The sequence below is a fragment of the Castor canadensis genome, chromosome 1 (genome assembly GCF_047511655.1).
Source record: "Castor canadensis chromosome 1, mCasCan1.hap1v2, whole genome shotgun sequence".
NCBI lineage: Eukaryota > Metazoa > Chordata > Mammalia > Rodentia > Castoridae > Castor > Castor canadensis.
The window spans coordinates 188,403,909-188,475,997 of NC_133386.1; the positions used below are offsets into that span (position 1 = coordinate 188,403,909).

Here is a 72,089-nt window from a genome sequence, read left to right on the forward strand (position 1 = left end):
CTGCCTTGAGAAGGTAATAACTTCCAGGTTCTGATAGATTTTTTGTTACCTATAAAGATTGGCCTGAAATTTTCTCCATTTTGATATATGATAGTCAAATTAATCTATTGTTGGTGATTTATGCCTGAGGAGAATATCTTTTCATGAATAAAGTTTTAGTGTGTGTCATCTTTTTTTCTGTAAATGGATGAGCAGAATTCAAAATATTTGATCTTGTACTTTAAATTTAATGGAAAGTTATATATGTAAATGTCCATACCTGTATTTAATCACATTCTTACTTGATTCCTGACATTCTTACTTTATTGGAAATTATGTGATACAGTAGTTACCAATAGTATTTAAACAATAAGTGATTTATTGAATAAGTGATTATATTAAAGAATTGCTTAATGAGTGTTGCTATGCCCTCCTACAAATCCTGGCAAAACCTAGGTCAAAAGAGCACACTGAAGACTCTTCATTTCCCTGACTATTAACACTAAAAATGGAATAGGCACACAGGTTTCTTCATTCCTAATATCTTCCTGTTAGACCACACAATATATCACAACATGTTAATTTTGTATAAGTGAATCATACAGTAATAACCTCTCATATATTTTTCTTCATTCACTAGAATTATTTTGAGATTCATGCAAAGTGTTGCATATTTCAATAGGTTCTTTCTTTTGTTCATAGATATTATTCCAGTACATGAATATAACACAATATATATGTATATATAGCACTTCACATACTGTTATACTTGATTAATTCCATTTTCTAATGTGAATAAAACTAACATAAGCAATAATTTGCAAGCCTTTGCATAGATATAGAATTTAATTTCTCTTAAGTGAATTAAAGTACTCAAAGATTAAAGAACTAATAGGGCAGGTATATGTTTAACATTTTATGACATTGGTAAATTGTATTTCAAAATGATCACATTTTAAAAGTTATTTTTCCACAATATTTTAAATGTCAACCAGCAGGACATGAATGTTCAGAATCACATTTTTTCATTAAAATTGGTTTTATAACCATTTTCTGCTCATTTTTGTTGCAGGGATGTTAAGATAGCTCATTTTGCTTTTAATTCTGATTTTCTTAAAACCTGTGGATGCTGTGTACATTATCTTGTGTTATTTTCATGTTTGATTAGTTCTATGTTTTATTCTTCACTCACTTTGATTAAATTACTAGTTTTCTTTTTACTGATTTGTCTTTTGTTAAGGTTTTGGTTTCTGAATATCTTCTTCAATCTGTTGAAACACCAACACAAAAGCAAACAGATGGATGTACATGTATACATAGGTTACATACTGTATAAATTTGGTGTACTGGATATGCATATATGTGGCATAATAATTAAAATGAATGAAAGTAAATGTGTGACTACTTGGGAGGGACAGTGAAGGGAAACAGGGTGAGGAAGGGGCAATAAGAAAGAGAGGGCTGGGTATGTAGCTCAGTGGTTTAGTGTTTGCCCAGCAGATATGAGTCCTGGTGTTCAATACTCAGTACAAGAGAAGGAAAAAAAGAAAGGAAGGAAAGCAAGAGTGAATGTGAATTGGATACATTACAAGCATTGTTTGAAAAGTCATGTTGTAACCCCATATATTCTACAATTTTATATATGCTAAAAACAAATCCTATCTGAAAAAGTTTGTCTCTGACTGCACAGTATCCAACCTATTCTGGTTGTCATTTGTTTTATAAATACTATCCTAAAAAATATATCTTTAAACAACCTCATGTTGACTGAGGTCAATGTGGTATTAAGCTGACAGCTGAACTAGGTTGGAGAGGGTCTCACAGATGATGCTTAGGTGGGAATGGGGAAAGGAACAGATTCAGCTGGTCCTTTCCACCTGTGTTCAATCAATTGATATGTGGCAATAGGAACAAGGAGGTGACAGCACCATGGTGGAAGTTATTTCTTAAAATATAGTGACTTGAGGTATTTTTACTTGTCTTTTTGTTTATACATACATACATACAAATATGTGACTGCTAGGGAGGTAGAAGTTGAAGGGAAAAGGGTAAGGAAAAAGGAGCAATGAGAGAGGCCTATATATATGGAGAAAGGGCTATATATATTTGTGTATATATATATACAACGAGAGAGAGAGACAGACAGAGACTATAAGAGTCTTAACTTGTTTTTGCTGAATGCTAGTTTGATGCACTAGACAGCAAGTGAAGCTTTCCAGAGACTAATTACTTAAAAGTTATGTGCATGGAATGGAGTTATCTGTTCCATTTTATTTTGGCCCAAAAAACATAAACCATAAGACCCTGAGCTCAATCTCTGATACTATGAAAATTGAAAAGTAAAAATGTAACTCCTGTATTTTTTAAAGCAACTAAATGACAGGTAAATTTCAAAAAGGCTATATAGGAGATGTATAAAGGAGATGTGTTTAAAACTAATACAACCCCTTGCATAATTTAAAATTTCTCATTAGAAAATATTTTTTCTTAATTTTAAACATTTTAGTAAGTAGATGAACTTGTGTGTGGTTGCTTATACTTTTTTCCCATGCATATTACCAAGCCCACCCACTAAATCAAGAGGTTACTTGAACAACACATGTTTGGAAGAGGAGTGACAGACATTTCAATCAGGCCATCTCTGTGCAGGCTGGCTTGGTGACCTTTGGAAGTATGCCCAGCCAGACAGAAACCAGACTAAAGGACAAGGGGTCAACCAAAAAGGAAAGTCTTATAACTGTCTTTGTGTGAGGATATTTGGAGAATGTGAAAGCCAATTTTCTGTAATTTTCAATTTTATTTTGATGAGTAGCAGAGTAGGAAATTGAATCATTTTTAGAAATAATATTGAACTCTGATATTTTCAGGAAAAAAATAGTATTTATGTTCAATCCTTAAATAAATCATTTCTATAGTTCTGATTAATTTTATTATGGAAAGCTCCTTAAAGTCAGCTTATTTCATTCTTTTTCCACTACTCCTCACTAAAAATAATCTGAAATAGTTAACATGTACTCAATAAGGAATTACATTTACAAATTATTTTACTAAGTAGTAAATAATGAAAGCAAATTCAATCATTTTTCCAAAATCCTTAAAAGTAGTAGAGAACTCTCATATGAATAATGTAAAGGTACACCACCTTGGGAACAAAAATAATAATAGCCCAGTAAATTGATGAAGGAGAAAATTTCACAACTGAAAGAAATAAAATAGTAGGAAGGAATTGGAAATGTTTACATAGGAGTTATTTGAGTTCAATTGGATTCTGTTTAAGACAGGCAGGAATAATGCAGATCATAATTATAGTATGTGTTCATATTCTTTATACCTTACAGTGTAAAATTATTTTGTAATTTTCATTCTGAATCAGATAAATTTAGTAATTATATTTGAGATTTAACCTCTACCTTTACTGGGATGTTCATATATTCACAGTGGAAAATAAGTGGCCAAAATTGCAAATAATCATGTTTGTACAACAACAAATGTAAGGGAAATACCTCCAAAGATTTAATTCACACATGCTACCTGGAATAAGAAGATCCAATATTGATGATAAATTTAGATTTAGAGACTTGTGGTTGCTCAGATGAATGACAAAATTTAAAGTAATATATCTTATAATAATAAGTAAACATCTCTTAGAAGAATAAAAAAGATGAAATTGTTCATATGAATATTGGTTAGTGATGAATATAACAATTATTTGTAATTTTAGAACAATTGAAATTCAGAGTTTATGTTCTTATAGGAAATGGGAAAAATAAGAATGTGTGCTATTCTGGGATTATGCATATGAAAACAAATACCGAGGACAGTGAAATGACTTGTACTATTAATTTAGTTAGGCAGTGCTGGGATTTGAACTTGCACTTTACTCTTGCTAGGCAAATTGTCTACCACTTGAACCAGACTCCAAGCCATTTTTCCTTGAGTTTATTTTTCAGGTAGAGATTCTCATTTCTTGTCAGACAGGTCTCAGACCGTGATCTTCCTATCTCTGCCTCTGGTGTGGCTAGGATTACAGACATGTACCAACTTGCTTAACCATGACGTGAACTTCTGACTGATTCATTCCATCAGATAAAACTTGAAGAAAACAAAGCAGAACACAATTTTTCCACAGTGCAGAGTTTGTCCTGCTGGTATTCTCTGACCTTGCAAATCTCAGAGGGTTTCCATCTGGGGAGTTTGCTCTTGTTTTACAATTACTTGAACAGGAAGCAATTAATAATGATCATAACCAGGCTTAGCCCTGAAATGCAGAACACAGCTTTATTAATGCCCAAGTAATTGAAAATTAAAACCTCAATGCAATATTATGATTTGCCCTTTATTTAAACACAATATGAACTTGTGACTAATACACTCAAAGATATACTCAAAAATATTCACTGTTATATCATTTGTAGTAACTTAAAATTGCAAACAACTCAAATATAGTCAACATTCTAGATAAGAATCTAAACAGGGTTATTCAGTATGTGTTCTAGGGTTTTCAGACTATAAACTCCCTAATTTTCACACTAAATGGTTATTAACGTTATTCAAGAGTTCTTGTATAATGGTTCTTCTTTTCTACCAGTATTGGATGAAAAATGTCTCACTTTCTGGTAAAATAGTTTAATCTATAATAATTTCCCCTTAGGGATTAAAATTCTACATGTGATATTAATCATGCTTGATAAATACTGTTTGGGTAGCATGAATTGTGGAAGATATTTTTATTTCATAAATGAAAAGAGCTCAAAGACAGGCAAGGTGACTCACTCCTGACATCCCAGCTACTTGGGAGACAGAGATAAGAGGACCATGGTTTAAGATCAGTATGGCCAAAAAAAAAAAAAAGCTGACAATGGTGGTTTCACACCTGTAATTCCACCTATATGGGAGTCATAGGTAGGAAGATTTAGTATCAAGGCTGATCCTGAGGGAGAAAAAAAAAAGAAAACAAGCCCTTATTTGATAAAACCAAGGCAAAAAGTCTTGAGGGCATGAATTCAGAGGTAGAGCACTTAACTAGCCAACTGCAAAGCCCTGAGTTCAAACCCTAGCACTACCAAAAAAAATCCTCAAAATATGAAGTGTATTAAATTTTACTTATTTGTCAAATGTATAATGAAAATTTAGCTGAGTTTTCTTAATGTATACTGTAAAATACAGAAAGACCAATAGCATCCTTTTTCTTCCACACATCCATTCACATCCACTAGTAGCAAGATTAATGTCCTCAACATAAAACAGAAATCCACAATAAAGGGATTTCTCTGATATTGCTAACAATACTTTTACTGCTACTAATTTTTTTACTTTAGATATCCCCCATCACAACATATAAATCTGTCCTTAAAAGTGTGCACTTAGAGACTGGCCAGAGTGACTCACACCTGCAATCCTAGTTATAGGGGAGGTAGACATCTAGAGAATCCTGGTCTGAGGTCAGACTGGGTTCACCTTGGTCTCATTGTGGATCCTGGATGAGTCATAACCTTACTGTTGCTCTTCTCAACCACAGTCTGATGGCAGGTCTTCTCACTGAGGACCAACAGGCAAATATACCATCTGTCTTTTTCTGTGTATTTTTTTTAGCTTTCAACTATATTATTTGCATCAGTTATTTTTTTATTGATGACTCTCTTGGTAGTCAGTATTTTGTACGGCATTTGTTTATAGGCTTATCTGAATTGACTCTGTGAGCCTATTTTCATGTATAGTGTGTAGCCTCTAATGGCCCTACTCAGGTATTAAAATTTTTAATGTACCACTGAAGACGTATGTGGCTCAGAGCCTGCTAACACAGAACTGTGATTTAAAATTTTTGGCTCACTAAAGTAGGAACCTTTAGTTAGATCATCTCTCCATGAGTACTGTTGAGCTGGCATAGCCTTGGACAATTGCACAGACTGCCAGAGCTGTATAGGATATTTCAACCTTGGTTCTTAGGGGTTTACCTATGTCATGATTCTTAAAACTTTATTCATTAAGCTAATTCTGGACCTTCTGAGATGAAGGTCCAGATTCAGCAAAGCTTTTACACTTTATTGATTTCTCTGTGCCCAATGTGTATGCAAGTATTCCCAACATCTGCTCTGAGTTTCCTTCAATGGGTACAAAGTTGCCATCTCTTGGGTTTGATTCTGATGGTAGGAAGAATCTTATTGGGATATCTATTTTTGCTGTTCTATTACATTTTTGATTGTGGTACCATTTTACGTACAGATATTATTTCCTTGGAGCTATGTTCATGTACTTTTAAAAATTTTATTTGACACAAAATAGTCTCTGCCAAGATCACCATATCATACATTTTTATTAATATATCTTAGTTGCACAAAATAAAGTATTGTATTTTGATCTTTCCATTATGTATGCAGTGTGCTTTGGTCATGTTCACTTCCTGGTCCTTCTGCCTTACCTTTATCACTTTTCTCCATCCTCTTTCACCACCCTAGTAAGACCCTGTTTTACTTTTATAACCCTGTTTTTTTTTTATTTTAGATTTCAAAAGTGAGATAAATCATGTGACACTGTGACACATTTTTTCAATCTTGGGAAGTCTTTATTATTTCAGCTAACATGATTATTCCCAGTTTTATCCATTTTATAGCAAATAAAATAAATTCATTCTCTTTTATGACTGAGTAAAACTCCATCACAATTGCTTTTGAGAACATACTTAGGGCATTCTCCATTATCTCAGTCAAATTATGAGTCTTTAGGAAAAAAAGTACACAATACTCCAACCAGAAATAACCCAAAAAGCTGCACCACAAATTGGGGGAAGATATTTGCAATTCATATGTGACAAATGATTATTATCCTAAATATGTAAAGAGCTCCTAAAAAACACTAAGGAAGCAAAAAAAAAAAAAAAACCCAAAGGAAAATTAGGTGAAAGACATGAACAAGCATTTCATGGAAGAAGAGAACTGAATGGCCAATAATGACTTCAAAGTGTGCTCAATCTCATTATTCTTCAGAGAAATGCATATTAAGACTATAGAGAAGTGCCATGTTATACACAATTATTTGGCAAAGGGAAGACGGCTGGCAACTTTTGATCCTGATGCAGTATTACAAAGTCTCACATGCTCCTTCTGGGAATGAAAGCAGGCAAAGCCACTTAAGAAAACAGCTTAGCACTGACTTATTAAGTTTAACAAGTGCATAGTGTTTGATCTAACAATTCTAGATCTAGAATCCCCTACTCAGGGATTTCCAAGGAGTCACATGAGAATGCACACGGCAGCCTCATTTGTGATAACACGAAAATGAGAAGTCAATCAAATAGCCGTGCGTGGCAAAATAAAAAAACTAAGTTGTTGTATAGTCATACAATGGAAAACTGTACATCAGAGAAAAATTAATGAACTATAGCAAAACATCCACATGGGCAAGGATTAGACACATGGATTAAAGAGTGTGGTTTTGTTTTTATAAAGCTTGAAAATGAGTAAACTGTACAATGTATTCTCTGGGGCTCTATGCATACATGGTAAAACTACCAGCAAGAAATGCAAATTTCAGAGGAATATTTGTGCCTAAGAGGGAGGTAGGGATGTAGCTGCAGAGGAGCTAATTTACCAAGGGACTCAGTGGTGTTTGTTGTATATTACGAATGTTTATCATACTTCTACACTTTCTGACTTTGATAGCAATGTGTATATTGCTTTGTTCAAATCAATACTACATAGAATAAGAAGATGCAGAATCAAGCAGAAAAAAAAAGATATTTGTCACTCAGAGATACCAACACCCTTCTCTCTGAAACCTCTGAATAGACTGCCTTTCATGACAAAGGGACTTTGTATATGTCACTAACATTTTAAATCTTAAAATAGGGAGATTATTCAGGTAGGGCCCACTTAAACCAATGAACCCTTAAAAGTTAAAGAGCAGGAAAGAAGGGTTGACTTTAGACAGAAATGGAAGCAAATAAAAGAAAGCATGAATAATACTCCCTATTGCTGGCTGTGATGGTCAGATTTATGAGTCAACTTTCCTTTCTAGAGCAAGCCAGATATTTTGTCCACAATACTATGGGTCTTCCTGTGAGGCTACCTGTGTAAAATGAACATTTAAGTGAAAGACTGAATAATGTATGCTGCCCTTCCTAATGAAGAGAGCCTTATCCAGTCAGTTGAAGGCCTGAATAGGACAAAGGGTCTGACCTTTCCCTATGTAACCAGGACCTGTCTGCTTGACTGCCTGTAAACCAGAATAACAGATTGGCTTTGCCTTTGCAAATCAAATTTGCAGAGGTGTGGACTTCCCTTGGGTCTCAAGGATGTTGACCTTTGAAATGAACACCTTAAGCTCTTTTGGTTCAGAAGTTTTATATTTCTATTGGAGGTGACTCATTTGCTGTCCTGGGTCTCTGGCTACCAATACATGCTGCATTAATCATATATATAATTACTTACAACAAATCTTATGTATAAAATGAGTATGTTATTAACATATATAAATTGTTTTATAAATACTATACATACATATAAATTATTGTGCTCAATGTATTTTAGAGTAGGTAATTTGATAGTGTGAACCTTTATTTACTAACTGGTGTGGGTTTGCCACCACCTTAAGGATCTCTGGTATAAGATGATTTTATATAAATATTTCCTTCGTCTCAAAAAAAAAACCCAGATGATAACATGTGGTGTAGGAAACCACACTGAGCTCATTCTTTAATTTTTTAAAACAATGTATCCAATTTTTAGTACTGATAAAAAAATAAGTAATATTATTGGAGGTCTATGTAGTTTTTGAAGTAAATAACAACAGTTAAAATTATAAATATTGGAACTATTTTCAAGGAAACTTTACAATAAAGTGAGTCCTGCATAGGAGTCTAAGTATGACCATTAACAACTCATAAAAAAGAAAGTGAAAAGATTCTACATAAATTAACATTAATAATGTTTTTATTATAATCACAAATGTGTTTTTAGATAAAATATGTCAGCAACCTTTTCAGTTATTCTATAGATGTTACTTGAAATGAGTATGTTTAAATTTCTTCAGTTACTGATGTTTAATATCTTCTCCTGTATTTGTTTTTTTTTACAAAGTTTATTAAGTTCATGGTGATGCAATTGGTCATAATTTCATATACATGGCATAAAGTTTGTTCTTTCTCTATCCTTGTTTTTTTCTTGGAGTGTAATTTTTTAGATCTCACTCTAATTCCTTTATAATTACAGTCAAATTTTGGTGAGAGGCAATTGTTAGACAAAAGCTGTGTATAGGTTTCTCATCTCTCAGAGGATCTTAGAATGAAAGCAAAACATCGTTTGTTCCAATAATTTTCTTGACAATGGGATCGATAAACTTTTTTAAAAATTATTCATTTATTCACATGTGCATGCACTGTTTCGGTGATTTCTCCCACTCTCTCCCCCTCTCAACCTCCCTGCTTCACTTCCAGGCAGAACCTGTTTTGCCCTTGTCTCTAATTTTGTTGAAGAAAAGACACAAGCATAATAAGGAAGACAAATCATTTTTGCTAGCTGAGTTAAGGATAACAATGCAGAGAGAGTCCTAGCATTTTGCTTTCACGTACAAATGTGTTAACCCAAATTGATTCATCTCTAACTGATCTTTACACTGGTTCTTGCTTGATCCCCTTCTCATGTTGACCTCTGTTGCTTTAACGTTTCTGTATTAGTTCCTCTGGAGTGGGGACATCAAACGCTTTCAAGTTTTGAGTTTTCTACCTATCCCTATACCTCCTGCATGTGCTCTCCCCTTGTCATGTGATCCAAGTCCAACCACATTGTTGTATTTGCCCTAGATCTAAAGTCTGCATATGAGGGAGAACATATGATTTTTGGTCTTCTGAACCTGGCTAATCTCACTCAGGATGATTTTCTCCAGTTCCATCCATTTACTTGCAAATGCAAAGAGACTTAATTCTTCTTCATGGCTGAGTAAAATTCCATTGTGTATAAATACCTCATTTTCTTAATCCATTCATCAGTAGGGGCATCTTGGTTGTTTCCATAACTTGGCTATTGTGAATAGCACTGCAATAAACATGGGTGTGCAGGTGCCTTTGGAGTAACCTGTGCTACATTCCTTTGAGTATATCCCCAGGAGTGGGATTGCTAGATAATATGGCAGATCTGTGTTTACATTTTTAAGAAGCTTCCAAATTTTTTTTCAGAGTGGTTGCACAGCTTGCATTCCCACCAGTAGTGTATGAGGGTTCTTTTTTCCCCACATCCTTGCCAGCACTTGTTGGTGGTGATGTTTTTGATGATGTCTATTCTCATAAGGGTGAGGTGAAATCTTAGCGTGGTTTTGATTTGCATTTCCTTTGTGGCTAGAGATGGTAAGCATTTTTTTCATGTGTTTTTTGGCCATTTGAATTTCTTCTTTTGAGAAGGTGCTGTTTAGTTCAGTAGCCCATTTCTTTATTGGTTCATTGATTTTAGGAGAGTTTAGTTTCTTAAGTTCCCTGCATATTCTGGTTATCAGTCCCTTGTCTGATGTATAGGCTGGCAAATATTTTCTCCCACTCTGTGGATGGTCTCTTCAGTTGAGAGACCATTTCTTTCATTGTGCAGAAGCTTTTTAATTTTATGAAGTCCTATTTGTCCATCCTTTCTCTTAGTTGCTGGGTTCCTGGGGTTCTGTTTAAGAAGTCTTTGCCTATACCTTTTATTTCAAGAGTGTTTCCTGTAGTAATTTTCTCAGGTATTTGATAAACATCTGCATTTCTTCATTTGAAAACTTTCTTTTCAGTTCTTCTGCCCTCCCAATGATTGGATTACTTCTTTGTTGTGGTTTATTTTGTGCAGTTCTTTGCATAGTCTGGATATTTATCCCATGTATGATCAATACCTGGAAAGTGTATTTGCCACGCTTTGTCTCTTTACTGTTGTTTCCTTTCCTGCACAGAAGCTTTTTGGTTTGATACAGCATAATTTTTCAATTCTTGCTATTTTTTCTGCAAAATGGTATATAATGTAATCATTAACAAGAAAAAGAAACATAGATAGAACTGGCGATCATCATTTTAAGCCAGATAAGCCAGACTTAGTAAGATAAGTATCACATATTTTCTCTTATCTGTGGAATCTAAAATGGGGAAAATCATGTACTAAGACTAGAGCCAGTCTATAAGGATCTACAAAAAGACCAAGGGAATATGAAAAGGACTAGTGGGAGGGAAGAGTGGGGGAAAATTTCCATTATAGGGGAGATATTACCAAAGTTCCTTATAAGGCATAATAAAACACACTGTTTTGTACAACTAATATTCAAGTAAAAATCCTGTGATTATCAGCAGTACCAAGAAAATATATTTTAAAGACTCTAGTTATTGATAAAATTATGAACTTGAGCAAATATAAAATAGCTCCTGCCTTCATAAGTAGCATTGTGGTTGTTAGACTTGCCTGAGTGTTACAAAACTTCAGTTTTTGTGCATCCAAAAACAAAAATCACTGACTTGTATCAAAAAAGGTGGAGCAGCACATTTATTAATCAGAATTGAATCTGAAAGGTAATCCACAGTGGGACATTTTTCTGATATAGATTCTGCAAGAATTTGAAATGCCTTTGTTTATATAACAATTTTGTTATAAGTAAGAGAGAACCAAAAGCATGCCTATATACTTAATAGCCTGGATTTATTTATTTTCTATCCAATGATATTCTTGTTATGTATTTTGGGAGAATTATGGGATGAACCTGATCAAAGCTTATAATGTTCAAGTATGGAAATACCACAATTAAACAAACCATTTTGTATAACTCTTTATCAAAACAAAACGGGAAAAAAGAATTAGTAAATCATACTATTTTCTTGTTAATCAGTTTAAAGTAAAATCTGAGATTGGCTTTTTTCCCTACCTTTACTCTCTTGCCTCTTTTCTCCTTTTCACATGTCTCTAAACAGTATTCGCACAATACATAAAGGAATGATCAATATGAGTTCTGAAAAGCACGTCATCTTTTCTTCCCAATATGTATGGAATTCATTTCTTCTTCATCTCAGACTATCTAACAGAGTGCACACTATCAATGTTCTAATCTCTCTCATGTTTATTCTCATGCACATCTTAAAACACACCTGAATTTTGTTCATGCATGTTAAAAACATGTTGAATTAACTATGTGCTATTAATCTAAGCATAAAAGTCTTTGTGGAAAATTATAGGGTAAATAACACAACTCTACCTCATGAAGAGTTCATGTATCATCAGACTTTGAAGTCAGGATCTAGTGTTCCAATTCTTCTTTCTCCATAGCTTCACTGTCAAAAACTTTTAACTAATTATGCATTTTCACCACAGTCAATTTAGACTTTGAGTTTTGGTACAACTGAATAAAAATAATGTGTTCCCCTCCAGTTTAGATTCAAAAGAAAAGAACACAGTTAATTTGTATTCATGTGGACTTTTCTCCAGTTCAATATAGACATAAGCTGGTTACACTGGTGCTTGCCTGTTGTCCCTACCACTTAGGAAGCTGAGGCAAGAGGATCTGGGATAAGAGGTCAATTTGAAACCATAGTGAGACTCCACTCAGAAACTATGTTCATAAATACAGAAATACAGAGAGAGAGAAATATACACATTGTTTATGAAATAGAGACACTAATTCTAATAGAATTAATCTGCTGATACTGTATTATGTGCATGCCTAAAGCATCATTTGTACTAAACTATGTCCAGAAATGGCATTTGATCTTAAGGCAAGGTATAATTTTGTGATTAAGTAAAAAGAATTGAATTTTACTTCTTTCTGTTTTTTCTGCTACATTTTGCAATATGATTTCCACTATAAATTTAACATACAAACATAAACTTATGAAGTGCAGAATGCAGATGTAGCTATCAAAGACTTACTTCCATGCTGCTTATTAATTGTTGGAATAATGTTTGTATCTTTTCAGATGTAGAAAAAATACTCTTGTTTCTGGAGTGTTAGCCCACATGATTTGCCTATGAATTCCATTCATAATATACAAATTGAATATATAGTCTGTATACATTATATGTAATATTTACTTCACATATGTTAAATTTTATAGCATATAGCACCTATGTTTATATGAGATATAGGAATAACAATAAATATTGCTTATCAACTCTCAAGCAGAATTGAAGCACTAGTATAATTACATATAGAAACAAATAAAACACATCCTTCTCCATCTTTAATTCAAATGTACGTGGATGCATACAGAGCACATATTCAGACAAAAGTGCACAACTGACCTGTGTCTAGATATATAGATATTGTATCTGGCAAGTAAAGGTGGTATTATATAAGTGAAATGATACGAAATGTACTCTTTCATATATGGTTCCCTCTAGTTACAATTATTTTGAGATTTTGCATGGGGTTGAAGTTTTCAATAGATCTTTTCTTTTATTGATGCAATGTTAATTCAGTATATAAACATACTGCAATTTGTGTCCCTTTATTACACTTGAGTATTTTTATTTGTGTATGTAAATTATACAAAGAGTTTCACTGTGATATGCGTACATAAGCTTTGATTAAATTCACTTCACTCTATTAATATTTCATATTCTATCCCCCTGTTATCAGTTTTAATGGGTTTCATTATTTTAGTTTCATTCATGAATATAAAGTGCTTCAATCATATTCAGTTTTCTAATACAAAGAACGCTGATAAAATCACTCATTTGTTAACCATTATGCATATCATTTAATATCTCTTAAGTAAATAGATTGTAATTAACTGTGAGTTAATAGGGCAGGAATATATCGATGTTCATTTTTTCCAAATTGCATTCTAAAATGAACATAACATTTTACATAACCAGCAGTGCATGTGTTCAGATTATTCAATTTTTCCACTAACAATGGCTATTACTACTTATTTAATTTGTGTGCGTTTTTGTTATCAGTATGTCACAGTATCCCATGTTGGCTTTAGTCCTTATTTTCCTAAGAACTAGGGATCTTGAGTATTTTTTCATATGTTAGATTTTATCTGTTTAAACTTCTTCTCAGTTTTATTTACCTGCTTGTTTATTTATTATTGAGTCTTTTGTCAGCTATATGGTTTGAAATTTATCTTCTTCAGACTGTGAAGATACCTACAAATACATACAAATGGGTGTACAGGTATATGTGTAACACATATGTACTGCACATATCTAGAATATATTGCATTTATGTATACAAAGAACAATACTAAAAATCTCAAAATAAAGTTTCTTCCTAATTATATTCCATATTACTGTTCCAGATACATTTTTCTATATAAATACTACCATAACATATTTAGCTTAAAATAAATTTTACTAGGCAACTTCACTGCTCTGTTTATGTTGCCTGAGTTCACATCGTGGCATTCAGCTGAGGGATGACACAGGTTGTAGCTGATACCCAGTTGAAAATGCAGTCTAGCAGGTCCTCTTTTCCTCCATATGTATTTTCTGAGTGGCTCAGATTATTTACCCTGAATGTAATTTTGGTTATAGATAGCACTTCTTGCCTCTCACAAACTAATTGCTTAAAGGTTATAATAAGCATCAAATAGAGATATCTGTGCCTCTATTCTGCTGGTCAAAGCCATTAAATGACAGCAAATTTATAACAGGAATATAAATAGGCAACATCTCTCTGAGAGAGGTGAGCCCATAAGTGTACACTCATCTTTAGTCTTCTCAAAATGTAATACCCATTGAAGAATTCTGAAATTTCTCACTGCAAATTATTACTCTTAGTTTTTAGCATTTTAATGAAGAGTTCAGTATGTGTGGTCTCTTTTTTTTGCTGCCCATATACGTAAAAGATCCACTGAAAGAAGCAGTGCTTGAACATCACATGAAAAGACTGACAGCTTTTGTAATCAGTCCATTAAGGAAACATGATTACCTCTGGGTATTTGATATAATCCCGGCTGACCAGATACCCCAGTGGGAGACCAGATTCAAACAACATGGAGAATTTTATCACTATCCAGCTGTGAGGATATTTGCAGAATATAAAAGTCATGCTTTTAGTAAGTCTCAATTTTATGAAGAAGAATATGGATAGTACTAAATAAAATTATATTAGGAAAAAATTGGATCTCCATTTTAAAGAAAAATCATCATTTATATAAAATCCTTAAATGAATCATCTTTGCACATATAAGTCATGCTCGTAAGGAAAAACTTCCAAAGCCAGTGTAATTCTTCTCTTTGTTTACAACTTTTCAGTATAAAATGCCTAAAATAGTTGAAGATGAATACTTAGTAATTACCTTTATGAATTTTTACAAGGGACTGTAGGGGATAAAAAAAATAAGCATCGAAGTCTTCCTATATTCTTAAGTGTAATAGAAAAAATGCTTTTAAAAATTTACAAAAAATTAAAATGCTTCACTTAGAGAATATAATATACTAGTAAAATAATAAAATCAATGAAATGTAGACAGGTTTCATGCAGTTGACAGATGACAATATGACAATTCTGAATGAAAAAAAGTGGACTTTAAAGTGTCCATTGCCATGAATGTCCATAGCACTGTTACATGAAGTAGGCAAAACAGTGAAGCAACACAATGTACCCTAACTGACTAATGGATGAACAAATGATGTGATATCCAAAACATGAAAGAGAAAAAAATTCTGAAACTTGCCATAATATGGATAGATTTCAAAAACATTATGATAAATGAAAGATTGACACCAAAGCACACATACTGTATCACTCTTTTACATTTAATGCTGAAAATAGATGAACACATATAGCACAAGGTACTGAAAGGAGAAGGTAAATTGACCACAACCCTGTATGTATTTCTTACTAAGAAAATGAATGTCTATGAAGTAAATTGTAGCAAATGATGCACTCTTTTCTAAGTATTGTAAAAACTAAAGAAATGTTTACTTTAAAAGTGGAGATCCTATGGTATAAAAATAAAAATTAAAAGCAATAATCCAGTAAGATGGTGAAAGTATTTCAAATATGGAAGAAATAAAACAGGGGAACAGAACAGGAAATGATTAAATACTATTTGAGTTCAATTAGTTTCTGCCTCTTCAAGGCAAGCATGATATTTAATACATAGGTCCTACACATTTCACAGTGTATATTTAATTTCTAGTTTTCATTCTGATGTAAATCACTTTGTTGAGTAAACTTAAGAATCAAGCTCAACGTTTTCTTAAGATGCTCATGCATTCACAGGGGAAAGTATACAACTAGAAGTGTAATTAGTCACATGTTTGTATAACAAAAAAGCCTAGGGGAAATCTCTTCAGAGATTTAAGTCCCAAATGCTATTTGGTATAAGAAAATACCATCTGGCTAGCATTCTGTTACCAAAGAACTGCTCATCTCAGGTAAGGTCAGAGTTTGAAATTTAAAAAATTATAACTGAAAAATACCTCTTAGGAAAAAAACTGATCCATTTGTAAATGGATCATTTTATTCCAGCTTACTTAGTTCAATAAAATCTAAGGCCTAAACCAAAAATGCTCTTTTCTTCTCAGAACTGGAAGATTTTGACTGGACTTATTAGTATCCACAAAGTAACACTTAAAAAACTATAAAAAGAGGGCTGATGGGTAAGAAACAGTAAAAAAGTGAATTTGATATAATGTACTTTGATACATATTGAAATTTGCAATGTAAACCCTTTGTGCAATTAATACAAATTAATTCAAACTGCAGAAAAATAAGGTTTTACTTAGTTTCATCTAGTATAGGTTCATAAGCAAGCATTTTCTCATTTTATCACTGTGTAGGTAAACACAGGAATTTAAAAATTTTTTTCATTTATTTCTTTGTTCAATTAATAGATGATTGAATTCCCACATTAAAAATAGCAATATGTGAAAATTCAACTCCATGTGAGCCACATACCGTAGTCACTTAGGCCAAATAGACATAAAAAATTCCACACATATCCATCTACCGTGTTTGATGTGTCAAGTTGCAATAAAAATTATATGAAATGCAAGTACATTATATATTGATTGACCACATATACTTAAAAAAGAGAAGCCTAAATACCTCTGAAATTGCCTTTAATCCTATTGCGATTTTTTAAAGGAAACTGTCCATTCAAAATCTGATATGAGGCAAATATATGTGTTAAATTATGATTTTTCCACTTTTATTTTAGCATTACTCTTTGAATGATCTAATGTTTTGACTTTAGACTACACCCCTCCCCAAAATACACAATGAGATTTGTGGAAAACTACAATCCAATTCAAGAGGAAAAAAATAACTATTTCATATCTACTCAAATACTAAAGACCACATAATTCAAGAAAAAAGAGAATGGTAATGTAATCATTTGAATTTTCACTAATCAGTGATAAACTCGTTTCTAGAACTAACACAATTTTCCTTTAAACCAATCATGAATTTGGAAGAAAAAATTGTAATTTTTTTCTGTGCAGCTGAGTGTTTTATATAACAAATGCTTAATGCTTTATCTTTAAGACTAATTTCTCTAAAATTGATATTTCATCTATAGTACTTTGAAGATTTAATAAAATTTCAGTATATCTAAATATATTTTTTTTAATTAAGCAGCAGTGAAGGGGGTATTTTTTTCTGAAGAGAATAAAAAGATAAGACAGACACAAACTGTGGTGATCTTTACAGATATTTCACTGATGTGAGGAAGAGCTAAATATGTACCTAACTTCTTTTGATTTTGTTTATTAAAGTTTACACAAGAACTAGAAGATGGACAAAGGAAATTGCTCCTCCTTCAATGAATTCATTTTCTTGGGAATTACTAGTGACACAAACATCAAAGTAACCCTTTTCACCATGCTTCTACCTGTTTATCTTATTAACATTATGGCAAATCTTGGAATTATCATTTTCATCAGAATGGATTTCCAGCTTCACACACCAATGTATTTTTTCCTCAGCCACCTCTCTTTCTGTGACCTCTGTTATTCCACAGCAGTTGGACCCAAGATGATGGTGGATCTATTGGCCAAGAAGAGATCGATTCCTTTTCTTGGCTGTGCTCTACAATTTTTCATCTTCTGTATCTTTGCAGATGCTGAGTGTCTACTGCTGGCAGTGATGGCCTTCGACAGGTACATGGCCATAAGCAACCCCTTGCTGTATACAGTCCACATGTCCAGCAGGGTGTGTGTCTCTCTTGTGGTTGGAGTTTACCTGGTGGGAATGGCAGATGCTTTGACACATACAACACTGACATTCCAATTATGTTTCTGTGCGTCTAATGAGATCAACCATTTCTTCTGTGATATGCCTCCACTTTTTCTCCTTTCCTGTTCTGACATAGAAATCAATGAACTGGCATTATTTACTGTTTTTGGCTTTATTGAACTGAGCACCATTTCAGGAGTTCTTGTCTCTTATTGTTATATTGTATTATCAGTCTTAAAAATCCGCACTGCTGAGGGCAGGTTCAAAGCTTTCTCCACCTGCACCTCCCATTTAACTGCAGTTGCAATTTTCCAGGGAACTATGCTCTTCATGTATTTCCGGCCAAGTTCTGCTTATTCCCTAGATCAAGACAAAATGAGCTCACTGTTCTACACTCTTGTCATTCCCATGCTGAATCCTCTAATTTATAGCTTAAGGAACAAGGATGTGAAAGAGGCTCTTGAAAAACTGAAAAATAAACTGTATTCAAAATAATTGTATCTTGTCTAGATACACACATATTCACAGTAATGGTTGTTTTTAATGAAATTATATTGGTTGACATTTAAGAAATGAAGTGTTATCCCGTAGTTTAATTTAATAAAATGTGACTGTACTGGTGTTTAATCACAAAGAAATGTAGATCTTCAAACACTTGATGATTCATTATTTGTCAATATGGAAAATTTTCCTTATCCTTCCAATTGTGCTTTAGTTTTATTTGTTTATTTTTTCCTTTACCTTCTATCATGCCACTGTTCAGTGGATTTTTACTAGTTACCTTTTTGCATATTTACATATCCTATATTTCATTACAAATCCAGTAATTTATGTCCTAGTGAATTTTAATATACAGAGAAAGTAGCAGACTTTAAATGAACACTTCAATAATTCATAATGAGCCACAAAAATGTATTGTAACATAAAGACTGTAGAATATAATACAAAGCAAAATGTTCAACTCTAGTGTGCTACAGAGAGGCTTCACAAGACAAAGGTATTAGGTTTAGAATTGAAAAGGTGAATGCTGGACAGAAGAATGTATGCTAGCCAGAAGGTTTAAAAAATAGAGAATTTGGGGGGTAAATAGATCCCTGATACGTGGAAAGCAATAATGGGGTCCAGACGTAGGGCTTCATGCTTGCTAAGCAGATAGTCTACCACTTAAGCCATGTCCTAAGCTCTTACCCACAATCTTTTCACATTGCTCATAGGAACACTGTTATGATTCATCTCAGCATCTGTTGAGATCCTACCCTAACACTGATGGCATCAGGGAGGTAATAAATTCATCACAGCAGAGCCTTTGTAAAATGGTTTTTTGCCCTTAAAACACAGGCCTGGAGATATTCATAATCCACTCTCCACAAGGAGAGAACAATTAAGAGTAATAGATGGGATGAATTTGATCAAAGTACTAACATGCATTATGGATATACCCCAATGAAACTCCTTTGTATAATTAATATCTGCTAATGAAACATCTATTTAGCTTCATATTGTCTTCATTTGTTAAATGTAGTGGATTGAACTAAAGAGAAAGAAAATTTGATTCCCATAAAAGGATGACCAAAAATACCATACTCTGATCCTGTAAATTTCTCTCTAAAACTATGAAGACAAATTCCAGTATGTGGAAGTATTTTAAGCAATTTATGACTGAAGTAGATGCTTGGGCAGATGTTCCACATTGGCTGTTCTAAGGTGGGATTCTAAAGAATTGTGGAATACAGCATCAAAGACTTGCTTGATCCTAGAGTGAGTAGTGCAAACTTTACCTTTTCATTCCCCATAAATATCTCCAAATTGCAACCTTCTTTCTTGTCAAGTGGTTACTGGTAGCAAGTATTGTTGTCCAAATACCATCCAGGAGGTGACTTTTGACAAAGTTAATAGTTTAGTTTATTATGAATATCTTAACTCTGTCCTTCATCCTTACTACTATAATATTTAAGTACAAGAATACTAAAGAAAGGGCATGATTGGCTATATGTGATATAAATTCTCCATTAATCTTCTTTTACATAAAGAATGAATTAATATAAATTATATACAATGCTTTCTCCAGGGGTCATATTGTATTTCTATGATTTATAAATATATTACCATTTAAAACAATTTCAATATTTTGATAAGTTTGAGAAATATGAGTTACTTTGTATTTGTACAAAAAATTTTACTCCATAAGTAGTCTTTTTGACCTGAAAACAGTAGCAATGATGCGAGGTAGGTATTCTCACAAAGGTAAAAAATTTAAATTGCAGCCGTTGTGAAATTATTGCAGTATTCTCAAGGGAAAAGTCTGAGGTAAGACTTTAATTCATCATGTTACATAACACAAAACAGTGAAGACGAGGGTTTAGGAAATTTAAGACCTGAAAGTCACTAGGTGAAAACAAAACATGCTCTACATATCATTCAGGTATTGGGATAAGGACAGAAAAAATTGCCCACATAAGTTAGGTTTCTGAATCATCATATAGATAAAATAAGATTTTACTTTCATTGGGAAAATGAGGAATAAAGTATTGAGGAATTTATAAACATTATATACTTTCTCAGTTTAGCATATTCTGCAATCTAATGACCAAATGATTTTATCTTGATAGATACATTTGACTGACCTCATTTGTGATTTTGGTAAATATTGTATAATTTTTGTGTATTCATATATTAATAGGGATTCATGTGTAAACACGCTTTTAAAATCACTCTGCAAGCAGAATAAATTTAAAATTTTTAAATGTAAATTTAAAATTTTTCTAGTTTTACTGTAAATAACCATAATGCACACTACACAAATACCAGCATGTACAAACTCAAGTCCATTTGAAACACATACTGTAGTTTAGTTTAGAAGTCATGAGTCAGACTGCCATCTGCATTCCAAATTTTATACTTAAATAACATAAAAACACAGACACTTCCTGACGTGCACATAAATGTAAACATAAATAAAAGAAGCAGAATCTTATATAGAGTAGAAACCATTTCCTGTCTTTCCATTTCCATTTTAATGTAAAATTCAAATGAAGCGTATTTGTTATAGGCTGTGATTTCCCTTATGATATCTGTTTATTTTCTAGGAATTTGTCCTTTGGAATCAGGTGAATTATACAAACGAATTATGAAACTATGAAAAATCAGTGTTGACAGTGGTAGAATAGCTCAACAATATTTATTTGACTTTTTAAGAAACCCTAGACACTAAAGGCATTATCATAATAATATTGTGTACCAAATTATACTCTATATCATTCTCAGGTATAAAAAATAATTTGTATTTCTGGAATAATGAACTATTTGTAGTCCTATCCATCAAGCATATGAAGTGTTTAATCTTAACATTTTCTAGCTCTTTAATATCAGTTTGGATTGGATAGCAGCTTTTAATTTATTCTAATGTATTATTTGAGAATGGATGTTATTATCCATGAAATGACACATATTTCAGGAATTATATGCAAATTACAATCAGAGGTGATAAATGTGTATATATGGCATTTTTTATGTTTTAATGATAATGCCCCTTTGACACTGATACATTCCTAGGTTATTTTATATGGGAAAAGACATCAATTTATAGACAAAAATCATCTTCTGCTTCATAATAATATTTGTTGGATGTGGAGAACCATCATCCCTAATCTATCATCCTATTAATAATTTTCTAACAGATTATAAAAAAAGAGCAAAGAAGAATGGATATTGGAAATTGTTCATCACCAACTGAATTCCTTCTTTTAGGAATTACCAATAATCCTTGGATGAGAGTGGTTCTGTTCACTGTGTTTCTACTTATATCCCATTATTCTCATTGAAATTTTGGAATGATCACTGTAATCCCAATAGATTCCAAATTTCACAGTCCTGTGTAGATTTTTCTCAGTCACCTTTCTTTCACTGACCTCCGTATTCTTCTACAGTTGGGCCCAAGATATTAACGGACCTCCTTTGCCACGAATAAGTCAGTTCCCTTTGTTGCTGTGCCCTGCAGTTCTTCATCTTCTGCATCTTTACAGATGCCGAGTGCATGATGCTGGCAGTGATGGCCTTCGACCGATACAAAGCCATCAGCAACCCTTGCTCTATGTGGTAGACATGTCCAGCATGTACGCACTCAACTGTTGGCTGGAGTTTACCTGGTGGCAATGGCAGATGCTTTGACACATACAACATTGACATTCCGCTTATGTTTCTGTTGGTCCAATGACCTTAATCATTTCCTCTGTGATGTCCCTCCTCTCCTCTTACTATCTTGCTCAGATACACAGGTCAATGAGCTAGCGATATTCACCATCTTTGGTTTTATTGAACTGAGCACCATTTCAGGACTTCTTGTTTCTTACTGTTATATCATCTCATCAGTCTTAAAGATTCATTCTGCTGAGGGGAGGCTCAAAGCTTTCTCCACCTGCACATCTCATTTAACTGCAGTTGCAATTTTCCAGGGAGCTATATTTTTCATGTATTTCTAGCCGAGTTATTCTTATTCCCTAGATCAAGACAAAATGAGCTCACTGTTCTACAGTCTTGTGATTCCCATGACAAACCCTCTAATTTATAGCTTAAGGAACAAGGATGTGAAAAAGGCTCTTGAAAAAATTTAATATAAACTATATTCAAAATAATTGTCTAATGTAACATGTACATATATTTATAGTGGTTGCTTTTTGAAATTATATTGCATGACATTTAAGAAAGAAATTGCTGTTCCATGGGTTCATTTAATAAGATATCATTATACTAGAGTTTAATAATAAAGAAATGTTGCAAAACCTTAAACATGTCATGAGTTTTTGTCTTTAAATAATATGTAGTATTTCTTTATTGTGGAAATTTTCCTGGTCCTTCCAATTGTCCCTAAGTTTCATTTGTTTATTTTTTCATTTAACTTCTATTATGTTAAGATTTAGTAAATATTTTTCTAGAAGACTTTTTGCATATTTATATCTTACATTTCATAACCAATTCAGTAATTCATTCACCAGTGAATTTTATACTCTAAATAAGATAAAAGGCTACAAAAGAACATGCAAATAATTCACAATGACCCCCAAAACAGTATTGAAATATAAAGACTGTAGGATATAATCCAAGGCAAAACTTCCAACTTCACTGTGGAGGGGAAAGGCTTCAGTGGATGAAGACACGAAGTCTTACAACTAAAAAGGTGAATGTTAGAGAGAGGAACAGACACTAACCTGATGGTCTGAGAAATAGAGAAGTGTTGAGGTAGACAGGTCCCTGTTACATGGAAAGCAAAACTGGGCTTGGATACAAAAAGCAAATATGAAGACACTGAGAAATACCGCTATGTGATGAAATTATCAGCCATCAACTCCTCCATCATTTCTTCCAGGAAATTTTCCTTCCTTCTTTTCTAATTTATATCCCTAGAAAATATTCATCTTGTTCACAATCACCAACTTAAACCATTATTTAATGTTGTCATAATTCTTACATCATTATCTCCACTAGAAGAATAGAAACATATTTTACTCAAGCATTTGATTCCTCTAATTCAAACCATTAGTATGTTTGGAAACAAAGAAGAGAAAAAAATATAATGCCTGACATCATACCATTTTTGAGTGCTTTTTAAGTGTTGATAAGAAACTAACTGAGGGTATGGTATGTGACAGGCAAACACTCATAAATATATAATGTACCTTTTTAAGACAGTAGACAAAATAATTGTTAATACTAAGGCAATTACTCAAAATAAATGGACATTAACTGCATTAAAATTAACAATGATGCATCTACATCTTTCATATTCATCTTCTTTTGTCTTTTTCTACTTGAAATTTCAGATGTCTTAAGCCATGTCTCAGCTTCTTGATAAAACATGAAAATGGCTATAATACACATAGACACTTTTAAATATGCATTACAATTAGAGAAGCTAAAAGTCACTAGATACCTTAGGTTTCTTGATTTTAGTGAGAAATAGTTTTATGACACTTCAGAATACATGTAAAGGCCAAGCAGCACCTTTGCTTTCAAGGTAGGGTATGGTAAATACGACAATTTAGGAGAAGGCGTGAGGGTGCAAAATACCCATGAGAGATACTAACTTTAGATAAAGTGCTTTATTAGCTTCTACCTCTATAATATTTTCTTAATTTGCCCTTAGTCTTCCATTTTTTATGGTACCATGTAAAGCCAGTGAAAATCAGGCAGTCTATGGACACAGAAGTAGACTCTCCCTAGACACTGAATCTCTCAATGCTGTGATTTGGGACATCCAATCTCTAGAATGTTGAGAAATGATTTTTTTTGTTGTTTATAAGATATCCAATCTATAGTTTTCTAATATAACACATCCTTCTCTCATATATTTGCTTTACTTTATCATTAAAAGACATATTTGTTTAAATCATTTGCCCATTTATTAATTGGATTATTTCTTCATGGGGGGCACATATCATAAGGATTATAAGTCAACACACAATAGAGAGACCTGCACACAAATGTTTATAGATGCACAATTCACAGTAGCCAAGTTTTGGAATTAGACTAGGTATCATTCAGCCACTGAATTGATTTTAAAATTTGGTATATATACACATGGAGTATTATTATTCAGCTATAAAATTCATAAAATTATTTCTTGTAGGAAAATATATGGAACCAGAAATCATCATGTTAAGAGAAATAAACCAGACTCAGAAAGAAATGTCACAAGTTTTCTCTAATATGTAGAATTTAGACCTCCCCAAAATAGATGATTGTCAAAATGTACCTGTTTGGTTGTGGAGAACAAGGGTGATAAGACCAAAGGATAAGGTGATAGGAGGGAAGAATGTGATTGACACACATTATAATTCACATATGAATATAGAATAATAAATCAAGTTACAAACTGTATAAAGTGGGGGATGAAGTAATTCAGAGTAATAGAGGTAATAAATCTGATCAAAGCACATTATATGTATATATGGTCATCTCACAATAAAACTTGTATAATTAATATGTGTGAATAACTTATATGCAATTCATATTGGCCCTATTGTTACATGTAGTGGATGTGAACTAAAGAGAAGGAAAATGTGAAAGGCTGATGAAAAATACCATACTCTAGTCTTATTGTAACCTTCATTTCTCTGAATTTATGAAGTAAAACTCCATTATTTGGAATAGTTGACTGAAATAGAAGCTTGGGCAGATGGTCCATATTGGCTGTTCTAAGTTGGGTTATAGACTTCTGGAATACAACACTGAACACTTTGTTCTATCCTACAGTGACTACAGCAACCTTGATCTTTTCTTCCTCATCAGTATCTCTAAATTGCATCTTCTTTCTTATCAACCAGTTACTGATGATAAGTATTGTTGTCTAAATATCATCGTACTGATGACTTTTGACAATGTTTGTAGTGCAGTTAACTCTCTGCATCTTAACTCTGTCCTTCAATCTTGCTACTGTAATATCTAAATATAAGAATGAATTAAAAATGTCATGCTTGAGTATATGTAATAAAGGAGTTTCTTTTATGTGAAAGAGGAACTTAATATAGGCCATTTGCAATGATTTTTCCAAGGGTCATATTTTGTGTCTCTGAATTCTACTGCCATGTAAATCCATCACAGTATTGCCATAAATTTGAGAAATAATCACAGAATCTTTGTACAAAAAATTCCATTTCATCTCTAGCCTTTTTTTGGACCTGAGAGGAGTATCACTGGTGCCAGGTAGTTAGTGTCACAAAGGAAAAAACTTGAAATTTCAGTCGTTGCTAAATTATTACACTATTCTCAAGGGAAAATTATGAACCAGGAATCCAATTAATCATTATTAACTAATATAAGAGGGTGAAGGCAGAGGTTCAAGCTTAAGTCCCTACAGTCTATAGGTGGAAATGAAGCATGAACTATATATTGTTCAGGTACAAGGGATAAGAGCAGAAAGACTTTCTTGCCTCGGGTAGGTACTGTATGGCTATGCTTATGTAATAGAGGGAAAATACAATTTTACTTTCATTGAAAAATGAGGAATGATGTATTAAGGAATTTGTAAATATTATCTACTTACTCAGTTAAATGTAGTCTGCAATCCAATGACCAAATTAAATTTCTTTGTTAAACATGGGCGATTTTTTGACTGACTTCCTTTTTCTTTATTGTGAAGATTTTATTATATTCATACTTTAGTCAGGATTCATAATTAAAACGTCCTTTCAAAATCATTCTGCAAGTGACATGGTGCATGTAAAGTTAAAGGTTCTCGTACTTTTATTTAAACAATAATAGTGAACACAACACAAGCACCATTATGTGTAAATGCAAATCAATATGAACTGCATACTATAAGAATCAGACTGCCATCCACATTCCAAATTTTAGATGCAAATAACATGACAAACATACAGATACTCCCTGAGATGTGCATATAAATGTAAACATAAACACAAGAAACAGAAACTTATATCGCAGAAACCATTTCTTGCTTGTTTTTCGATTTTCATTTTAATGAAAAATTCAAGGTAATTAAGTGTATTTGTTTTAGTTTGTGGTTTCTCCTTCTCTTTATGACATATGTTTGGTTTTTCAAAGAATTTGTCCTTTGGAATCAGGTGAATTATACAAGGAATTATAAAATGTCTGAAAACCAGTGTTCAGAGTGATAGAATAAATGCATAAATAATATCTGACTTTTCAAAAAGTCAAAAGATGCTAAAGATAGTACCAAAATAATTTTCATTTACCAAATTGCGTGCAATATTATTCTCAGTGTTAAAAACAAAATATATTTTGAATAATGAAATAAATGAGATCCTAGTCTTACTTTTTCTGGCTTTTCTCCTTAACCTTGGTTTTTCTTTAATGTCAGTTTGGATCTAGTGCCAGTTTTTAGTTTATTCTAGTGTATTATCTGAGAGTGAATGAAAAGTCACATATCTCAGGAAATATATGTAAATTACAGTAAGAGGTGATCAACTTATGTTAGCCATTTTTATTTTTAACTGACAATGCCATCTTTGAAATTGGTTTTTCTCTGGGCTATTTTATGTGAGCAAAGAAAACAATTTACAGATGCAAATCATGTTCTGCCTTATAATAATATTCATTGGATGTGGAGAACAATAATCTCTAATCTGTCACCCTATTGATCATTTTCTAGTAGTTTTTAAAAAGAGCAAAGAAGAATGAACACCAGAAATTGCTCATCACCAACTGAATTCCTTCTCTTGGGATTTACCAATAATCCTTGGATGAGAGTGGTTCTCTTCACTGTGTTTCTACTTGCTTATCTCGTTATTCTCATTGCAAATATTGGAATGACCATTTTAATCAGAATGGATTCCCAACTTCACACTCCTATGTACATTTTTCTCAGCCACCTTTCTTTGGCTGACTTTTGCTATTCCACTGCAGTTGGGCCCAAGATGCTGGTGGACCTCCTTGCCACAAATAAATCAATTCCCTTTGTTGGCTGTGCCCTGCAGTTCTTCATCTTCTGCATCTTTACGGATGCTGAGTGCATGCTGCTGGCAGTGATGGCCTTTGACCGGTACAAGGCCATCAGCAGCAACCCTCTTCTCTATGCAGTAGACATGTCCAGCAAGGTTTGCTCCCAATTGCTGACTGGGGTTTACCTAGTGGCAATGGCAGATGCTTTGACACATACGACATTGACATTCCACTTATGTTTCTGTGGGTCTCATGAGATTAACCATTTCTTCTGTGATGTTCCCCCTCTCCTATTATTATCTTGCTCTGATACACAGGTCAATGAGCTAGTGATATTCACAGTTTTTGGTTTTATTGAACTGAGCACCATTTCAGGACTTCTTGTTTCTTATTGTTATATCATCTCATCAGTCTTAAAGATTCATTCTGCTGAGGGGAGGCTCAAAGCTTTCTCCACCTGCACCTCTCACTTAACTGCAGTTGCAATTTTCCAGGGAACTATGCTCTTCATGTATTTCCGGCCAAGTTCTGCTTATTCCCTAGATCAAGACAAAATGAGCTCACTGTTCTACACTCTTGTGATTACCATGTTGAACCCTCTTATTTATAGTTTACGGAACAAAGATGTGAAAGCAGCCATCAAAAAGCTGAGAAATAAAATTTTAGGCAAGGTATGTAACACAAATTCATACATATTTATATTATTCCCATATATATCTTGTTTCCTTCACATTGTGTGTTTTAATATGTTGTTGTCATTACTACCTTAAGTTAATATAATATGTATTTTACAAAAATACCACACAGGTCATTTGGGGTTTCTTAAATATGCTGCACTTCATGATGTGTTCAAAGTGAATAATGTACTGAAACATTCTATAACATTGCAGTTTCAATGTTGGTGTTTTTGTCTATGTGAATTAATTTTATTCAAGTAAGAGTTATTGAGTGGTTAGTATGTTACATTTACACTGATCTGAACTTTGTATTTAATCTTGAAATAATATCTATGGTAATTAATCCTATAGAATAACAGAAATTAGAATCATTAACCAAACATACTAATAACTCAAATAAAGTACAAATACCATGAAGTCAAAGAAAGCAGTAATCAAAGTACATGAAAATGTCCTTACCTAGACAGCAATAAAGAAAGTATTCTTTGAAATGGGGACATTTAGCTTTAGAGCTAAATGATAGATGTATCCCATCTGAGTGATGGTGGAGAGAACAAGGGATTTTTACATGCAGAAACTGACATGGAGAGATTATGAGGAGCACATAAAAGATCTTTTAGTAGAAAACAAGTCCAATGTAAAAAAGAAGAAAGCACAAAGTGGCTTTACTTGCAGTTCCCTAGTGATTAGTGATGGTGTACATTTTTCTTGTATTTTTCAAAATGTGTATATTCAAATGTTTTATACAGATTTATTCACATCATTTGTGTTTTATTTGTATTGAGTTTTTTGTATACCATAGGAAAAAATAAAATCAGGCTTTCTACTGTCCATTTTGCTCCAGTTATTTTGGAGATGGTGGTCTCATGAAATACTTGCAAAGGCTGACCTCAAACTGTGATCCTCTTCATCTCAGCCTCCAAAGTACCTAGGACTATAGGCATGAGCCACTGTTGCCTAGCTATTTTTGAAGTTTTTAGTTTGTTTCATAAAGTTTATTTCATACATGTATATAACGTACTTTGAACATTTTAGCTCCCTCTCATCTGAATGACAAATATTTGAGGTATAAATATGCTCATTGTTCTGATTTGATCACTGCAATATGTATATATGGCTCTTAAAATTACACTGTACACCATAAATTTTTACATTTTTGTGTGAAAATAAAATGAAACAAGTTTGCAAATTGAAGCACCCCTATGAAGTCGTCTTCTGCTTAAATTCTCAACCCAGTACCTAAGTTTTTCTCACCTTCCCTCTGTCAGGCCTGGTTAAATGTCCATGTTTTTGATTCATAAATTATGCTCTCCAAAAATCTTATTAAACTATTACCTCCAATATGAGACTGTGAACTTTCTTTACTCAATGCAGCATGTTTTATACCTGTCCTTCCATCACTGGCATTGTGACAGACAGGAAAAGGAAAAACAAATGAATAATTCAAACTCATGTAATGCAATGTTAAGTGCTAATGAGATATCAAATTGTGATTAAATGTAGTTATAACATGTACTATGAATATGTATTTTGTTTATGATGAAAATAAATAAAATGATTGTGAATCATTTTATGAATCTCTAATAGGGTCTGATTTATTCACACAGGAAGTATAGAACATTCATCTGGATGTTTTCTTTTTTTTTTTTTGGATGTTCACCTATATCTTCTGGCTCTGCTCAATTTTATGATGAGAAATCACTGAAGGAAGGTTTTAGAAAAAATGTACACTTGGCCAAGAATTTGAAGGACAATATAATGACCACTGAAATTCTTAATTTTCATTACAACTGAGGCAGCTAAGACATTGAATGTCTTATGTTTTCCAGCTACCGTTATAAAATGCTCTGATGTGAAACATTTCAGAATGGAAGTACAACCCAAAGCTTTTCTTGGGTACCATTTCATGGATTATATGGTCGGCCCCAATAAAAATTGTCATGTAATATGATAGGGTATTTTACATGTTTCTTTTTAAGTGAAGTCATTCAGTTTGTATTCATTTATGTCTGGATACTTTTATTTATTTTCTAATGTGAAATTCTTCCATACTATTGTATGTGATGACAGTTGTTTCCTTTTCAGTCCGATCTGCCATCATCACAAATAAACATAACACTTGATGTTATTTATCAATGACAAGCAATGTTATTTTGATCATTTTTACAAGCTTTGTATATACTATGCATTCATTTCTATTTGGCATAAAATAAGGGATGGAATTTTGTGTATTTTCAAGCATTTATGTGTATTTCCAAATATGAGACAATCTACCAAATCATTTTCCATGGAATTCTAATTCTGACTTCTACTGATAACATATCTGAAATGGTGGTTATGTTTTGGTTTTTGTCTAGGCTTTGGGTACAGGACTATTTTCATTTCTGAAAATTCACTTGCTGTTTACTTTTTAGAAAGTTGGACATTAGTTTAATATACTTTAAAAAGATTTGTATACTTAAAATATTAAAATATTTCAAGAAGCAAATGCTACTTACAATGAGATTATAGGATTCCATTACCACTTTTAATGTGTCTACTATGTTTCCTGTACATAAAGCATATTAAAGCTAAGGTTAAACAAATAAGGAATGATAAAACTCTCATTTAATATTTCATAAAATTAATTTCCTTTATGTTACTGAAAATGTGCTACGTTGCCTATACCAAGGAGCCGTTAGGAATCTGTGGGCACTCCTTTTCTGCCTTGGAGAAGTCAGAAGAGCCTGATATTCTTTGGTAGCAGTACATGCTTTGAACTTACTTGTGTTTTGCTGATGGCTGCTAGTCAGATAACAATATACTTAAGGAAGATTTTTATAAGTTGACAGTCTTCTATGATTAATATTTCTGTCACTTTTGCTACTAGGATTTTCATTTTTGAACTGTGCATGCTGGTGTACACCAGTAATTCCTGAATTCAAGGGCTAAGACAAGTGGATAATGAGTTAGCAATCAGGACGTAAGTGAAACCACATCTCAAAATAAACAGACAAAAAGGGTTTTTTTGTGTGTGTGCTTTCCTCACTTTTTTGTTTCTGTGTATTGAAGTTTACCTTCAAACTTTCAACCCATGTTTATAAAAACACCTGTATCTATTAAAACCCCAATCTCTTTGACAGGCAATTTATACTTTGCAAATTTTTAGGAACTGATGTACAGTCATGCTCTGGTGTAATGGGGAGTGGGAGTTGGACCATAATCATGTAAGGACAGCAGTGTTTATGAAGTTAATATTTGAGCCTCCTTAAACAGAGTATATCCTGGGGAAAGGAGGCCTCCTGAGAGACAAAGAAGCTTGAGTTTTATCTCAGTATTTGTATTTTAGCATTAGAATCATCATACAAAAATGCCAATGAAAGATCAATAGGCAGTAACTTTGTCACTAAAAATCACATTTCTCAAGACTGGAAATTTATTAATGTTATAGCATTTCACCTGAAGTGTTACAGCTTTGTAGAAATCCCAGGGAAAGCTCCATAACAAAAATAAGACATAAATACCACAGTAACAGCCACAAACCCTAAAGCTTTTCACTCTGGGATTTCATAAGAAACATGAAACTACTTGAGGAATTAGGGTGTGTAAACTTTATTTGCCTTTTACATCCTATTAGTTTTGTTTTTGGCACATACTTCATAAGGAGCATTTGTGGCACTTAACCATATTAAGACTCACAATATACAGCTAATACACATGATCATTGCAAAAGGGTGCCAGAGAAAAGAACTGTGAAATGTTCTTGGTAAAGCTTTCTTGTGAATATTTTCACTAATAAATTCATCATAAAAAAGCAGCATAAACACTTAAGATTAACATACCATTTTTGTCTTGTCAACAGTTGAAGAGAACCTAGTATTTCTTAATGTTTTATAAGTCCCTTTTATCCTCCACACTAGGACCCTCTTCTGTAACAATTGAAAATTATAGCAACAACTTATTCAAATGTTCCTTCCTTGGAATGTCTTCTAATACACACTGTGTGTGTATGTGTGTGTGTGTGTGTGTGTGTATAATGCCATATGTTTATATATATATATAAAATAAAATACTAGCTCAAAACAATTTCTTGAATCATTGATGTAATCATATATCAATATCTGCTGAGTATTGTCCATGTTTGTGAATTAAACTTTACTTCACCATAGAGGAAGAAGTTAATAAAACTTCACTCCTGAGTAAAACTTCTGTTTGCTTTTTGTTTCTCTAAAAAAGTGCCCTAGCCTCAATTCCAAGTTAAAATAACACGCAACTGTGAATCAACCCCTCCTATATCCCAAATGCATTTGAAGTGATTCCTACCACCAACCCAATTATAATATTTACCACAGACAGTGAGGTCTCAGGAAGGTAGAACTATCCTTCCCCAACCATTATTTAATTCAGTAAATTCTCAAGGTCAACAAGAACATGGTGGTTCTAGGCCAGTCCAGAGAAAAAAAGTTAGCAAAATATTTTGCAAAAAGAAGCCAGGATATTGACTCACACTTTCTAATTCCTGCTACTCAGGAGGTGGAAGTAGTAAGATCAGAGTTTGAGACCAGCCTTGAAAAAGTTAGCAGAAGACCATCTCTCTCTTTCTCTCTCTCTCAATCTCTCTCTCTCTCTCACTTTCTCTCTCTCTCTCGTGTGTGTGTGTGTGTGTTATTGGAAACTGAATTCAATTTTCCCAACAACATTTGCTGAAGAGATTATGTTTTCTCCAATGTATGTTTTTGGCTCTGTTCTCAAGAGTCAGATGTTTGTAATCCTTACGGGCTTATATTTAGGTCGTCTGTACCATGGTTTACTGGCTTATGTGGTTTTTGTCTTGTATCAATACATTGCCATATTTTTAAATTTTTTATTTTATTTTTGTAGCTAGGTAGTACAATTCCAACATGATTTTGACAATTAAACACATTTCACATTTTCATAGTAGGTTGACAATTATTTTGTAAGCATTCATTCAGCATAAATACTCAAGCCGGATAAAAATATAAAAACTTCAATTTAAGTAAAAGTCATACAAATTTGAGGTGAAACATAAATGAAGAGAATATATTTTCACTGTAGGTTTCCAAAAACTTGAATATAAATATATAGGATGTATGCAGCATAGTTAAAAGCATGACAATATATAAAACTGTAAAACATTACCAAATTATGGTATTTTGCCAAATATTACCATAATGTTAATAATATTCAAATTAGGAATGTCCTGTAAATCATTAAGAAAAAAACACTAATACCTTGTAGAAATATAAATAAATTGTATGGCTAGCAATTTTACAGAAACTAATTGAAAGTATTACTGAAAATTATGTGGTCCTATCCTTTTTTTCTTCAATGGTCCCAAATTTTCTGGTTGAATCATAAAAGAATCTATATCTCATATAAGCCGACATTGTGATCTATCCCAAAATGAGAGAAAAAATGTTTTCTTGGTGACTAATTCATTTTATTGAATGCAGCATATCAAATGTAGAAGTAAATGAGAAGGCCAAATCTGCAACCTTATTTTTCTGTTGCTTATGCCTCTCCTTCATGTCCTTCCCAAGTTCTGAATCACACCCTTTATTCCATCTGATGACCAAGATCACCAATCGCTAAGAACTTAATACAGATATCTAAAATTCCTTCTGCAATAAATTGCCCACTAGAGCCCAATCTTAGTTGCTTTGACTAATGACCAAGGAAATTATAAGATTAAATACTTTATAGAAATTGTGGCAAAAGCATTAGTTTTACCATATGATTTGGCATTAGGGAACTTTCCACATCTTGATCAGAAATAGTGGACACCACCTTTCATCACATGAGTTTTACAAATTTTACTCAAAATCAGTGTCACATTCAATTACTTCAATGATATGAAAATAGAGTTTTGGCCATTATTCAAATAAAGAGAGATTTACAGCACACTCTTAGTGTGAGGTTAAGACCATTTTCTTGTGTGAAGAAATGTAATTCCCTAAGAATCCACTGTTCTCTGGGTTTGAGTAGCAGTAGCACCTGCTAAAACTTGCACACCAAATTCCTCCCAGATGCCTTTCTTTTTGACTTCCCTGTATGTTCTGTCACAGAAAGGGAGTGGAGGAAGAGAGGATGGGAAGGAAGTCAGAGAGAACATAAAAATGATTGAAGGAGGAAATTTCTTTTTGATTTTTAAATAACTTTCATTTTGAAACCAATCACCATAGACATGTGGCTCTTTCTATCAGCTTCTCCTCTTATTCTCTTTAGAATTTGGAACAGAAATCTGGCATGAATCATTTTGGGTTCCAAAGTCCCCGTTGAGGCATGCCACTGGAGATTTTAACACTATTAAAGACCGAGTGAACTAAGTATCTTCTGGGGATTGCTCTAAGCTTTCAATGCATGCTTTCAGTATTTGAAAATCCAATATTCTTAAAACACAAAATGAAACTGTATATTTTCTTTATAAAATGCCATATCATACATAGTTCAAACATTACTAGAAACTAAATGAATAGAAACCAAAAGTACAAGTGAAATACACAATGAATATGAAACAGCAAGAAAAAAACCCATGAAAGCATATATACAGCTAGAATTCTCATTCTTATTCATGTACACCCTCTTCATAATTTTTTTCATTAAACAATTACACAAATTCTATTTTGAAAGGAATCATAGTTCCATTATGGACACTGAAATAACTAGTAAATTTTGAATTTCTTGAGACTTGTGATGGCTTTATACGAAACTAAATGGGTATGCCATTACTCATATCTACTTACAACATTACAAAATTAAGAAAATGAAGAAACAAGTTGCAAGTTGAGAAATATGTTTAATCCTATACTTGTAAACTGAAAAGGAGTAAACACAAATGAATCAAATACATTTACTAATAACTACCTAGCTCTGTAGTGCTATTTCCATTGCAACATTACAGCTTCTCTATTAATACCCCCACCTGTCTCTGCTTTGGAATTCTGTGTTCTAGCAATAAAATATTCCCTATTAATATATTTTAGAGCTTAAAATTTTTCCAAGATCATCTTTCATACCCTTGTTCCTCAGGCTATAGATGAGGGGATTCAGCATGGGAATCACTATGGTATAGAACACTGTGGCTACTTTGTCAGCATCCCCACCATTGTCTGAACTGGGTGAACAACAAATAAAAATGATTGTTCCATGGAAGACAATGATGACTGTGAGGTGAGAGACACAAGTGGAAAATGCCTTGCGCCTTCCCTCTGTAGAGTGCATCCTCAGGACAGTGATGAGAATAAAGAAGTAAGAAGTGAGAATGATCATATTGGTAAGGGAATCATTGAAAACTGTCACAATGAAGAGCAGCACCTTATTAATAGTGACATCAGAGCAAGCAAGACTTAAGAGAGGGGGAAGATCACAGAAGAAGTGGTTGATCACATTTGACTTGTAGGTTGGTATCTGCAGGGCTAAACACAAGTAAATCAAAGCACATGCAGAAGCACAGAGGTAGCAGCCAGATATTAGCACCACACAGAGCTTCTGAGACATGATGACTGTGTACAGCAGAGGGTTACAGATGGCCACAAAGCGGTCATAGGCCATCACAGCCAGCAGGAAGACATCAAAGATTACACATGTGCAAAACAGATAAAATTGTACCACGCATTCCAGGAAAGAGATGGCTTTGCTCTTGTTGAGTATGTTAGCCAGCATTTTGTGCACAATGACAGAAAAGTGACTGAGGAAGAAGTACATAGGAGTGTGAAGTTGAGAGCTGACCTGAATCAGGGCAACCATGCCCAGGTTGGTGATGACTGTGACTCCATAGATGATAAGGAAGAACAGGGAAAGAATGTCTGTAATGTCAGTGGCATCTGATAATCCAAGGAGAATGAACTCAGTCATGGAAGTACAGTTGTCCCATCCATGTGTCCACTCCAAATGTGTTTGGAGAAAATAATTAAGTGTTTTTCTTTATTTTATGATCTGCAATATAATATTCCCCCTCCTAAAAAAAGATGTTAGAAGCACTATCATAGTTAATCTTTCTGCAAAGAAATAGGAAATAGAAACATGAAATTTAGCATAAACTAAAACATTACATAACAGATATTCAGAAATCACACACAACATTAACATTTGTAAAAATTTAATTCTTTTTTTTTCTTTTATTATTCATATGTGCATACAAGGCTTGGTTCATTTCTCCCCCTTGCCCCCACTAAAAATTTAATTCTTTTGATTGGTTTTTCATATTTAATGTTTGTTATTGAAGCAAAAAAAGACAAGGTCAAAATACTATTCAATTGGATTTATTGAGCTTTGAAATCTAAATTCCTTTTACCTGGAGGAGTCTTCAAGCAATACTCCAAATATTAGGATCTTATGAAGTAATTTTTAAATGTTGGATAACTACCTCTGAGTTTTCCACTGAAATGATAAAAGACTTATTTAATTTTCTTACCCAAAATTGCTTATATTTATTAACATACTTAAATGATGAAATAGCTTTTATCTTCTACATTAGCATTTTCTCTATGAAATTGTTACAGTGTTCTGGTTAATTAAAGCTTTCAATATCAAACATAGTACAGGCAATTAGTACTACTGACTACAACCTTCCTGTAAATATGACTTGTAAGCCTTAAAAAGATCTATTTGCAAATTAATGCTTTCAGTTTATCTGAAGAATTTGCACACCAGAAATTGTCAAGAAAATTGTCTATCAAGAATAACAATGTTATTTATGATACTGTAAATTATAAATAGATTGGAAAACTAAATGTAGTTCAAAATTATGAACAGATATGAGAAAAAATATAAATATACAGAGAAAATATACAGAGTTTAGCAATCTAATTTTGAATAATTTGATAGGAAAAAGAATAGGATACAAAAAATTTTTTTAAATAGCCAGGAGGTGCAGGCAGAATATTATATATATACATATATGCCATTTTATTTTTAAGCTTAAAACATCTATTTACATGAATATTTTTATTCACATAATGTATCCATAAAGTAGCCAGAATTCTTATATAAATATTATGGACTGTCTGTGGGAAGGAGAATGGAATTTTTTAATGAGGGGCACATACTCTCATGCTTTTCCACACGAAAAGGTGCAGGCATGGTGAGAAGCCTCTCATTTGTTCTCGCTCACACCCTTGGAAAAACATCCTTGGCAACAGGGATACCAGTCACGGGTTCCTGCAGTAAGGACAATCTGGTTAGGGATCTTCACAGACAAGTATTTTCCCAGATTATCAACTGATTTCAACTATTTACAGGATATGTACTTTCATAAATTCCACTTTGAGCACTGACAACTGTTCTGATGATGTGGTTTTCATTCTTCACGTGGCTGAAAAAAATGTTATTTGTTTTTCCCTTAGTTCAAGACTGAACATTTCTTTGAAAACTATTTCCTATTACCACATCTAAGATGAAAAGTCAGGATCATTCATAGAGAACTTCTTTATCAGAAGAGAATAAATATGGTCTCAGAGGGACATGTCAATATCCTAAGATGCTTGGTTGTCACCACAAGGAGTAAGCCTTGCTGACATCTAGTGGGGATGCTGCTGAACACTATAATTCACTTCAGGGTTAACGTCCTCTAACTTGCAGATCCCAACAAACAAAATAAAACATGAGCTGGATGAAAATGTCATTAGTGCCATAGTTGAGAAATCTGCCTTAGAAGCACTTCAAAGTGCTTTGAACAACACCAAAAATTTCCTCTTTTGTATGTTGCAAAAGTGGTTGACATGTCTGTGTTACTCCCTGAACAGTTCTGCAGGCCTCTTAAGGGTACCCTCAGCCTTGAAGTGACTTTCAGGATAATCTCCATGCATGGTGTGTAAGGCTGAATAGATGCAGTTGATGTGACAGGGGAAAGAGGGCAGATAGAAAAACAAACAGCCATCTCCTTTTGTTCACATTGTTTCCCCCACACACTGAAAATTCTTATAACATATGTAGCTCTGTGGATTAAATTGTCCCCAGTTCCCATTGAACTTGTTCCTTGCTTCATAAGGAGAAGTGTATTTTTTTAAAGAAGCCCTCAAAGTATGGAATTTACTCAAGCATTCTCTAATTATAATAAGGATAAAACACAAATTTAAAGAAACTCATACTAAATTCCTTCTTTACAAATCTGTATTCTCCTACATATAACTATATTTCTCCCATATGAAAAGAACTCAAGTTTCCAGTGCCCAGAAAATTCTATTCATATCCATTCCACAAAACAAAGAAAAAAAATAAAGAACAGGGTATAACTAGCCAAGTAACCTGTGAGATACATTACTTCTCTGTTTCTGAAGATACTATTATAAGAAATGTTACAGGCTTTATGTTTGAGGGTGACTCCTTGGTGCCCATGGTGCTTAAGCTTCTCAAACCAATCATTGATCTCTGTGGGATATCAACAGCAATATATCAAAAAACCTCTCTCTCTTGGGATTTTAACAATTATTACCATTATGGGATTTAAACTGGGGAAAACTAAACAATGTGGTGCATATTATCATAAGCTAGCAAAATTTAGTTCAGATTTCATGATCAATTGCAGCACATTGCATCTAGCATCTAGGCATTGTTTCTGTGAGCATGCACTCACATTGTCACTATGTGCACTTATATTACCATTGTGAAAATGTGAATAAAGGTTTGTCTGTATTAAATTCAACAGCTCATGTCTAAAAGACAGAGTCTGAAGCTACATTCAAGAACTACCAGATGCCAGGAATCAGAAAAAATACATCCAATATTGAGAATAATAGACATTGTTCATTTACTGAACATTTCCTGGATGCCAAGTATTATTCCAGGTAGAGCTAGTAATTCATTTCGTCTTTATAAAATTAAGTATGGTCATTGCTTTCATGCTGCCTTTACAAAAGAGGTAACTGAAGCACAGTCAGGTGTAACTTGCCCAAAGTCACACATAGATCCTCTGGTAGAAAAAGAACATGTGCCGCTTTTGTATTTGCAACACAGTACAACTGTGACAAGAGCACAACTGTGACAAGGACCTCTGGGAGAGCAGATTCTCTGTGCATTGCCAGACTTCACTAAATGTGGACCCCTCAAGTTCTTTCCTAACTTTACCATTTTGACCTGAAATATTAGTGCTCAAACCCAATCTGTTTACTCCTAGATACACCAAACTTTTCAAGAATTTTGTGAAAGTAATTAGTTAGAGGTAATCAGTTTCCAAATTCTCAAGAATCTGTATACCATTTTCTAAAAATGATCTAGCTAAGAGTGACCTAACCTGAGAAAAAATTCAGGATCTTCTTTTATACCTAGCACTGCCACAACTCTTTTTTTTTTCTTTTGCCATTCTTCAAATCAAGGGGTTTCTGTTATCCCTTTGCATTGAATTATCCTAATGACAAAAACAAAGGAAAATTTCTAAAGCCCAAAGCTTATGGGCTTGAAAAGTTGTCATCCATGAGACCTGATGGCTTCCTTTTGTCAGTATTCTATAAACCCATATTTCTCTCTAGGTAATAAAAACTTATGCTTATATTAATATAATAATAGCTTTTCACATGCATTCTTTCCACTGACTAGTATTTTGATGTCAGTTATGAGGTAGGTTGATGAATATAATGCCTATTCATTTTGCTCATAGTGGACTCTCAAGAAATCAAGAGAGTCCCAAAAGAGCAAAGGTAAAAGATTCTCCATAGAAAACATCATTGTCAGAGATGCCTATGTCATCCAGCAATAGCCTCGCATGAAAGCTGCTTTACATTTCTATTTATCTTAGACTTTAAAACGTTGACTGATTTTTTAAGTTATTGGAATTTATTTCATACTTCCTATCCATGTACTCAGTAACATAAAAGGAAGATTTAACTTTGTTTTGTCTCATTTTTGATTCACACATTACATAAGCACATAGTTATGACATGCAATGTGGTACTTATTTCATGTACATATTGTGTAGTTATTTACACAGCTTAATTTTTACATCCATTCTCTAAACCTCTATCAGCTTAATAGTAGAAAGTGGTTTGAGATATATAATACTTCATGGTTAATTATACTCATCCTTTTCTGCTATAGAACACTAAAACTTACTCATCATATCTGATGAAAGCATTTTTAACCACTGACTGACCTCTTTCCCTCCTCCATCCTTCTATTTTCCCAAATCTATTGTAATCTCCATTCTACTCTCAATTTATACAGAGTCAGCTTTTTAAAATTGCACATAAGATTGAGATTATGTATTTGTCTTTCTGAGCCTGGTTTATCTCACTTCACATAATATTCTCCAGGACAAGCCACATTGTCACAAATGAAAGCTTTTGATTACATACATTTACCAGCATAAATAATCCCATATTAGTAAAATATTGTATTGGCCAAGGTTAAGTTGGAAAATTAACTTTTCTGAAATGCATTTGCATTGTGTTTAAAACAGTAGCTGTAAGTGGAATAAAATCTATCTTTAATTAGTATTTGACAAGAATTATGAAGTATCAGTGATCATTTCACAGAAAACCAGAAAGTGAGTGTTTCTATTGGTTGTGTACCAAACCAATCAAAAAGCTGCTGTGAAAGACAATTTGAGATCTTACCTTAAGTTTTCATGTACTTTTACTTTATTGGTACATATGGCAAGAGATAAGCATCTTTCTTTTTTTTCTGGATATGGCTATTCAGTTCCCCGACACCACTTCATAAGAGGTGTTCCTTTGGTACTTCCTGTCTTTGTCAAAAATCAGTAGCTATAAATATATGCATTTATTTCTGTGTCTTTTATTGTGTTTGATTGATTTGGGTGTCTATTTTTTTTCCAGTTGATGCTATTTGGGTTAGGATAGTTTTGGATACTAATTTTAGAAAAGTTTCTCTTTTCTATTTCTGAGAAAAACATCAGTACTTTGATAGGAACTGTATTTGATCTACAGAGTACTTTTGGTAGCATGGATATTTTAACAATATTAATAATTCCTATCCATGGAAATGGAATGTCTTGGTATTTTTAAGTGCTCTCCTTGATTACTTTCATTATAGTTTTATATATTTGTTTTAGAAATAAATAACTGTCTTGGTTAAAATTACTGATAAGATTATTATTTGTGGCTCCTGTGAATATGATTGTTTTCTTAATTTGTTTCTTGATAATTTCATTACTAGTGTGTGAAAAAGCCTACTGATTTGTGGAGTTGAGGTTTTGGCATCCTATAAAATTAATGAATTCCTGTAACATTTCTAACTTTTTTTGTTAGAAATGTTTATGTTTTACTGTGCACAAAATCTCATTATTTGCAAATGAAAATAACTTGTCCTCTTCTTATTTCACTGCCTTGATTTTTTTTAAACTCCATTGCTCTGGATAGCAATTTCATATCAAAAAAGAGTGTTGAAAATGGACATTCTTGCTCTGTTCCTGATATTAAAAGAAATTATTTTAGTTTTTCCCCACTTAGTATTATGTTGGCTGTGGGTTTCTCATGGGTATTCATCACTCTGTGAAGGTATATTTCTTCTACTCACAGGTTTTGTGTTTTAGATTGAAGAAATATTGAATTTTGTCAAATTAATCTATTGAGACAATTGTACTTTCTTTGTTCTTTATTATGGTGATATGGTGTATTACAGTTGTTGATTTGTGTATATTGAGCCACCAAAGCCACCATTTCTTCACTGGGATAAATCAGACTTGACTATGGGATATAATCCTTTTTATCTTATTTTTATTAGATTGCATATGCAATTTCAATTTCTTTTTAGTTTCTGAGACTTGTTTTGTGGTCTAATGTGTGCTCCGTTCTATAGATGCTCCATCTGCTGGTAAAAACAATGTGCACTTTTCAGCTGGTGGATGAAATGGTCTCTAAATGTCTGTTAAGTCCAACAAGGTACCATTTAACTTACATAGGGGTACTTGCACATATTATTAGTGAGAATGTAAATAAATATAGCTATTAAATAAATCAGTGTGGGATTTCCTCAGAAACCTATAAATAAAGCTGGGCATTCTGTATTGTGTACACCTGTAATCATAGCCCTCAGGAGCTGGAGACTGAAGGATCATGAGTTCAAAGTCAGCCTCAGTACATAGTGAGACTGTGTTTCAAAAACAAATATCCCTAGTAGTAGAACTGCCACATGATTAATATGAGGAACAATTAAACTCCTGGTACATATGCAAACAAACAGGGATCATTATATGAAAGAGGTATTCACTCATTCATTGATACAGCACTCCTTACCATATCTAAGATACAGAATCAAACTCAATGTCTACAGATGGAAATGTAGATAATATGATGAACAATATTTGGTAATTACTTAGTATGCGGATTATTACTTGACAATAAAATAATGAAAATCTGAATTTATATAATTTGCAGTAACACGAATGGAGCTTATTTCATTTAACTATACTAAGTGAAGCAAGGTAGGTGCAGAAAGAAAAATAAATCAGGTTCTCACCTATATGTAGAAGACTTAAAGTAAGTGCTGTAATAGTGTAAAATAGTGTTTAGAAGCAAGGAAAGGTTGGAGAGAGCTTAGGAATGCAGTTGGGTAGAAGAAATAATTTCTCTAGCAGATTAGGATAATTATAGTTGAAATAATTAATGATTATTTTATACTACATTATAGAAATGATTTTGAAAGTTCCAAATAAGAAGAGATTAGAACTATCTAAGATAAATGCTAATTATATTGACCTGATCACTTGTCACTAAGTATTTCATAACTATGCAATTACTACATGTTATTTAAGGCATATAAACATTTAATTTAAAAACAGCATTGCATCAGATAAAAGTGATCAATTTTAATTCATTATTTTGTGACCCTCAAGAAAAAAACAGTAGATATTCTCTAGGGTTCCTGTCTCCAGTGTTGTGACTAGAGATATAAAAATGCATGCATCATTCCTAACCAGGAGAGAAACTAATTTATCATCAGAAGGTTGGTTTTAAGATTCAGAAGAGACATTGACATTAATTTCAACCAGGGAAACAACTTGTAATGAAGCTTACTTCTTTAGAACTAGAGCATTATTAAATAATATGTGAATTTTTCTTTATCAGTCTTTGATATAGTCAGTTATTACTGAATGTGAAAATCTGCCTAAATACATTTATCATGTTTTGCTTTTATGCTGTATTGTAGCATATCACTGTGACATTTACATGGTTACTGTTATTTCAAATATATTTAATGTCTCTAGTATTCTCAGTAATATAAAAGATTATAATTAAAAAGGAAGTGAGTTAATATCTGTACCTAGATAAGGGACCAGTGTTTGGTAGTTGCAAAATGGACCCGACGATTGGGGATCTAGACCTAGATGTGTACACTGATAAAAATCCACAGGATATTTGAAATCTCAGAATTTCTCTCCCTTCTGTTGTCCATTCCATAATTAATATCTTTACAATCTCTTGTATTTTTATTACCAAATGCAGGGATGTCTTGATCAAATCTCATTGTTAAGGTAATATATACTTATATGGTACAATAAGAACTGAAAATATATCTGAAGAATTAATTTAAAATAACCGCAAATATTACAATCTCATTTTCATATGTTCATAATTAATGAAAACTTACACTTGAGAATTTAAAAATTTAATTCAATCATTGTATAGTTATTATAGAAATTTGAAAATGCTTAGATGTTTATATTTTGGACATGTACTTCACATGAGGTACTAAACACTAATTTCTGAAAGGTATTCTGCAGCATCCTCCAAGCTCTCTATGGGGAATGTAGCAGTTTTCCTATGAGCTCAGACTTTATTATTTTTTATTTTCAGGACTTTCATATGCTGAGAACAGAAAAGATGGTACTATCAGATAGAAATAAAAGTGTTGTGACATTCACAATTTTGGGCTTCTCAGATTACTCAGAACTGCAAGTCCTACTCTTCTTGATTTTCCTGGCCATCTACAGTGTCACTGTGGTAGGGAATATTGGGATAATCCTCATAATCAAAATCAACCCCAAGTTGCACACCGCCATGTACTTCTTCCTCAGCCAACTCTCCTTTGTGGATTTCTGCTATTCCTATACCATTGCTCCTGAGCTGTTAGTGAGCCTACTTGTCAAAGACAGAAGTGTTTCTTTTACAGAATGCATTGTACAATACTTTTTCTTTGGTACCTTTGCAGTTAACGAATCCTTTCTATTAGCAACAATGCCCTATGACCGCGTGGTGGCCATCTGCAGACCTCTGCTTTACACAGTTGCCATGTCCCAGAAGCTCTGTGCCATGCTGGTGTTGGTGTCCTGTGCGTGGGGGGAGGCATGCTTCTTGATTTTGACATGCTCTGCTCTACATTTATCTTTCTGTGGTATCAATGTCATCGATCATTTTTTCTGTGAGTTCTCCTCACTGCTCTCCCTCTCCTGTTCTGATACTTTTGTAAACCAGTTACTGCTGTTCATTTTTTCCACATTTAATGCTGTCAGCACACTGCTGACCATTCTTTTCTCATATATAGTCATTTTTGTCACCATCCTCAAAATGCATTCAGCCAGTGGGCGCCTCAAAGCCTTCTCCACCTGTGCTGCACACCTGATAGCCATCACCATCTTCCATGGCACCATCCTGTTTCTGTATTGCATGCCCAACTCTAAAAATTCCAGGCTCACAATGAAGGTGGACTCTGTGTTTTACACAGTGGTGATTCCCATGTTGAATCCCCTGATCTATAGTCTAAGAAATAAGTATGTCAAGGATACACTGAGCAAAATAATGGTTTTTAAAATTGTTTATTGACCACCAAACTTTGATGGTGTTGTCTTTGACATATAAAGAAAAAAGTCCAAAAATATTGACTTTAAAGTTACTATTAAAATTAATGTGGTTAATGTTGCACAATGGACCAGTAATGGATTTTACTGTCTAGATATGAACTTTTCCCTGTCTTGTACCTGTAGGTTTAGGGCAGCAATATTTCTGATTGGTAATATTTCATTTTTAGAGTTGAGATAACTTTGTATAGTTTTGAATCCACTATCAAGATTTAAAGGTAGCATGCATTCATAGCTTGTATGATACCTCTTTAACTTAACAAATATTAATTCTATTCTTTTTCTTATAACATATCTGGAATTGACGAGTCTTTCAAAATACAAGAATTCATGTCATAAGAGAAGAAATACCAGTTAAGGTAGACATAATTCTTGTCCTCAAGAATGTGAAACTGTTGACTATATGCTCATGTTTTTCCTAGCCCATTGCTAAAATAGTACCTAGAAAATTAGTGAGAAGGGAAATTTCAAATATACTACCGGACTTTAGAAGGATGTTTTTATTTTTAAGAAGGATGTCTTTTGATCTTTTCCATGGAAAATAGAGAGTTGACGTTTTAGATATATATTCAATAACAAAGGAGTTTTATTCAGTAGAAAACTTCATGAATAAAACTTAGTTCAGGATCCCTCCTCCCACAATTCTTAGAATAGCTTCAACAGGTTTCATTTTTCAATTTTCACACATGAATATATATTTTCACCATATTCTCACTTCTACACAAGGCTAGAGGTTTGATTCGAGTGGTAGAGTACTAACTTGCCTTGTAAGCATGAATCCCTAAATTCAAGTCCTAGTACTGCAAGAAAATTAAAAACAAAATTCTAGACATATGTGGTGGCGAATGACTACAATCAGCACTTGGGAGTGATAAAATAATATGCCATGATTACGTTTATGTGTACATATATGTTTACATATATATTTCTGGCCATATATGCAGGATAATTTCTTTGAACTAGAATTAATGTGTCAATGAGTGCATATATTTAACATTTTTTTAGATAATCCCATTTTTTCCTTTAAAATTGTGCATCAGTTTCTAATTCTGTCAAGTGATTTTCATAATAAATATATTTCAATACTGTCATTAACAATGTCATTTTCATCCTTGTGAATATGATAAATATAAAATATTTATTATGTTGCATTTATTTCTTTATTTTGTTAGTTATTTATATTTATTTATGTATGAATTGCCTGTTTATGTCCTTTGCACATTTTTCTATTGCAGTTCTTTCTTTTTTTTCTTACTGAGTTTTAAGAAATCATTGTTTTTTTGTTTTTTTTTTTCTGTTTTGAGTGTTTTATTTTTTTTTTCATTTTTCTTTTATTATTCATATATGCATAGAAGGATTGATTCATTTCTTCCCACTGCCCCCACCCCCTCCCTTACCACCCACTCCACCCCCTCCCTCTCCCCCCCCAATATCCAGCAGAAACTATTTTGCCCTTATTTCTAAATTTGTTGTAGAGAGAATATCAGAAATAATAGGAAGGAACAAGGGTTTTTGCTGGTTGAGATAAGGATAGCTATACAGGGCATTGACTCACATTGATTTCCTGTGCGTGGGTGTTACCTTCTAGGTTAATTCTTTTTGATCTAACCTTTTCTCTAGTACCTGTTCCCCTTTTCCTATTGGCCTCAGTTGCTTTAAGATATCTGCTTTAGTTTCTCTGTGTTAAGGGCAACAAATGCTAGCTAGTTTTTCAGGTGTCTTACCTATCCTCATCCCTCCCTTGTGTGCTCTCGCTTTTATCATGTGCTCATAGTCCAATCCCCTTGTTGTGTTTGCCTTTGATCTAATGTCCACATATGAGGGAAAACATACGATTTTTGGTTTTTTGAGCCAGGCTAACCTCACTCAGAATGATGTTCTCCAATTCCATCCATTTACCAGCGAATGATAACATTTCGTTCTTCTTCATGGCTGCATAAAATTCCATTGTGTATAGATACCACATTTTCTTAATCCATTCGTCAGTGGTGGGACATCTTGGCTGTTTCCATAACTTGGCTATTGTGAAAAGTGCCGCAATAAACATGGATGTGCAGGTGCCTCTGGAGTAACAGTCTTTTCGGTATATCCCCAAGAGTGGTATTGCTGGATCAAATGGTAGATCGATGTCCAGCTTTTTAAGTAGCCTCCAGATTTTTTTCCAGAGTGGTTGTACTAGTCTACATTCCCACCAACAGTGTAAGAGGGTTCCTTTTTCCCCGCATCCTCGCCAACACCTGTTGTTGGTGGTGTTGCTGATGATGGCTATTCTAACAGGGGTGAGGTGGAATCTTAGCGTGGTTTTAATTTGCATTTCCTTTATTGCTAGAGATAGTGAGCATTTTTTCATGTGTTTTCTGGCCATTTGAATTTCTTCTTTTGAGAAAGTTCTGTTTAGTTCACATGCCCATTTCTTTATTGGTTCATTAGTTTTGGGAGAATTTAGTTTTTTAAGTTCCCTGTATATTCTGGTTATCAGTCCTTTGTCTGATGTATAGTTGGCAAATATTTTCTCCCACTCTGTGGGTGTTCTCTTCGGTTTTGAGACCATATCTTTTGTTCAGCAGAAGCTTTTTAGTTTTATGAAGTCCCATTTATCTATGCTATCTCTTAGTTTCTGTGCTTCGGGGGTTCCATTGAGAAAGTTCTTACCTATACCTACTAATTCCAGAGTCTTTCCTACTCTTTCCTGTATCAAATTTAGAGTTTGTGGTCTGATATTAAGATCCTTGATAAATTTTGAGTTAATCTTTGTATAGGGTGATATACATGGATCTAGTTTCAGTTTTTTGCAGACTGCTAACCAGTTTTCCCAGCAGTTTTTGTTGAAGAGGCTGCTATTTCTCCATCATATATTTTTAGCTCCTTTGTCAAAGATAAGTTGCTTATAGTTGTGTGGCTTCATATCTGGATCTTCTATTCTGTTCCACTGGTCTTCATGTCTCTTTTTGTGCCAGTACCATGCTGTTTTTATTGTTATTGCTTTGTAATATAGTTTGAAGTCAGGTATTGTGATACCTCCTGCATTGTTCTTTTGACTGAGTATTGCCTTGGCTATTCGTGGCCTCTTGTGTTTCCATATAAATTTAACAGTAGATTTTTCAATCTCTTTAATGAATGTCATTGGAATTTTGATGGGAATAGCATTAAACATGTAGATTACTTTGGGGAGTATCGACATTTTTACTATGTTGATTCTACCAATCCATGAGCATGGGAGATCTCTCCACTTTCTATAGTCTTCCTCAATCTCTTTCTTCAGAAGTGTATAGTTTTCCTTGTAGAGGTCTTTCACATCTTTTGTTAGGTTTACACCTAGGCATTTGATTTTGTTTGAGGCTATTGTAAATGGAATTGTTTTCGTTTGTTCATTATTAGTGTATAGAAATGCTATGATTTTTCTATGTTGATTTTATATCCTGCTACCTTGCTATAGCTATTGATGATGTCTAGAAGCTTCTGAGTAGAGATTTTTGGGTCTTTAAGGTATAGGATCATGTCGTCTGCAAATAGGGATATTTTGACAGTTTCTTTACCTATTTGTATTCCTTTTATTCCTTCTTCTTGCCTAATTGCTCTGGCTAGGAATTCCAGTACTATGTGGAATACGAGTGGAGATAGTGGGCATCCTTGTCTGGTTCCTGATTTTAGAGGGAATGGTTTTAGTTTTTCTCTGTTAAGTATAATGCTGGCTGTAGGTTTGTCATATATAGCTTTTATAATGTTGAGAAACTTTCCTTGTATTCCTAGTTTTCTTAGAGCTTTTATCATGAAATGATGTTGGATCTTATCAAAGGCTTTTTCTGCATCTATTGAGATGATCAAGTGGTTTTTGTCTTTGCTTCTGTTAATGTGGTTTATTATGTTTATTGATTTTCTTATGTTGAACCACCCCTGCATCCCTGGGATGAAGCCTACCTGGTCGTAGTGAATAATCTTTTTGATGTGTTGCTGAATTCGGTTTGCCATTATTTTGTTGAGGATTTTTGCATCAATGTTCATTAAGGAGATTGGCCTATAGTTCTCCTTTTTGGAGGTGTCTTTGCCTGGTTTTGGGATAAGTGTAATACTGCCTTCATAAAATGTGCTTGGCAGTTTTCCTTCCGTTTCTATTTCATGGAACAGTTTAAGGAGGGTTGGTATCAGTTCTTCTTTAAAGGTCTGATAGAATTCAGCAGAGAATCCATCAGGTCCTGGACTTTTCTTTTTGGGGAGACTCTTGATTGCTGCTTCAATTTCATTTTGTGTTATAGGTCTATTCAGGTGATTAATTTCCTCTTGGTTCAGTTTTGGATGATCATATGTATCTAGAAATCTGTCCATTTCTTTAAGATTTTCAAATTTATTTGAATATAGGTTCTCAAAGTAGTCTCTGATGATTTCCTGGACTTCCATGGTGTTTGTTGTTATCTCCCCTTTTGCATTCCTAATTCTACTAATTTGGGTTTTTTCTCTCCTCATTTTAGTCAGGTTTGCCAGGGGTCTATCGATCTTGTTTATTTTTTCAAAGAACCAACTTTTTGTTTCATTAATTCTTTGTATGGTTTTTTTGGTTTCTATTTCGTTGATTTCAGCTCTTATTTTTATTATTTCTCTCCTTCTATTTGTTTTGGGATTTGCTTGTTCTTGTTTTTCTAGGAGTTTGAGATGTATCATTAGGTCATTGATTTGGTATCTTTCAATCTTTTTAATATATGCACTCATGGCTATAAACTTTCCTCTCAAGACTGCCTTAGCTGTGTCCCATAGGTTCCGGTAGGTTGTGTTTTCATTTTCATTGACTTCCAGGAACTTTTTAATTTCCTCTTTTATTGCATTTATGATCCATTCTTCATTAAGTAATGAGTTATTTAGTTTCCAGCTGTTTGCATGTTTTTTGTCTTTACTTTTGTTGTTGAGTTCTACTTTTACTGCATTGTGGTCAGATAGTATGCACGGTATTATTTCTATTTTCTTATATTTGCTGAGGCTTGCTTTGTGCCCTAGGATATGATCTATTTTGGAGAAGGTTCCATGGGCTGCTGAGAAGAATGTATATTGTGTAGAGGTTGGATGAAATGTTCTGTAGACATCTACTAGGTCCACTTGATCTATTGCATATTTTAGATCTTGGATTTCTTTATTGAGTTTTTGTTTGGATGACCTATCTATTGATGATAATGGAGTGTTAAAGTCTCCCACAACCACTGTGTTGGTGTTTATATATGCTTTTAGGTCTTTCAGGGTATGTTTGATGAAATTGGGTGCGTTGACTTTGGGTGTATACAGATTGATGATTATTGTTTCCTTTTGGTCTATTTCCCCTTTTATTAGTATGGAATGTCCTTCTTTATCTCGTTTGATCAATGTAGGTTTGAAGTCTACTTTGTCAGAGATAAGTATTGCTACTCCTGCTTGTTTTCAGGGGCCATTGGCTTGGTAAATCTTCTTCCAGCCTTTCATCCTAAGCATATGCTTATTTCTGTCGGTGAGATGAGTCTCCTGTAAGCAACAAATTGTTGGATCTTCTTTTTTAATCCATTTTGTCAAACGGTGTCTTTCCATGGGTGAATTAAGTCCATTAACATTAAGTGTTAGTAGTGATAGGTATGTGGTGATTCCTGCCATTTAGTTGTCTTAGTTATTTGAATGTTTGATTGTGTGTACCTAACTTGATGTTACTCTCTACTGTCTTGCTTTTTCTTTTCCTGTGGTTTGGTGCTGCCTGCCTTTTCAAGGTTAAGTTGGGTGTCACTTTCTGTGTGCAGGATCCCTTGCAGAATCTTTTGTAATGGTGGCTTTGTGGTCACATATTGTTTTAGTTTCTGCTTATCATGGAAGACTTTTATTGCTCCATCTATTTTGAATGATATCTTTGCTGGGTAGAGTATCCTGGGGTTGAAGTTATTTTCATTCAGTGCCCGGAAGATCTCACCCCACGCTCTTCTTGCTTTTAATGTTTCTGTTGAGAAGTCTGCTGTGATTTTGATGGGCTTACCTTTGTATGTTACTTGTTTTTTCTCTCTTACAGCCTTCAATATTCTTTCCTTAGTTTCTGAACTTGTTGTTTTAATGATGATATGTCGTGGAGTAGTTCTATTTTGATCTGGTCTGTTTGTTGTCCTGGAGGCCTCTTGCATTTGTATGGGAATATCTTTCTCTAGATTTGGGAAATTTTCCATTATTATTTTGTTGAATATATTACGCATTCCCTTCGCTTGCACTTCTTCTCCTTCTTCGATGCCCATGATTCTCAAGTTTGGTCTTTTGATGGATTCAGTGAGTTCTTGCATTTTCTTTTCATAGGTCTTGAGTTGTTTAATTAATAGTTCTTTGGTTTTTCCTTTAATTACCATTTCATCTTCAAGTTCTGAGATTCTGTCTTCTGTTTCTTCTGTTCTGCTGGATTGTCCTTCCATCTTGTTTTGCAGTTCTGTTTCGTTCTTTTTTCTGAGGTTTTCCATATCCTGTCAGTTTTCTTCTTTATTGTTTTCTATTTTTGTCCTGAGTTCATTTATCCATTTATTCATTGTGTTCTCTCTTTCATTTTGGTGTTTATACAGTGCTTCTATGGTTTCCTTTATTTCTTCTTTTGCTTTTTCAAATTCTCTATTTTTATTTTCTTGAAATTTCTTGAGTGTCTCCTGTTCATTTTGGTTGACCCTATCCAGTATCATCTCTATAAAATTCTCATTGAGTACTTGTAGTATGTCTTCTTTTAAATTATTCTTGTGGGCTTCATTGGGTCCTTTCGCATAGTTTATCTTCATTTTGTTGGAGTCTGGATCTGAGTTTCTGTTCTCTTCATTCCCCTCTGGTTCCTGTACTAATTTTTTGCTGTGGGGAAACTGGTTTTCCTGTTTTATCTGTCTTCCTGTCATTGTCCTTGGTGTTGTTACTGTCCCTGTACTGTGTGTAATCAGTATTTTCTAGCTTGTAATAATAACAATGGTAATATTTAGAATGGAAGAGTGAGCTGAGATGGAAAGCAAGAAGTTAAAGAAAAGGGGAAAACAAGTATACAGACAAGAGGGAGAAAGCAGAACAAGGTATCAGACAAGAGAGTTTCAAAGGTATAAACAGGGAGTGTTAGTTTACTAATCGACAGTAAGCTGAACAAACATTAGAGAGACAGAGAGAGGATTGAAAATCAAAGATAAAAAAATAAAAAATAAGTAAATGAAAGTAATATCTATATATAAAAATGAATTAAAATAAAATGGAAAATAGAAAATTAAAAAAAAATTTCCAAGTTTATATGCAATGCAGTTTCAGTCTTAATAATTTGGGTGTCCGTCTCAATCTCCAGTCCTGGAGTTGGTGCCTCAGATGTTGTTCTGTAGTTGTCTCCTCAAAGGGTATGCATAAAGTAGAACAAAACTACACACTCACACACACACACACACTCACACACACACACACACACACACAAAAGCCCCACCAAGTGTCCCCAGTTCAAATGCAATACAGTTTCAGTAAGTTTTTCAGCTTGAAGGTGTAATTCGGTTGTTCTCTCATCAAAGGTAGGGAGAAAAAGAAAAAAAAGCGTCTGGAGAGAGTTCTGAGAGTGGTATCTGCAACTGTGGCTTGCCTGCCTGCTGCTCTCAGCCTGCTGTAGCTGGCGGCATTATTTATGCAGATCTCTGGGGTGAGCTAGCACTCACCTGGTCACACAGGCTTTGTTTGCTCAGAGTTCTCCTGTGCGGGAGCCTCTGCTACAGGCTTTCCCCTTTCCAAGCACTGGGAAAGGTGACACTGCTCCCGCGTTGTCAGGCCTGCGTGTTTATTTACAGTTCACGTGAGAAGTGGGTCTTCCCCCCTCTCCTCTGAAGTTTTCCTCCCACTGCCACTTTCAGAAGCTTTCCTGCTCCTGCTTACTGGGCGGTGCTGCTGCTCCTGCCAGCTGCCATGTTTGTTTACAGTTCACGTGGGAAGTGGGTCTTCCCTCCTCTCACAAGCTTCCCCGCTCCTGGTTGCTGGGCTCGCACCCCGCTCCTGACAGAGGCTCTCTGGCCCACCTGGCTTGTTTATTTACAGTCCCGGAAAGGATTCCCTTCCCACAATCTTTAGCGCTCATGGCGCCCCACCCTCTTTCCAGTGTGTCTTAACTGTTCTTATTGCTTATTACTCAGTTTCTCTTTTTTCCCGGGTGGAAGTCAGTCTGTTCAGGGGGCTATGCTGCTCTGGCCCAGGCTTGTCTGTGGGGCTACCGCGGTACCGGTACCGTGAAGCTCACCTGGTCCGCGTCTTCCCATGCCGTATGGGCGCCGGCCACTGGCGGCCCCGGGGGCCCTCCTTGTTTCTCCGTTTAATGTGAAGTGGAGATTCTCTGCACCAGCTGGAGATGTGGAGGGGTCAAAGTTATGCCTTTTCTCGGAGATTATGCCTGCAAAGTGTGTCTCCAGTGTCTCTCCAAGATTTCACTATAGGAGGGTCGCTTTCTGCTTCCTACCTCTAGCCGCCATCTTGGAATCTCTCCAGAAATCATTGTATATAAGGAAATATATTAGTCTTTCTTCATGGTTTCTGAATTTTGTTTTTTCCTCTCCAAGAATTCTAAAATATTTTATGTTTTCCTTTTAGTACTTTTATTTTCATTTATTTTAAAATTTATTCTTTATTGCAAGTAAAATCTACTTTGGCATAAGGACAGGAATTTACCAAAAAAAAAGAATAGAATCCTGAGTCAAAAGTGCCACAAATATTTTTATTTTGTTATTTTACTGTGTTAATACAACATATATCTACTGTGTTTGTGTGTACATGCTTTTGTGCATGTATTGTATAATATACACATCACTTGCCTTGCATAAAAATTTGAAAAATATGTGATCTCTATCCTGAATGTGGTTTTAGAGGAGCTCCAGTATTGTACTGTGATTAAAATAATAGAGTTTCTATCAACCTCAGAAGTGCTGGAATGGATGTTAACATGAAGATCTCAGAAATACTATCAATCACTGGAGAACTCTTTTTGCTCATCCTGTGTATAAACTCTGAATCTTTATCAAGAAAATGTTCTCTTACTTCTCTTTCACCTTAAAAGAAAAGTGTTTGGAGTTGTTTTAAAAGAAAACTGATTACCTACAGAAACTTCAACTTTACCTTAGCAACTTACTTTTGCTGAAATATCTTGTTCACCACTTCTCTTCTCATTGCTTTATGTGTCCAGATAAAAATTTAATTGTTCATCAGTATGGTGGAAGTAGTAAGTTTCTCTATGTTTTGATGTAAGAGAAATAATATTAAATGGTGCACATTTTTACAGGGGCTCAATAAAGTTCTTTGCATTATCATATCATTTTAGACATATGGTTGTTGTTAAAATGACCATTCTATATACATATTTTAGACCAGGAATAAACTAAATATTCATCCAACATACATGAACTAATAAGTGTTTTAGTTTTACAGGGAGATACAGTATGATATTTACATATGTACTTACAATATATCTTAGTTTTATCCTCTCCATTGTTCACCCTCCTCTTCCCTTCCCCACTTTCTTAGATCAATTTCAACAGGTTTCATACTTTATTTTCACATGTGAGTGCAAAATACATCCCCCATTTCACCCTTCTTAAAAATTTTTTTATTATTCATTTATTCACAAGTGCATACATTGTTTGGGTCATTTCTCCCCCATGCTTCCCGCCTCTACACTCTCCCTCTCTCGCCCCTAGCTTCTAGGCAGAATCCGTTCTGTGCTTTTCTCCAGTTCTCTTAAAGAGTAGAAATAAGAAATAATAAGAAAGACATAGCATTTTTGCTAGTTGAGGTAAAGACAGCTATACAGACAGATTCCTAGCATTGATTTCCTGTACAAATGTGTTACAACCCAGGTTGATTCATCTCTAACTGATCTTTACACTGGTTCCTGATCACCTCCTCATGTTGACCTCTGTCACTTTAAGGTTTCTGTATTAATTCCTCTGGAGTGGAGACATCAGTGCTTTCAGATTTTGGGTTTTCTATCTAACCCTGTACTTCCCGTATATATTTTCCCCTTGTCATGTAACCCAAGTCCAACAACATTGCTGTATTTGCCCTAGATCTAAAACCCACATATAAGGGAGAACATGATTTTTGGTCGTCTGAGTCTGGCTAACTTCTCTCAGAATGGTGACCTCCAGTTCCATCCATTTACTTGCAAATGATAAGATTTCATTTTTCTTTATGGCTGAGTAAAATTCCACATGTATAAATATCACATTTTCTTGATCCATTTGTCAGTAGTGCGGAATCTTGGTTATTTCCATAACTTAGCTATTGTGAATAGCTCTGCAATAAACATGGGTGTGCAGGTGCCTCTGAAGTAACCTTTGTTGCATTACTTTGGGTATATCTCCAGGAGAGGGATTGCTGGATCAGAAGGCAGATCCATGTTTAGATTTTTAAGAAGCTTCCTAATTTTTTTCCAGAGTGGTTGCACCAGCATGCATTCCCACCAGCAAAGTACAAAGATTCCTTTTCCCCACATCCTCGCCAACACATGTTGTTGGTGGTGTTTTTGATGATGGCTATTCTTACAGGGGTGAGGTGGAATCTTAGTGTTCTTTTGATTTGCATTTCCTTTATGGCTACAGATGGTGAGCATTTTTTTCATGTGTTTTTTGGCCATTTGAATTTCTTCTTTTGAGAAAGTTCTGTTTATTTATTTTTTTTAATTTTTTAAAATTGTTTTATTATTCGTATGTGCATACAAGGCTTGGGTCATTTCTCCCCCCTGCCCCTACCCCCTCCCTTACCACCCACTCCACCCCTGCCCTCTCCCCCCCACCCCCTCAATGCCCAGCAAAAACTATTTTGTCCTTGTCTCTAATTTTGTTGAAGACAGAGTATGAGCAATAATAGGAAGGAACAAGTGTTCCTGGTTGAGATAAGGATAGCTATACAGGGAGTTGACTCACATTAATTTCCTGTGTGTGTGTGTGTTACCTTCTAGGTTAATTCTTTTTGATCTAACCTTTTCTCTAGTTCCTGGTCCCCTTTTCCTATTGGCCTCAGTTGCTTTTAAGGTATCTGCTTTAGTTTCTCTGCGTTAAGGGCAACAAATGCTAGCTAATTTTTTAGGTGTCTTACCTATCCTCACCCCTCCCTGTGTGTTCTCGCTTTTATCATGTGCTCAAAGTCCAATCACCTTGCTGTGTTTGCCCTTGTAATGTCCACATATGAGGGAGAACATACGATTTTTAGTCTTTTGGGCCAGGCTAACCTCACTCAGAATGATATTCTCCAATTCCATCCATTTACCAGTGAATGATAACATTTCATTCTTCTTCATGGCTGCATAAAATTCCATTGTGTATAGATACCACATTTTCTTAATTCATTCATCAGTTGTGGGGCATCTTGGCTGTTTCCATAACTTGGCTATTGTCAATAGTGCTGCAATAAACATGGGTGTGCAAGTGCCTCTGGAGTAACCTGTGTCACAGTCTTTTGGGTACATCCCCAAGAGTAGTATTGCTCGATCAAATGGTAGATCGATGTCTAGCTTTTTAAGTAGCCTCCAAATTTTTTTCCAGAGTGGTTGTACTAGTTTACATTCCCACCAACATTGTATGAGAGCTCCTTTTTCCCTGCATCCTCACCAACACCTGTTGTTGGTGGTGTTGCTAATGATGGTTATTCTAACAGGGGTGAATAATTTGCATTTCCTTTATTGCTAATTATGGTGAGCATTTTTTCATGTGTTTTTGGCCATTTGAATTTCTTCTTTTGAGAAAGTTCTGTTTAGTTCACTTGCCCATTTCTTTATTGGTTCATTAGTTTTGGGAGAATTTAGTTTTTTAAGTTCCCTATATATTCTCTTTATCAGTCCTTTGTCTGATGTGTAGCTGGCAAATATTTTCTCCCACTCTGTGGGTGTTCTCTTCAGTTTAGAGACCACTTCTTTTTATGAACAGATGAACACATGTTTAACACAATTCCCATCAAAATCCCAATGACATTCATCAAAGAGATAAAAAAATCAATCATTAAATTTATTTGGAAACACAAGAAGCCATGAATAGCCAAGGCAATACTCAGTAAAAAGAACAATACTGGAGGTATCACAATACCTGACTTCAAACTATATTACAAAGCAATAACAATAAAAACAGCATGGTACTGGCACAAAAACAGACATGAAGACCTGTGGAACAGAATAGAGGACCCAGATATGAAGCCACACAACTATAACCTACTTATCTTTGACAAAGGCACTAAAAGTATATGATGGAGAAAAGACAGACTCTTCAACAAAAACTGTTGGGAAAACTTTTAGCAGTCTGCAAAAAACTGAAACTTGATCCATGTTTATTACCATATACCAATATTACTCAAAATGGATGAAACATCTTAATATTAGATCTCAAACTCTAAAGTTGATACAGGAAAGAGTAAGAAATACTCTTGAGCTAATAGGTATAGGAAAGGACTTTCTCAATGGAACCCCAGCAGCTCAGCAACTAAGAGATAGCATAGATAAATGGGACTTCATAAAACTAAAAAGCTTCTGCTCAACAAAAGAAATGGTCTCTAACCTGAAGAGACCACCCAGAGAGTGGGAGAAAATATTTGCATCTATACTTCAGACCAAGCATTGATAACCAGGTATATAGGGAACTGGAAAAACTAAATTCTCCCAAGACTAATGAACCAATAAAGAAATGGACAAGTGTACTAAACAGAACTTTCTCAAAAGAATACATTCAAATGGCCAAAAAAACACATGAAAAAATGATCGCCATCTCTAGCCATAAAGGAAATGCAAATTAAAACAACACTAAGATTCCATCTCACCCCTGTTAGAATAGCCATCATTAGCAACACCACTAACAACAGGTGTTGGCGAGGATGTGGGGAAAAAAGAAACCCTTTTACACTGCTTGTGGGAATGCAAACTAGTACAACCACTCTGGAAAAAAACTTGGAGGCTTTTTAAAATCTAAACAGAGACCTACCATATGATCCAGTAATACCACTCTTGGGGATATACCCAAAGAAACATGACACAGGTTACTCCAAAGGCACTTGCACACCCATGTTTATTGCAGCACTATTCACAATAGTCAAGTTATGGAAACAGCCAAGATGCCCCACTACTGACGAATGGATTAAGAAAATGTGGTATTTATACACAATGGAATTTTTTGCAGCAATGAAGAACAATGAAGACTTATCATTCTCAAATAAATGGATGGAACTGGAGAACATCATTCTAAGTGAAGTTAGTCTATACCAAAAGACCAAAAATTGTATGTTCTCCCTCATATGCTGACATTAGATCAAGGGTAAACACAACAAGGAGATTGGACTTTGATCACATGATAAAGTGAGAACACACAAGGGAGGTAAGAGATAGGTAGGACACCCAAAAAAATAGATAGCATTTGTTGCCCTCAGTGCAGAGAAACTAATGCAGATACTTTAAAATGACAGAAGCCAATAAGAGAAGGGGACCAGGAACAGAGAAAAGGTTAGCTCCAGAAGAATTAATTTAGAAGGTAACACTAGTACAAGGAAGCAATGAGACTCAACTCCCTGTATAGCTATCCCTATCTCAACTAGCAAAAACCCTTGGTCCTTAGTATTATTGCTTATACTCTCTCTTCAACAAAATTAGAGCTAAAGGAAAAATAGTTTCTGCCTGTCAGGGAGGGCAGGGGAAGGAGAAGGAGGGATTATGGTAGGTAAGGGAAGGGGTGGGGAAAGGGGAAAGAAATGACCCAACATTGTATGCACATATGAATAAAAGAAAAGATAAAAAAGAAGCTAGGTAGATATTAGTGATTATTCTAAATAATTTATGCTACATCTCTTCAATTTAGAAATGTATAATTATGTGGAGAGAAGATTATAGAAAGCCTATGAAAACTGCACACAAGCAAGGCGAGATGCAGCTCACCTGCTTTTCCGATTGGCACAGCCCCAGAAGCAGAACACCTGTTTCTCCTTGCTTGTTTGCATTCAGAGAAGCAGGAATGCAGGTTTCTCTGGTTACAATGTCACACCCCTCCCCAAGGACTGCTGCTCCACCCTGTTTACCACTGGGTATAAGAGACCCACTAAGGGAGGGCTTGAGGCTTTTCTTGGGCTTTTTGCCTTGGGCTTTTATTTTGGGCTTTTGGTTTTGGCTTTGGCTTTGGCTTTGACTTGGGTTTTTTTCACTTGGGGCTTTGGCTTTGGGCTTTTTGGTGTGGAAAACTTTTGGAAAGGAAAAGAATTACTGAAGGAAAAGAATTGCTAAAGGGAAATTGCTGAAGGGAAAAGAATGGCTAAAGAGGGGTTGATAGTACCAAGAAATTTAAAATAGGTCTTAGAAAACCTAAGCTAAAAAAAGAACTTTATACATAGGCCTTAGAAAAGCTAAGCTAAAGGAAAGCCAAAGAAAGAACTTTACAGTGTGAGTCTAAGGACAGAGACTTTAAGAGTTATGCATATGCAGTTTGTAGGTGAGGCAAGTCTGAGCACTGAAGCTTTAAGAAAACTAAAGAGAGATGGGACAGTGCAAGCCTGGGGGCAAAAGACTTTAGGAGAGATTAAGCTAAAGATAAGCAAAGAGAAAACTTGGGACAGTGTGAGTCTAAGGAAATATATATTTTTTTTTGCAGTAATGGGGCATGAACTCAGGGCTTTCACCTTGAGCTAAGGAAAGAAGTTTTAAGCAAGGCTTTAAAGAACTGCAAAGGAATAAGGTCTTAAAGTATAAAAGTAGAGAAAAGAATTAATGAAGGTTGTGTGTCTCCACCTGAGCATGCAGTACACCTGACCTCAATTTCTGTCTGTCTGTCTATCCTGTGTCTTTTCTGAATCTCTAATTTCCCCCAGTTAGCCCCAGTTAAATTCAGTAATAACCAGGAGTGAGAGAGAAAGTTCACTTTAACAAGGAAGAGAGCAAGAAAACAGCCCCCCCTCCAAAATTATACACACACACACATATCATAATTTAAGCTCTTATTTTAACTCTATTTAATGTTTTATGTAAATATGTGCAATGACATTAGTAAGACACACATATTTATTATGATTTGAAGAAATTGATTCCTTTCATTATAGAATTTATGTAATTGTTTAATTTCTTTTGCTCATTCATGTTCATGGCCTACTTCATTTTCCTTTTTGATTTTGCTGTAATTTTTGTGTACTGTGTTGCTTGATAATTTGTTAATTCATGTAGAGAATAATTATAATTATTGCACAAGTATTTTAGGAACATTGAATTACAGAAATAAGGGCATATATTGTTATGGCAAGGTAGTCAGAGGAGAAACCAAGCGACACTCAGAGGAGTGGAGAACTTAGGTTTTTTTATTTTTACGCTAGCGGGCCCAGATGTGTACCAGTGTCTGAGCCCTGAACAAAGGATTCACAAGATATTTAAAAGGTAGTGTAGGGCATCAGGTTACAAAGATGTGCTCAGGTCATGGTGTCCTAACCAGTGAGTTAGATTGTTTAGGTTAATTGGGCTGGTAGTGAGCTAGGAACCTAGTGTTGTTTAGATAAGAACAGCAGGGGAGACCTGCTTTGGGAAGTTTATTTACAAGTGGAGACAAAGAAGGGCAGGAATGGGTGCTTATCTCTGCTTGGTGCCTCTTATCTCGGTCCTGAGCTTTTGCAGGGCTCTAATGGGCAATTCCTCACAGCTCTGTCTGAGGTTACAGCTTTTAATTGACAGTTTCCCATGTTTTACAACCCCGTTCCAGGGCTATCTTCCTCTTCATTCCCCCCTTTTGATGCTTTTTCCACTTTTGGATAAGCATCAACACTAGACTTTAGAAATTCCATAGGATTCTTGTTGTCCCAAAGGCCTATATTGTGTCACTAAGAGCTGCAACTTTATCGCCTCCATCCGGGAGCTAATAAAGCGAGTTATGGCATTAAGAATGCATGGACCAAATATCAGTGCCAATAGAAGCATAAAGATAGGGCCAGATAATGGAACAAGCCACAATGTCCAGTTCCAGATATTGCTCCATCTGTTCCAGGAATTTGCTAATTCCTGCCTTCTATGTGCGACTGGGTCCTGCAATTGCTGGGCCATATCCCTGACTATTCCCTACTGATTTACATAAAAGCAACATTCTTCATTTAAGAAAAGGCAAAGCCCTCCCTTTTCGGCAGTGAGTAAGTCCAACCCTCTCCAGTTTTGGAGGACCACTGATGCTAGGGAGTCCAGTTGGTCCTGCATAGTTGTTATGGACTTTGCCACTTGCTCTATGTCACTTGTTAGCTCTGCGGATAACTGATTATAGTATGCAGCTGATGAAGCAATTCCTCCTATGCCTGTTCCCATCCCAGCTGTTATCCCCAGTCCAGTCAATAAGGGTATAAATTGGATAGCTCTCTTTGACCGTGAGTAAGCTATTAAAGGCACAGGGAGGGTCTGATTATTGGGCACTATGTTTATTTGGGAGATGAGGAATGCCAGTGTACAAATGCCCTTCCAGTTAGCTGGCAGGCACTGATAAGCAAGGGTCCCACAGACAAAAAAGATTCCCGGGCTGCTGCACCATAGCCAATCAACTGTACATCCATTGGCAGTAGCTGTACAGTTTTGAACTTGAGCGCATTGGTCAGCAGTCAGTTCCCCAACCTAATAGTATCCTTTTGAATTGTAGATACAACTGGGGGCTTTCTGGAATAGCTGTATATTTCTTACTCTGGGTTTTGTACTGGTAGAGTTGAGAGGAGCTTCATGCCCTCTCTGCTTGAGGAGGCTTACTGGGGTTGCTACATATTGGGGAGGACCCGAGGACATGCAGAGCCAGCAATCACCTGCCAATGGTGGGTTTGTAAAATTGAGGCGGTGGGTTGCATTTAGCAGGTTGTACAGTTAAGGTTCCAGGTTAAGTTCCCCTGTCCCAGGGGGGAGCCTTAACGGGGACCGTGGAGGTGGCAGATCAATGTCTTCTATAGGCTTGTATCCGCCTAGGTAATCACCTGTGTGTGGTCCTTCCAGCTTTGTGACTTTCCCCTTAGTGAAATGATGTGGAGGAGGGGTGGAAGGGTAAGGTGCCCAGATATAATGGGGTTTGTTCCCTCCCCCGGTCATTTCATCGTTCCATGCCTTTAGGGGGTCCCCGTTTTTCTTCCAGCAAACTGTCTGTCCTATAGTGCCCTTGTTCTTGCATGATCCAGTCAGACCCACCAGATTTCCTTTATAGTAAATCGTTCCTCCCCTGGTACATTCAGAGATTGATATGCTGCACACAGGTGACAGATACTGATAAAAGGTGAAGGCATACCTCAGTTTTCCCTGGAAGGAGAGTGGCCTTATGCAGGCTGAGCAGTCATCCTGGCCTCCCATTTGGACAACCTCAAAATGTATCAGAGTTAGAAGACAATAGCACACCAAAGACCTCATGCTCAAGGTTAGAATCTAAGCTACAGGCAACACCGGACAGCAGTTAGGCTCCCAACTATGAGGAGATAACAGAAAGCTAATAGTAACCTCTGGCCTAAGTTCCAATCCTGGGGAGCAGTGACAGCCAGTCCTAGAGCAAACAGTATAGCAACAACACTAATCAGCAGGATAGGGTATGGGTGACAGAAAAGGGGATGCATCTGTGTCCCGGTGGGCAAATCCTCAGGCTTCCGCCTTGCATTGACCAACCAGCTTCCAGGGTGTGGTTGGAGCAGGGCTGGAAGTCTCTCAGGCAGTGGTGCTCCGCTGCGACGTCCTCTGGAGCCTTAATCGGAGGGGGTTAGTTGAATCTTGGACTGCCTGCCAGTTGTTGGGGTCCACGGGAGTGGCAGCCTTCTTTATCCGGGAGTGATGAATCCAAGAAGTGAGACCTGTAACCTTAACAGCTGTAGGAGTTGCTAATATGACTAGGTGGGGACCTGTCCAACTAGGTTGGAGCAGTTCCTTTTTCCAATCCTTTACCCATACCATGTCTCCCAGTTGGTGGGGATGGGCCCAGTTACCCATAGGGATTGGGGCCCTTTCTAAAACTTCCCAGGAAATGTGACGCAGGGTTGTTCCTAAGGCCTGGAGATGTTGAGACATGTCCAGAATCCCAATTTGCCTGAGGTCCCCCCTGAGCCTGTTTATTACGGGAGGGGGTCTGCCATAGAGAATCTCAAAGGGTGAGTATCCAGAGGGTCTAGGGGTACAGCGTGCCCTGAGCAGGGCTAAAGGTAGCATGTCTACCCAGGGAGATTGTGTCTCTTGGCAGAGTTTGGCTAAGGTAATCTTAAGGGTTCGATTCATGTGCTCTACTTTCCCTGAACTCTGGGGCCTGTACACTGTATGGAGTTTCCACTTTATTTTTAAAATCTTGGTCAGTCTCTGAACTATTTCTGCCCTGAAGGCTGGCCCATTATCTGACCCGATAGAAAGGGGAAGTCCGTATCTGGGGATAACTTCTCTTAAGAGAGCCTTTACTACCTCTCGTGCCTTCTCTGTGCGTGTGGGGTAAGCTTCAACCCATCCTGAGTAGGTGCAAACAAGGACCAGGAGGTACCGGTACCCTCGACAGGGCTTGACCTCTGTAAAGTCCACTTCTAAATCCTCAAAAGGCATGGTGCCTGTAGTTTGTATTCCAGGGCTTGACTTAGGCCCTTGACTCGCATTGTTTCGTGCACACGTGATGCATCTAGCACTCACTTGGGCGCACAGGGTGGGGAGCTTGGGAATGAAGTAGTATCTGTCCAATAGATTTTCCAGGGCCGTTTTCCCCAAGTTTGTTAGCTCGTGCTGTTGTTTTACCAGAGCGACTGCTATAGCACTGGGAACAAAGAGCCTATGGTCAGGCAACTTCCACCAGCCCCCTTCCTCTTTCATTCCCTTTTCATCTTTTGCCCATTGTTCTTCCTCCTTGGTGTAGTTTGGGGAGGGAGGCAGTTCTGGAGCCAGCAGAAGCTTGGCGGTCTGCTTTGGCACTTCCGGGGAGCTCAGTTCTTCTGCTGCCCTTTTTGCTGCCTGATCCGCCAGGTGATTTCCTCTACTAACACAGTCCATGCCCCTTTGGTGGCCTCTACAGTGCATGACAGCCACTCGAGACGGCTCCCACACTGCTTCTAGCAGTTGGAGAATTTCTTCTTTGTTTTTAATTTCCTTTCCCCCTGCTGTCAGCAATCATCTCTCTTTGTATATTGCTCCATGCACGTGCAAGGTGGCAAAGGCATACTTAGAGTCTGTATAGATGTTTACCCGTTTTCCCTTTGTATATCGTAATGCCTGAACCAATGCCCAAAGTTCTGCTCGTTGTGCAGACCAGCTTTGCGGTAGGGCTTCAGCCTGTATAACGTTGTCAGCAGTGGTGACTGCGAATCCGGCCTTTCATCGTCCATTCTGGATGAAACTGCTTCCATCTGTGAAAAGTTCGAGCTCCGGATCTGAGAGGGGAAGATCCATCAGATCTGGCCTGCTAGAATACACTTCATCCATCACTTCTTCGCAATCGTGATCTGGGAGCCCTTCTTCTGTTGGCAGGAAAGTGGCAGGATTTAATGTTCGTACAGTCTCTAGTCTGACTCGTGGATTTTCACATAGTAATCCTTGGTAGTGGGCCATTCTGGAGCTGGTTAGCCATTTGTGGCCCTGTCCATTCATTAGAGCTATGACCGCATGAGGAACTTTGACATTAATGTCCTGTCCGAGAGTGAGCTTGTCAGCCTCCCTGATTAAGGTTACTGTGGCCGCCAGGGCCCGGAGGCATGGGGGCCACACAGAGGCCACTGGGTCCAAGCGTTTTGACAGGTAAGCCACTGGACGTTGCCAGGGCCCCACCGTTTGGGTGAGGACCCCCAAAGCTGTGTGGTTTTTCTCACAGATGAAGAGATTGAAAGATCGTTTTATGTCTGGCAGCCCTAATGCAGGGGCGCTGGTCAACAGCCATTTTATTTCCTGGAAAGCCTTTTCTTGTTCAAATCCCCAGTTTAGAGGGTCTTTTCCTGAGCCTGCTGTGGCCTCATAAAGTGGCTTGGCCAGGTCTGAATATCCAGGTATCCATATGCGACAGAATCCTGCTGCTCCCAAGAATTCTTGAACCTCCTTCTTGGTCTTTGGCTGAGGGATGGAGCAGACAACCCACTTCCTCTCCGGACCCAGGGCACGCTGTCCCTCTGAGATGATGAATCCGAGGTATCGGACCTCTCGTTGGTAAATTTGGGCCTTTTTCCAGGAGACTTTGTAGCCTGCCTCGGAGAGTCTGGCTAGAGGAGCCTTCGTCCCTTCCCAGCACCTCTCCCGGTCATGGCTTGCTAGGAGCAGATCGTCCATGTACTGAAGCAAAGTGCAGCCTGGATTTTCTTCCGGGAACATTGACAAATCCGCTGCTAGGGCTTCCCCGAACAGGGTAGGGGAGTTCCTGAAGCCTTGGGGAATTCTAGTCCAAGTCATTTGTGTTTTCCTTCCTGTATGGGGGTCTTCCCATTCAAAAGCAAACAAGGGCTGACTAACTGGTGCCAAGCGAAGACAGAAAATGTGTCCTTTAGGTCCAAGCAAGTGAACCAGCTGGCTTGTGGTGATAGGAGACTCAGGAGAGTGTAGGGATTAGGGACTACTGAGTGCAGTGTGATAACAGCATTGTTGACTGCCTGCAGGTCCTGGACAGGCCGGTAATCTCCTCCCCCTGCCTTCTTGACTGGCAACAGCGGGGTGTTCCATGGCGATTAGCAGTCAATTAATATTCCTGCATCCTTCAGCCGCTGTAGGTGGGTCTGAATTCCTAGGTGTGTTTCCCGTGGTATCGGATACTGCCTCTGTCTGACAGGGAGAGCCACAGGCTTGAGTTCTACCATTACAGGTGCACGATAGCGAGCCAGGCCGGGGGCCCCGTTCTCAGCCCAGACATCAGGAAACTCCTCCAGCAGGCAGATGGGCTTCACCAGGCCCCCCTTTTCCTGGTGGTAGAGTTGCCATTCATCTTCCGTGGGCATGGTCACTGCCATGATGAGGGCGTTTGGTCACCTCACGGTGAGGTTTGCAGGCCCTCCCTGATTGAAGGTGATTTGGGCTCCAAGCTTTGTTAGTAAGTCTCTTCCCAGCAGAGGAATTGGGCATTCTGGCAAATACAGGAACTCATGAGTCACCTCATGCCCTCCGAGTTGGCACATCTGGGGTCGGCAGAACTGCCGGGCAGTCTGAGTGCCAGTGGCTCCAATTATTGTTGCTCTATGCTGGGTGAGTGGGGCTACTGGCTTAGTGACCACGGAATGCTCCGCGCCTGAGTCCACCATGAAGATTATTGGTTGGCCCCCCACTTTCATTTCGACCATGGGCTCTTGGGGGCCTAGTATTAGGGAGCCCGGTCTTTCCTAGTCTGATCCAATTCCTGCTAGGCCAATGAGATCTTGGGCCTCTGGTTCAGGCTGCCATCCTGTCTTCTTTCCCGGAGCAATCCTGTTAGGCTCCAATGTTGTCCTCTTGCGATGGGGACATTCATTTTTCCAGTGACCAGTCTCCTTGCAGTAGGCACATTGGTCTCTCCGGAGTGGGGTTCTCCCATTGGATCTCCCCTTCCATGGTGGAGCTGACCGCTAAGTTGGGTCTGGCCTCCCCAGTGCTGCAGCCAACAAGGACACCTTGGCTTTCATTCTTTTATCAACTTCCCGTTATTCTTCATTTTCTCGGTTTACAAAGACTTTGTTTGCCACTTCTAACAGCTGGGTGGCATTCATCCCAGCAAAACCTTCAAGTTTTTGAAGTTTTCTGTGAATGTCAGCATATGATTGAGTCACAAATGCCGTATTGACCATTCATTGGTTTTCTGCCGCTTCTGGGTCGAAGGGAGTATATATTCGGAAGGCCTCATAGAGTCTCTCATAAAAATCAGTTGGGGTTTCCTCTGGCTTCTGGATAACTGCTGCAATTTTGGACATGTTTGTAGGTCTCTTAGCTCCAGCCCTAAGCCCGTGTAAGAGGGCAGCACGATATTGAGTAAGGTCACCTCGTCCTTCTGCTGTATTGAAATCCAAAGTGGGTCGAGCATCAGGGACTGCCTCTCTTGCCCATGCTTCTGCATCTAGGGTTCCTGCTGGGGCTTGCCCTTGGAGCCAGCAGCGGGCCTCTGTCAGAATTTGCTGCCATTTTTCTGTATTGAAAAATGTTAGGAGGATCTGCCGGCAGTCATCCCAAGTGGGTTGATGGGTCTGGAATATGGATTCTAGGAGATCAACCATAGCCTAAGGTTTTTCTGAATATGACGGTGTATGATTCCTCCAATTTAGGAGGTCAGTCGAACTGAAGGGCTGGTAATAAAGGATTGAGCGTCCAGGCTGGACCGTGCCATTAGCATCAACCTGCTGGGGCCCTTGCATCTCACGGAGAGGCATCTGTAAGGCCCTGGCTTGAGGGGCTGGTGCCTGAGACGAGCGAAGGCAGCGGCTCAGGGGCTGTGGACTCAGACTCCAAGCTGGGGACGGTTGTGGGACATCATTGGGACTAGGAGGCTGTTGGCGGGGCAGAGAAGGGCTCACTGAGGGTGGCGGGCTGTCTGAAAAAGGTGGCACTGGCTGCTCTGATGGTGGGGGTGCTCTGGGAATGTATGGCGGGGGCACCGGCAGCTCATCTTCTGGATCCTCTTGCAGAACAGGTTTGGTCACACTCGGTCTTTAGGCTTTATTGCCTGGGCCATGAAAACTCTGCTCTGCCCCTTTCTATTAGCACAGAATCAGATCCAGGAGGGCATGGTTTGAGCCACCTGGAGCCAGGAGTCAATATATGGAAACTGGTCGGGGTACCTAGGGTTTCCTATTACAATCTGATAAATGGCTCTGACCATAGGTAAATCTAGAGTGCCTTCAGGGGGCCAGTTGACCCTAAAAGTGGGCCATTCTGACTCACACAGTGTGCACAGCCTTCCAGGAGACATTTTAATCCCATAATCCCCTGCAAATCCCTTCTTAAAATGTTTAAGCATACACTCCAGGACTGTAGGTTTTGAAGAACCTCCACCCATGGCAATTAAAGTATGTCCTATTTCCACCCTATGTATTCCCCCTGTGTCGGTGGCGCAAAGACGAACAAGGGTGGGTGCCCCTTCAAGGGAAGGGACCAATCAGATATCTGTCTGGCCGCGTCCCGAAGGAACTTCGGTGCCTCTTAGCATTAATGGTGGGGTCAGTCTTGTGACTCTGGATCGGCGGATGCCCCCGACGCCACCCTGAGCCGTTTGAGGTTCACCACGGTACCGTGGGGCCACAAACTCGAGCCTGAAGTGAGGACGAATCAGGCCGCTCACTCACTCACACATTCACTCCGAAGTTATTACAGTTTTCCTTCCCCCCTTCTTGGAGGATTCCCTGACCTGTGGAACTCCTCTCAGAGGTTCCTGGGAGTGGATCAAGCTCCCCTTCCATCCAGTGGGACGGGACCTGACTTAGGACTGATTTCCCGGGGTTGATGCTTACCGAGTCCGGACGAGGCTGCCAGATGAATTGGTCCACTTCTCTTTGGAGTCCAAGCTGGGCCAAGACTGCTGAGAGAGATGGAGTGCCACTGGGCCGAAGGAGGACCTGGAATACCATCGGGTGGCGCGCTACCTCGTTCAGTCCTGTGTCCCTCCCTACTCCAATGCAGCCCAGCTCCCAGCTGGTGGCACAAGGGGCCAGTCGTTTGGAATCTCGCTGGGGCCTCCAAGATGTTATGGCAGGGTAGTCAGAGGAGAAACCAAGCGACACTCAGAGGAGTGGAGAACTCAGGTTTTTTTATTTTTACGCTAGTGGGCCCAGATGTGTACCAGTGTCTGAGCCCTGAACAAAGGATTCACAAGATATTTAAAAGGTAGTGTAGGGCATCAGGTTACAAAGATGTGCTCAGGTCATGGTGTCCTAACCAGTGAGTTAGATTGTTTAGGTTAATTGGGCTGGTAGTGAGCTAGGAACCTAGTGTTGTTTAGATAAGAACAGCAGGGGAGACCTGCTTTGGGAAATTTATTTAGAAGTGGAGACAAAGAAGGGCAGGAATGGGTACTTATCTCTGCTTGGTGCCTCTTATCTCGGTCCTGAGCTTTTGCAGGGCTCTAATGGGCAATTCCTCACAGCTCTGTCTGAGGTTTCAGCTTTTAATTGACAGTTTACCATGTTTTACAACCTTGTTCCAGGGCTATCTTCCTCTTCAATATAAGAAGATTAGAATAATGTCTAGAAGACAATTAGTTCGTTCTATGTCTCTATCTCTTCTCTTTATAAATATTTATAAACATTTAAAACCTTTACTATGAATGACAACATTTCTGAACTGAACCTTCTCTAACTGTATCTTTTCTACTCTGTCCTTGCTAACTTTACAATGTTTGTAGGTGAAATGTTTACTGTTATTTATAAGTAGATTTCTACCTCTGTTCATGTTCTTTGCATGCATTTTTTTCTTGATGAAATATCTTTTTATCATACCTGCTTTTTATATATCTCACCCAAATCTCCTCATTCAGTCCTGAATAATGTGTACCATTGACACTTCATAGCTCTATTGTGATTTATTTCTTTTTCCTTTTTGTTCTCAAATTTTATTGTTCAAGGTAACATTCTTGGTGTGGAATAGCACTTGTAATAGCAATAGCAATTCTGTTCTATTTCTCTAAGCATGACGTATCCTTTACAGAAATAGTTCAACCCAAATCCACTTCTGATATGATTCCACAGTCTTAAAAAATAAAGTAGGTTTAACAAATTGAAACAAAATCCATTCACCCTCAACACTTTCTAGTTCAGGCCTGTCCCTCTCCTTACAATGTCCATGCCACTGTACCAGAAGATAGCTGAGCTGATGAGGTTGGCCCAGGAACTGCTTTGCTCTCAAAAATCCTGTCTTCCTACATAAGAAACAGTTACTTCAACAAAAGATAACAATAATTAGCAACAACAAATATACAAGAATACTACACTTGAATTAGACAGTAAAGTATTGCTATAAGAACCCTTTTCCCATCCTTGCAACCAAGAGTTTTTCCTGTCAAGCAATGCCCTAAAACAAACTAAGAAAAACAGACTGCTTTCCTGGCAGCACCAGCAGACATGGGCTCCTTTAAGAGAATGAAAATCACTTGTTAAGGTCTTTAACAAGAGATACAGCAATTTCACAAATCAAGTTGCATATGAAGTTGACCTGGACATTCAGCAATCTCACATCTGGATCCTTGTCCTGGAGTCTTCTAAAATATCTCAGCATACACACATACACACACACACACACACACAAAACCACACAACCACATACAGCACTTGCTTCTCCAGTATGCAGAGTTATGTTTCAAGAAGAATATGAAAAATAAGAGTTTATAAAATTTATTCATGTTATTGTTCAGATACTTTCAGGTGGGAAAAATGATATATAGATTCCACTATGAGATGAGACAATAAAGAACAGCACACCTCACACAGAAGAGCAGTGGCATGATTTCAAATAAAGGTCAGAGGAGAGTGCTTCACCTGGAAGAAACTTAAAATAATAATTTAAAAATTTATCAGGCAATATATGCTCCAATTTAAAACACTAAGAAACAGTTATTATCAATGAAAAAGGAAATCAATTTTAAGTGCATCAAAAGTAATGTGGGGAAAACAAGAGGAAAATTTGTGTTTGTTGAGGTACAGATAGGAATGTTCCACTGCTATTTAGCTTCTCTCCTTAAAAGCAATGTGTTTGAGTATCTTAAATGCAGGATTTGTGTTTGACAATATATATATTTTTTAATTTGGCAAGCAATTGAGCTTTCTTAATCCTCAATTTTCTCAACTAATATTTACTAGTGTCTATAACCTTGTGGAAATTATTAAGATTAAATTTTGACAACATGTATGTGCTCTCTGACATGTAGAAAATATTTAGGGTATGTTTAAATGCAGCCACTGAGGTCTTTCTGAGATTATTTGCCTTTTAATTCATTTTTCTATCTCGGAGATGTGATAAATTCTCTTTATTTTTCTTTTTATTAAATGGCATAATGAATAAATACGGATGTTTTAAGTGTATGCATATAAGTCATAATAAATGAATTTAGAGTACTTTCAAATCATGTAAGCATTGGTAATGAGCTCAATGTTGTTCTTTATTTTTATGAGTATTCTATTAATCAAGGTGCACTTAGATTTAACATAAGGACTGTTGGTTACTAGAAAGAGCACAATGGGAATACTGGGTTAATTTAAGGATTATTAACTGCAGGAACCACCCATAATAGCTTTTAATATAGGGGAACAATGTGGAAAATATATTGCTACCAGAACTTCAGAGCAAAAAAGTACTCCAGTTAGTTGCATTTAAATCTCTGACAAAGACACACAGCTCTCAGTGTGTCTAGGCCCCTGAGTCTGGGTTAGGACTCAGTGTAATTCAAATCTCTGTGGTATGTCCTCATAGGGCATTTGACCACCAAAGTGTGTCATGCCAAGCTGCTGTCTTACTTTTGAAGACAATAAGAGGGGAAGCTGGCAGAAAGAACCAAGTGTTCATTCACTGTAAAAGTAACTGAAAAATTAAGAAGGAATTCTGTCCTTCATTCTTCCTGCTTACTCCCCATCTTTCTGTACTGACCACTACTTCACTACTTCTTTCCTTAGAATCTTGCAGGAAGTCAGATAGAAAGGACCTTTGAAATGAAATTTGCAAGTCTTGTCATTAGCACCTCAATCCAAAGAATAGAAGAATGGACTTGGAAAGGAGAGCAGACCCAACACTTTTTCACACAAGAAAGAAGTCTTACCTCTTTCCTCATCATCAAGTGTGAGCTGTAAATCTCTCTTTATCTAAACAATAAAGCACCAAAACTCACTGTTTTCATCTCATTGAACTAACTGAATGTGACAAAAGGTGGTAAATATTATTTATGATCCAGACAAGGACAGTTCCCTATTGCCAAACCATATGGCAAAATTAACACCTTCCCCACAGTTTCTTAGCTTTTTATTTTACTTGGCTGTTACTCAAAGCTACTAAGAATAGACACTACTAGGCTGTATATTTCAAAAGAAATTTTGAATATCAATATTAAGTTTTTAGTGGCTGATGATCGTGGTCATCTGATGGAATAGAAGGGCTGGTTCAGAGTTTGGCAAGGAGCTGGAAATTTGGCACCTATGACAGTTGAAACCTGTAAGGAAACATAGGCCCAAAAATTGACCACGTGGAGAGGAATGATCTGGCCAAGAGATTCTTTATTGCTGGGTGGGAGAGGGAGAGAGCCAAGAGAGCCAAGAGAGAGAGAAGCAGGAAGGGCAGGGGCTTAAAT

At 36.2% G+C, this 72,089-nt stretch overlaps 4 protein-coding genes and 1 pseudogene across 4 annotated transcripts; 4 read left to right on the forward strand and 1 right to left on the reverse strand.

Moving 5' to 3' along the window:
• Window positions 1–17,661: 17,661 nt before the first annotated feature.
• LOC109677406 (olfactory receptor 5W2-like) lies at window positions 17,662–18,597 on the forward strand. The gene has a single exon (XM_020153397.1). The coding sequence runs from the start codon at window positions 17,662–17,664 to the stop codon at window positions 18,595–18,597; it is 936 nt and encodes a 311-aa protein (XP_020008986.1).
• Window positions 18,598–21,803: 3,206 nt separating this feature from the next.
• LOC109677409 (olfactory receptor 5W2-like) lies at window positions 21,804–22,712 on the forward strand (annotated as a pseudogene).
• A 2,384-nt stretch (window positions 22,713–25,096) lies between these two features.
• On the forward strand, window positions 25,097–34,475 carry LOC109677405 (olfactory receptor 5W2-like). The gene is made up of 3 exons (XM_020153395.2): window positions 25,097–25,111; window positions 27,246–28,190; window positions 34,422–34,475. Exons 1-3 carry the CDS (start codon window positions 25,097–25,099, stop codon window positions 34,473–34,475), a joined length of 1,014 nt encoding a protein of 337 aa, XP_020008984.2.
• Window positions 34,476–35,165: 690 nt separating this feature from the next.
• Window positions 35,166–37,324, reverse strand: LOC109677408 (olfactory receptor 5L1-like). The gene is made up of 2 exons (XM_020153398.2): window positions 37,244–37,324; window positions 35,166–36,080 (listed from the first exon to the last, which is right to left on the reverse strand). Exons 1-2 carry the CDS (start codon window positions 37,322–37,324, stop codon window positions 35,166–35,168), a joined length of 996 nt encoding a protein of 331 aa, XP_020008987.2.
• A 6,648-nt stretch (window positions 37,325–43,972) lies between these two features.
• LOC109677025 (olfactory receptor 5D18-like) lies at window positions 43,973–44,911 on the forward strand. Its single transcript, XM_074068511.1, has one exon. It carries the CDS (start codon window positions 43,973–43,975, stop codon window positions 44,909–44,911), a length of 939 nt encoding a protein of 312 aa, XP_073924612.1.
• The last annotated feature ends 27,178 nt before the right edge of the window (window positions 44,912–72,089 follow it).

Coding starts and splice junctions, on each gene's coding strand:
- LOC109677406 (XM_020153397.1), top strand. CDS start 17,662: ATGGACAAAGGAAATTGCTCCTCCTTCAATGAATTCATTTTCTTGGGA.
- LOC109677405 (XM_020153395.2), top strand. Junction 28,191..34,421: donor GAAATAAAATTTTAGGCAAG/GTATGTAACACA, acceptor TATTCTCTTTAG/AATTTGGAACAGAAATCTGG.
- LOC109677025 (XM_074068511.1), top strand. CDS start 43,973: ATGGTACTATCAGATAGAAATAAAAGTGTTGTGACATTCACAATTTTG.
- LOC109677408 (XM_020153398.2), bottom strand. CDS start 37,324: ATGTTTTTCCAAGGGTGTGAGCGAGAACAAATGAGAGGCTTCTCACCA. Junction 36,081..37,243: donor TCGTGTGGAAAAGCATGAGA/GTATGTGCCCCT, acceptor ACACATTTGGAG/TGGACACATGGATGGGACAA.